At 42.4% G+C, this 71,199-nt stretch overlaps 4 protein-coding genes across 4 annotated transcripts; 2 read left to right on the top strand and 2 right to left on the bottom strand.

Annotated features, from left to right (window-relative positions):
* The first annotated feature begins 8,085 nt into the window (after positions 1 to 8,085).
* rfc4 (replication factor C (activator 1) 4) lies at positions 8,086 to 15,733 on the top strand. Its single transcript, XM_073476507.1, has 11 exons — positions 8,086 to 8,243; positions 9,055 to 9,208; positions 9,674 to 9,752; positions 10,831 to 10,910; positions 11,034 to 11,153; positions 11,350 to 11,493; positions 11,578 to 11,698; positions 13,595 to 13,720; positions 13,820 to 13,900; positions 14,087 to 14,200; positions 15,304 to 15,733. The coding sequence occupies exons 2-11, from the start codon at positions 9,093 to 9,095 to the stop codon at positions 15,397 to 15,399; spliced, it is 1,077 nt and encodes a 358-aa protein (XP_073332608.1). The 5' UTR covers positions 8,086 to 8,243; positions 9,055 to 9,092; the 3' UTR covers positions 15,400 to 15,733.
* Positions 15,734 to 16,800: 1,067 nt separating this feature from the next.
* On the top strand, positions 16,801 to 30,970 carry b4galt6 (UDP-Gal:betaGlcNAc beta 1,4- galactosyltransferase, polypeptide 6). The gene is made up of 9 exons (XM_073476354.1): positions 16,801 to 17,617; positions 22,460 to 22,576; positions 24,903 to 25,016; positions 25,749 to 25,873; positions 26,004 to 26,120; positions 26,223 to 26,410; positions 26,589 to 26,711; positions 27,555 to 27,656; positions 29,373 to 30,970. The coding sequence occupies exons 1-9, from the start codon at positions 17,503 to 17,505 to the stop codon at positions 29,518 to 29,520; spliced, it is 1,149 nt and encodes a 382-aa protein (XP_073332455.1). The 5' UTR covers positions 16,801 to 17,502; the 3' UTR covers positions 29,521 to 30,970.
* A 7,765-nt stretch (positions 30,971 to 38,735) lies between these two features.
* ttr (transthyretin (prealbumin, amyloidosis type I)) lies at positions 38,736 to 42,285 on the bottom strand. Its single transcript, XM_073476355.1, has 4 exons — positions 42,141 to 42,285; positions 40,549 to 40,688; positions 40,330 to 40,465; positions 38,736 to 39,018 (listed from the first exon to the last, which is right to left on the bottom strand). Exons 1-4 carry the CDS (start codon positions 42,210 to 42,212, stop codon positions 38,911 to 38,913), a joined length of 456 nt encoding a protein of 151 aa, XP_073332456.1. The 5' UTR covers positions 42,213 to 42,285; the 3' UTR covers positions 38,736 to 38,910.
* Positions 42,286 to 47,119: 4,834 nt separating this feature from the next.
* On the bottom strand, positions 47,120 to 65,977 carry LOC141004725 (uncharacterized). The gene is made up of 16 exons (XM_073476384.1): positions 65,921 to 65,977; positions 62,194 to 62,319; positions 61,056 to 61,211; positions 60,741 to 60,879; positions 59,785 to 59,954; positions 59,227 to 59,361; positions 58,871 to 59,056; positions 58,053 to 58,717; positions 56,605 to 56,747; positions 55,831 to 56,052; positions 54,834 to 55,094; positions 53,724 to 53,857; positions 52,204 to 52,518; positions 51,432 to 52,108; positions 50,975 to 51,251; positions 47,120 to 50,587 (listed from the first exon to the last, which is right to left on the bottom strand). Exons 1-16 carry the CDS (start codon positions 65,975 to 65,977, stop codon positions 47,120 to 47,122), a joined length of 7,131 nt encoding a protein of 2,376 aa, XP_073332485.1.
* Between the last annotated feature and the right edge of the window lie 5,222 nt (positions 65,978 to 71,199).

Below are 71,199 nucleotides of genomic sequence, written 5' to 3'. Positions count from 1 at the left end.
CTGTTCAGAGATCAAAACCAAAACCGTTGCAAGTGAATGATCCACTTGATTGTTATGAACCCAGTGACCTGAACTTTAGAGTGGACTTTACCAGTCGTTAGGGTTAAAAATGTAAAGACTTCATCCTTTAGTCTTGTCAACAATGAGGTTTGTGTTGCTGTATCATTAAATATAACCATGTTCTGGATGTATCTCTGGTGCTGTTGTGATGTGTGATGTGAACGCTAAATCATGATGTAACCACTGAACCATGAAGTGTGCAGGAAGGAAACCGTATTTAAAAAAGGAAACCATCTGTCCACGCTGCAACCTCTGACCTTCCCATTCCTCACCTCGCTGTGTGCAGAGACACAAGTACTTCACCTTTCTTTGTTCCAGGCCACAACAGCTTCACCTCCGTGTGACTGAGACCGAACATCTAGTCAACTTTTAGCTCGTCAGCGTCCTGTAGCTCCTTTTTAGCATATGTTTCCTTCCATGGACAAGGAAAACTGGGCATGTAGCCTGAGCTACTGATGTTGTCTGATCCTGCCAACAATACAGCAGAGCAGAAAACTTCCATTATCCAGTCAAGCACACACACACACACACACACACACACACACCGCGCTGTCCTGTCAACAACAGCTTCCACACATCTGGGAAAAATATGTTTAGTACTTGAAGCCTCTGTGGCCGACATGTTGTAGTCATTACCCAAACATGTTCATCTTTTATCTCGCTCTGTTGTCCTCCCTCCCCTTCATGCCCCCAACTCTCTGTCTCTTTCTCACAGTTGTTACTATATTCTCCTATGTTACCTGCTAACTTAGCAATGTATTCATCAATTTTGTTGAAATATGCAAAGAAACATCTCAGAAGTCAGCCCTTTAAGATTTTGCCCCAGTAATTCCATCCTCACCCCGTCAGTCGTGGCTGTCATGCTAATCCTCTTAGCCACATTACCGACAGATGACTGAGGGACTCTGACGCTGACATTCCTGTATTTGGTTGTGTGTATTATATCATTCATCTCACTCGTCTGTAAACAGACAACAACCGGGTTACTCCACGTAAACTGTTCATGCTCCTCAAACTAAAACTGGTTGAAGAACAACTCTGGTTCGTTACAGTTTGTTTTCTGACACTATAAAGTGAAATCACTTCATTTCTTACTGTAAAATGTCATTAAGTTACCCTACTGATTATGTAATTAAGGTATAGGAGTATAATCATTTGAAATTGACCTAGTTTGCTGATGGGAGTCTGACCACACTGCAACCTCGGATGGCGTGGGGAGTCAGCTCAACTGGGCTCATCTGAAAATGAGGCGTTTTTAAGCCTAAAAAAACTCATTTGAGGAGTTTTTTTTAAGTTTTTCGGTGTGGTACTGCTCATGTTTCATGCCGTTGATGAGTACAACGCCATTATTATCAAAGGGAATTATGGCAAAATCATAAGAATTTGACAGAATAATGCTTTAAGTAAAACAGATCTCCACTCACATGCCTTTGAGCAATTCACTAAACCCTTACAATCCACTTTACCTTGTGGCTGTCTCCAAGAAACCAGCCTTGCGTCTAAAATTAGCCACATTTATACTTTGCGTTCAAGGACAGGAATTTCCCTGCACGCTCAAAGAGATATTGTCCTCTCCGGTCTACTCTCTAGGTTGCCCGGAGCAACAAAACACAGCAACGTTCGGCATCACTCCCCTCTACAGCCTGACCTTTTTCACTGGAAACTCTGAAGGTCATTCATGAGGTCCCTGTAACACACCCTCCTTTGATACACCACCAGTTTTGGAGGCGCTGGCAGGCTGAGCGGGGGCAGGGTGTTCGCTTCAAGGGCGCTTTAAATCGAACAAGAATATGATTGTCTGTGTGAGCAGCGGCTCTTATCTGCAGGCCGCAGCACTAATCATCCTGACAGCACGCCTCAGTGGGACAGGGGGAGCCATTTTAGATCGGGCATCCATAAAGCACCGTGCGCGCTGATGAATTATGCATGAGGGGAAGGCAGGCGTTACGGTAAATTGCTGTGATGTCATCAGCCACCAATAGGGGGTTTCGCTGTGACTCATGCAGTTACATGGTCTATGGGCAATGACAAACAGGGGGCGTTTGTGTAGATGTGTGGATGTGTGGAGGTGGTGGAGTAAAGTATTGTTGTCATCATTATGATACTGAAGGGAGAACAGACTTCCTGTAATATACGTGTATCAAAGAGAAAGTACGTTTCTGTAGAGATTTTACAGCAAAACCTTAAATATATAAATAATAAATATAAACCCTCCACAGCCTGGCTCCCCCCTTCCTGTCTGAGATCCTCCACCTGCACACTCCCACCCACACTCAGGTCTGCTGACGCAAATGATCCCTCTCATATCTATCTATCTATCTATCTATCTATCTATCTATCTATCTATCTATCTATCTACTATCTATCTATCTATCTATCTATCTATCTATCTATGAAAAAGGCCACAGCTGACTGAAACTGACCAGAACTGGTTAATTAGCTGAGCTCAGTGGTTATAAAGGAGCGTCAGATGACTATGTGATGTGACAGTCATACAACATAGACAGAACTTCCCATGAGGTCAACTTGGATCAATTATGTCCCATCATTTGAGCCTTTTGCACCTCCTCCACTGTCCATGTGACACTAACGATGGGCCGACTTGACAATCAGACGACAGGCATGTTCGGTGACCGCCTTCAAAAAGGACTGCACAAAGAAAATGTGAGAGAAAGAGGATGAGCTGCCATCGCTTTGAAATCAATAAAAAGGGAGGAGGAAGTCTATGATCGAGGTGTGCATTTACAGTAAGTGGTCATCACTGCCTGAAGCTGTGCTGTGGTGCTGCAGCCAGCAGGGACGAGTGAGCTCCCTGCTGGTGAAGGAACAACACTGTTGTTGGAAAAGGAAAGTAGACACGGGGAAATAATAGACGTTGAGGAAACCCCCTGTACACATAAATATAAATGGGCCCATCCAGGTTTCTGATAATCTGTGTTGATTTAGGGACGTGTTTGACAGAACCAGCCCAAGTCCTTCAAACTAAACTAACATTTACAAATGTTTTCTTCACAAATCCTTATTTATAGTCAATATTCATATAACTGTTTAGATTATTGTTTCCAAAGATACCAAATGCCAAATAAATATGAATTTTGATTCTATTTTCATTTCATTAGGTGCAGTCATAAAGGACATGGAGTGTGAATATTTCACTTGGTGTTATATTGCTTCAGTGCAGGGTTGTAATAAGCTGATCATAAAATGTATGACCCTGTCAGACAGTATGGAATAAGATACATTATTAAAACATTAAAGCGGAGAGAAGAGAGAACAGTACGTTAAAATCCTCCTCAGCACCAACAGAAGTTTATTTTAAAGTGTTTTTCAGTGAAAATGTCTAAAACAATGCATTAATAGAATATTTCCAGTTGTTGGAATGGTGCAGCCATAAAAACATTACATGACTTCAGCTTTAGAGCCACTATTCTCTGACTATGGTGCTGGTACCACTGGTGGATCATGAGCTCCCTTTAGTGGTTTGTGTGGGGATCCCAGAAATAGGCAATTTTTTTGAAAATGAAACGAGGTTAATTTAAAAATACATAATACAATCAAAATACTACATGTACTTTATGATTGAAAATACTTCAACTGAAATAGTAAAAGATGATTTGAAATACGTTTTGTCCTTTCTGTTATATATTAGTGTCAGCCTGTTGGGCTCGTCTTCATGCTCATCGCGTGTGCACGTCATCCATGATTAGACCTAATTATGAGCGGATGTCAAACTGTGATGGAGTGATAGTAAGTGGAGGGAAAATGATGCAGCGAGCATGAGCGGCTGTCGCGATGTTAAACAGTGCAGCTGAAGCTTTCACAGCCCCTCTGACATTATCAGCAAACGGCCCAGCAAGGAGATGTGACTTCACGTCAGACCTATGACAGCCTAATATTTTCTAAGGTGGTAGATAGTGTAGAAAGTGTGAGAAACACAGAGTTATAATAATTTAATAATTATGATATTTATAATTCATTTCATTTTCTTTCCCTGAGAAGATCGATACTCATGTGAGTGGGGTAAATAAGAAGCTAGCTCCAGTAGCCTGTTAGCTTATCTTGGTACAAAAAAGTTTTCACTCTTCACTTATGTGTGTGTGGACGACACAAATAACATAAAACATGCTAATTTTGTGATTTTGTGACATGACAGCTGTAGCTATCAATCTTCTCATCTGACTCTCAGAAAGAAGCAAAATAGCATATTTCTTTTAAGAGTTGGGACAGACAGGTCTAAGGTCTTGTAACTAAAAACTACTTCACTGCTACCAGGTACCAGATTCAAGGGATTTTAACTGTTATATAAACAAGTAAAATGTGAAGTGAGATACTCATTGAGACTATATGTAAATAATAATGTGAAGAATAGGCTAAGGACTGGGGAAAAGAGATTAAAAGGATAAAAATGCAGAAATTGGCCCGCATGGACCAATATATAGCATGAACATAACATTAATAACATGCAGTTTTACAGTATGTGTAGCTCCATCTAGGGGCTCCACCGTGTGCATTGCAGTTTGTTATGTTAGCTCGATGTAAATATAATTCTCTAATGGTTCGGCATCGGGCCATAAAGTATAAACAACAGGAGACAAGGAGGGTTGACAAGAATATATTATAAGTGAGAAAAACACAAAGTCCCCACAAAGGAAGAAAAACCATCCTGCCTAATCGACACCTTTAGGCAGCCGTTAATGCTGCAAACACTGTTAGCAGCATCCCGTGTGAGCCCGGCTCCCAATATATCAACTCTCACTTGGCAGGAGCTAGCTCAGAAGCTAGCTCAGTTTCCATAGTGACGCTCTGCACAAGCCCTCCTCCGTCCCCACTACCCATCTCTCCCCTGCTACTGAGCGATGCAGGAAGTGCAGTGATGGAGGAAGCAGTGCCACAGTCTCCAGCGTGGCACATTAACCTACTTCCCCACCAGCCCGGGATATAACCCGGACGCAGAATGGGAAAGATGCAGGACGAGGAAAAGGATGGAAGGAGGAGAGGATGCGGAGGAGAGGGGATGGAAGGGGAGACGATGGGGAGGCAGAAAGAAAGGGAAAGTGAAATGGTGGAGATGCAGAAGGAGAGAAAGGAGGGAAATGGGGGAAATGGAGAGACGTGACTAGGAAAGGAAAAAAGAGCAGAGAGGGAAGAAGATGGCAAAAAAAGGAAAGAAAGGGTGATAAAGGATAGAAAATTGAAGCAGCTAATAGTAATGAAAGATTGTAAATATGCTGCATGTTGATCTTTTAAATCTTTCAAAAGAAAACACAGAAAATCAGATCATCTCTGCAATGTATGAATCAAACATCAACACAATCAAACCTCAGCTCCTAACAATGAATCTACGCTGCATATAGAGTCACCTGATAGACTAAACAGTGAGATGATGCCAGGTACTATATAATTTAGTGAGCTGGCAACCACAGAAAAAACCCACATTGCTCAAACTCAATGACTCCCCGTTTGTAGCTCGATGACACAGTTTCTCTTCTGCCCATGTGCAGAGCATCCCTCTGCATCCCCCCTGCACTGAGTGGTCCTGATGAGAGGATGGAGATTCCCTCGCTTTCATCTGCTCTCTTCACATTTTCAACCAGGATTCCCAGAAAAAAAAGATACAACCTTATAACACAGCATCCACCATGCAACTAACGACAAGAGAAGCCGGCTCTCTTGTACATTTTTCCACAGAGGAGACCGGCTCTTCTCGTTCTGACTGAAAGTGTGAAATATGAAGAGATGAAGATGATGAGGGGGAAAAAAGGAGGACAAATTTAAACGCCTCACCGACATGAGTGATGACACACTGCACCCTCTGTAGCAGCTCCTGGACCGACATCTCGTCTTCTCTCAGCCAGCACAGCATCTCAGGGTGTGGGTCGCATCCACTCTCCTCCCCTTCTCTCTCGCCGCTCTCTCCCTCTCTCTCTCCCTCCGCTGCCACGCCTCCTTTCCTCACCCCTCCGTCCACGACAATCTCCCGTCCGTTTGCTCCGTAATCCAATTTTCTCCCCTGAGCTTTTTTTTTTTTTTTTTACACCTCTTTCTTTTTCTTTCTGCTGCTTATTGTTTCTTTATTCCTTGTTTTTTTCCCCCTATATCCAGCCTCTCCTGTCCAAATCCAACAATCACAAAGCCTGAGGATGACAATGTGAAGCCACTCCCAGCCAGTCAGCAAAATAGTAAGCCTGGGAATAAAATGAACAGTTTTGTCAGCCAGGCACAGGTGAACTAACCGAGACAGCCAGTCAGGGAATATGACAGCAGGTTCAGCCAGTTGGTGAATAATAAAAAAAAAAAAAAAGCAGCCAGCCTGTGTTTACTGAACAAACTAGCAAATTAATTTGTCAGCCAGTCAACCAGCAAATAAACCCCGTATCAGTCAGTCAGTCAGTGAACAAAAGAGACCATCAAAAAAACAAACAGTAAGCATCAGTAACCATTGAAGAAAGGAGGCAGTTTGTCTGTCAGAGAACAAATCACACACTCAACTAAACAGGTTAAAATAAGCTGTTTAGTCAACAAATCGTCAGCAGACAGAAAGTCATTCAGTCTTTTTCATGATGCTGAAACAGATCCACAAAGTCAGAAGAAGCCTCCAAGTCAAAAATCCAATAATCCTCCCAGAAAGAGACAAAAAAGGAAAAATGACACTCCCAACACAATGATCAAGCCATGCCAAACACAGGATGCTTCCAGGGAAGTGAGCATGTAAATTGTGTGTGAGTCCAGTGAAGAGCTCTGGGTGGGGAAGCACCGGTGCTGCTGCTGCTGCTGCTGCTGCTGCTTTGATGATGCTCTGTTTGCTCTAATAAAGAAGCTGAGTCACAATGAGAGAAAAACGAATCACAGGGCTGTTATACCTGCCTCGAGGGCGGAGGGAGAGGCACAGAGACAGAGGGAGGGGGGATGGATGGATGGACGGGTGGGGGTTAATAGGTCCATGAGCGAAATCCTGGTGCCTGGAGCCGTGCTCTGCGTGGACTGGAGCGAGTGGAGCATCCACTGACTCTCAGACTGAAATATTTCATTAGATTTAAGGTGGAAAATCATTTTTATATCAGCACTGTTTGTTTTTGAGTCAACTAAAAGACTAACCTCCTCTTTTTCCACCGTCATTATCTCATGAGGGCTCAAACAAAACAAATCAATAGCCTCCACCCATCATTTGTCATTCTTGTTATGGCTGCCCGGGTTCATTCGCAGATCCTGCTCCACGTTTTCATTAACGCAAACAATGCCAGGCAGTGCATTTGCATCTTTTCCGTGAGGCTATGGCTCCTGGGACTGTGGAGATTGCCTTGGGAGACGACCATTAGCCAGAGACATCTGCACTCAGCCTCCTCCTGCCAGCCAATTACAGGCCCGAGCGAAGGCTTTCAAACAACAGAAACAGCAGCTGGCAGACAAAGCAGAGCAGGGCATAATCCTGCAAAACATGTGCTCTGTCCAGTACAGTGAATTTGCAATTTATAAATTCCCAAATTCATAAATAAAAAGGTGAATGTTTCCTTTTTTTAATGTATCATTTATTATCATATAGTCCAACAGTTTGTAATATAATATGTGTTGTGCATTAACAAAGCAGAGTAATATGGTCTAAGAGAGGAGAGGAGAGGAGGAGAGGAGAGGAGAGGAGAGGAGAGGAGAGGAGAGGAGAGGAGAGGAGAGGAGGAGGAGAGGAGAGGAGAGGAGGAGAGGAGGAGAGGAGGAGAGGAGGAGGAGGAGGAGGAGGAGAGAGGAGGAGAGGAGAGGAGAGGAGGAGAGGAGGAGGAGGAGGAGGAGGAGAGAGGAGGAGAGGAGAGGAGAGGAGAGGAGAGGAGGAGAGGAGGAGAGGAGAGGAGGAGAGGAGAGGAGAGGAGAGGAGAGGAGGAGAGGAGGAGAGATAAAGGAAAGAAAAGGATGGGAGGAGGCATGGGCGAGGAAATGAAGGGGCGGGACCCACTCCAGCATCCGCGGCATCTGATTGGAAGCCACGAAATGTCGTCACCGGAAGTCAGTTTCTCCGCCAGGGCGGGAAGACGCTGCTGCTGCTTCTCCTGCTGCTTCACATGTCAACAAGCCGACTGTCTCCAACCCTGAGACAAGCTGCTATCACAAGATATATCACTGTTGGGCTTTGGCACGCAGTAATTCCGACTGTGGGAGATTTAAGTCAGAGTTTGTCTCAACAGCGGCTGATAAAAGTAAGTGCGACACGTCTGTGTGCAGAATTAAGAGCTAACGAGTGGCTAATACTTTTAGCTAATAGTAAACAGGCCACTGCTGGCTAGCTTTGCTAGGTGGCTGCTGTTAGCGTGTTAGTTACTATTATATCTAACGCTAACTATAATTTATGCCATAGCAGCTAAATTAATTTACGTCAATCGTCATCATTTGTGGCGCTAAATGACAACTTTCATTCTCCGCAGGTAAAGTTAGTGCTGCCAAACTTCGCTCAAAAACAGGTCATTTTAGTTTCATTCGTCAAATATCTAACATGGCTACGCGATTCAGAGAAAGTTACTTTGAGATTATTTTTAACTCGTTTAAATCCACTGTTCGGCATCCAACACTAACCTTATTATCTGAATCCTGCGGTGTAATTCGTTGCATAGGTTATCTCTTGTAGGAAACTAACTGATGGCGAGATGTGACCTCTTTTTAAAATGATCAAATTGGTGAATGGAGTTCGCCACGTACCCATATCAGGTCTCATATTCACATTGTTATGCCCTGCAGTGCTACTGTGTTTATCACAACTAGCATTTTGACTGTTCTCAAATTTTCGTGTTAGTTAAATCACTTTGACAAATGAGCTAATTATCAGAAGTCTGTGATACTTAACAATGAGCCCCCTGAGTGCAGCAGGGGTTTTGTTTGGTACAGTTAGTTTGGACCTTCTGACCAACCATCTGATATTACATTGTGTATTGTCCATCCATAAGAAACTTTGAGCTGTAACTTTATTGGTATTTTTCGTCTAATACGTATGTGTATGTGTGTCTTCATCTGTAGGTCTGTTCGTCCCGGGGTGTTTGTGCTGCGTAGGAGTCATGCAGGCCTTTTTGAAAGGAGGGACTGTTCAGTCTACCAGACCTCAGAAAGACAAGGCAGCAGGAGGACCCAGTACAGAGAAGAAAGCCAAGGCTATCCCTTGGGTAGAGAAATAGTAAGTGTGAACCACAAAGGTATACTGTACAGTATGTCTGTTTCTGTAGCCTGAAACCACAGAGTCACAGGCACTCTTCTGTGTGTGACGGCCAAGAAAATACACTTTTTTTTTTTCTTCGAGCATATGGATGCTGTTGTAATGTGTTGTGATTGAGATCCTCATTGCCGGGGACAGATGCTGTTTTCTGGGCGGAAGTGTGACGAAGAGTGGGTTGGACAGACAGGATGACAGCCACTTTTCCACCTATAGATTTGCCATTTTTTTCCTCATAAGTTGTCAAGGACAATACCTGCTCCTACATTACTGTTGTTCACATGGGTGAACATAAACTCCTTGGCAGAGGGTAATGAGTGTGTATAATCTGGGATGATGATGAATCATTCCTTTGCAAGCCTTTATCAGATGTTAATTAATTACTGAGTTAGCATGCTAAATAAATCTTGATGGGCTGTGTTTTTGCAGCAGGCCAAAGTGTGTTGATGAAGTGGCCTTTCAGGAGGAGGTGGTGGCAGTGCTGAAGAAGTCTTTGCAAGGAGCAGATGTAAGTACCAGGCTCTTATGATGGCATTTACATGACATTATTGTATTCCTGGGTGTCAAATGTTGTTTATAGTGCAAAAAATAACTTTTTCTGACACTTCCATGAGCTCTGTTGCTGTAGTTATGAATGATAGCTAAAGAAATTGCAGCATAGAGAGGACCATAGAAGCTAGACCCATACATCTTAATGAACTTGCATCCCATTTTTCTAATGTGAAGGAAAATGGGAATCATGAGAATCACAATGCAGATGTTCTCAGTTTTATGTGCACATGTTTTGTGAAATCTGGTTCTGAAACATCTGTAGCCAGAAAAATGTACCAGTAATAATAATAGCTGATTTTTATAGCACCTTTTGTAAAACTAACTGTAAAGACACTAAATATTCCACATTTTTGTTGTATTTCATTTAAGCTGATTAGTCCCAATGAGATCACAGATCTCCTTTACAAAGGAGACCTGGCCAAGAATGACAGCAACACAGAGTTACAACAGTAAATTAACTGAAAAAGCTCACTCACAAATAATCAGATAAAACATTAGCACACAGACAGCCTGAACTCAATGGATACCATCGTAGTTTTAAAATTGTTTAGTGGTTCAATATTCTGCAGTTTAAGATCGGTCTGTGGATTGTTCCATGCAGTGGGTGCCGAAAAACATAAAAGCTTTCTTTCCCAATTCAGTACGGACTGTGGGAACAACAAATCGCAAAATGTGATTGAGTAAATATATGCAGAATATATTAAACTCTTCTGTCCACATTTGTTAGTGTGTTTGAGCGTGACGGTGAACTCAAGTTGCTCCCAATGTGTGTACGTTAGAAATCTCTAAGAGTCTTCTATAGACATAGATTCAACACATGGTAAACAATGTTTATTTCTACTTATTTTTTCTTGCTATCTGCTCAAAATTACAGTAAAGCAGTAATATTTTACAAAGTATGAAGGCATTGATTAAATAAAATAAATCATTACTTAAAAAAGCAGTGCACAAAGACACCAGCTACATCATGCAGTCTGTCTCTGTTGTCCTATAAAGCCATGAAGTCTCACTAGTTTTTGTTTTTTTAATTGCAGCTTCCCAACTTGCTGTTTTACGGCCCTCCTGGAACAGGAAAGACGTCCACCATCTTAGCTGCTGCCAGAGAGCTTTATGGGTAAGTGAACTGTGTTGTGGGTAAGAAGCAGTGATTTTCCTTTTTTTAGTTTAATCATTCACCTGTTTTCTTTCTCTGTATTTCCCTCTTGTATCTCGTCCTCCTCCACTGTCTCTCCTCCAGTCCACAGCTGTACAGACAGAGGGTGCTGGAGCTCAACGCCTCTGATGAACGTGGCATCCAGGTCGTCAGAGAGAAGGTCAAGAACTTCGCTCAGCTCACTGTGGCTGGGACTCGCACAGAGTGAGTCAGCATCGATTGCATCACATGCACGCTCAAATTATAGGAGAGTTTTTCTGGTAGTTGCTCTGTAACAACAATGTGAACTTGAAAAACCCTTCATCCCTCTTGGGATGAGTCGTTGCACATGCTTCTCTCAGTCAGTAAAATCCAAACAAACTCTAAAACTTCCACTCACTGTGTTGGTTTGTATCTGTAGTGGGAAGTCGTGTCCTCCTTTTAAGATCATCATCCTGGATGAGGCCGACTCCATGACGGCACCAGCTCAGGCTGCTCTCAGGCGGACCATGGAGAAGGAGTCGCGCACCACCCGCTTCTGCCTCATCTGTAACTACATCAGCAGGTCAGCTGACATATAACAGTCATCTACTCACAAACGCACTGTGTGATTGACCCTGACCCCGCTGCATGTCTGTGTGTTCTGTAGGATTATTGAGCCTCTGACCTCCAGATGTTCCAAGTTTCGCTTCAAACCTCTGGCAAATCAGATCCAAGAAGAGCGCCTGCTGGACATCTGCGAGAAGGAGAACCTCAAGTACACTAAAGAGGTAAAATATATAATGCGACAGTGTTGCTGTAGTGTTTAACTGTCAGAAACTTCCCACCTGCAGCTCGGCTCACAGCTCTACAACAAGTTGAACATTTTTAAAGTTGAGTTGTCCGTCTTCACTCTGGTATGAAACTCCAGTGATGTAATGTATCACATCAGTCTGATCTGTCCAATTAATAACTTATATCCAAAGCGTATCAGCCGGTAAAAGGACTTCTGTGAAGGCCTCTCTTGTGTCCTCGACCATCAACAAATACATCAACATTAGGTGGAGACAGAGTGTGCCAGGAGAGGGCAGCAAAAATCCAGTATATATCTAGATGTTTTCTTTTGAGCTGTGTGCAGTTTTCAGGGGCATTCATTTTTGCCTAATATCTAATTTTATTATTTAATTATTATCTTAAGTTGGCAGGAACAGCTAAATGTAGCAGTTTACTTCAAAAAGTTTATTTTATTTACCACTCTTATATGCAGTATAGCAACGATCCTGCTGAAATAAAACTCAGAAAGAAAGGCCGACAGTTGATGTGCATTGTTATTGGAAATACGCTGCCTGGACAAGTCACCACGTGGATTTAACTGAGCAAATAGGTAAGAGCCTTCCATTGGATAATTACTGCAGTGATTAATATGTTTCAGCTGGCAACAAGTTATTTAACCCTAACTGATGCAGTGAGTAGCTTCTCATTTCTTAAACAGCTATGTCTGAAGACATATCCTGTGGTCGTGGAAAAGATGTTACTCTGTTTGATGCAGGCCAATAATTTGACCCTTCTGAAACAAAGAGAACAACTAAGGAGATTACTGAAACTACTAAAATTGGGTTCAGAACTGTCCAACGCATTATTAAAACCTGGAAGGCTCTTCGAGGAAGAAATGTTGTCAGAAAAAAATCTTGAATGATCGTGATCAGAGATAAAAAATCATCAGGAGAACTCACGGCTATGTTTGATTGTGAAACTAAGAGCATTTCCACCGACACAATGTGAAGAGGACTCAAGTGTCGGGACTAAACAGCTGTGTAGCCTTAAGAAAACCACTTATCAGTGAGGCTAATCAGAAAAAAGGCTTCAATTTGCAAGGGAGCATAAAGATTGGACTCTGGAGTGATGGAAAAAGGTCATGTGGTCTGATGAGTCCAGATTTACCCTGTTCCAGAGTGATGCACCCATCATGCCTGGTGCCTACCGTAGGATGACCGTTAGTCAGGTTGAGGTTCAGCAACGTCATGTGCCCAAAAAACTAGGTCAGCTTTTTCCATCAGTGGATTTTTTCTTCACTGATGGCACAGGCATATTCCAAGATGATAATGCCATGATTCATCTGGCTCACATTGTGAAAGAGTGGTTTAGGGAGCATGAGACATCATTTTCACACACGGATCGGCCACCACAGAGTCCAGACCTTAACCCCATTGGGAATCTTTGGGATGTGCTGGAGAAGACTTTACGCAGCGGCCCGACTCTCCCATCATCATCAATACAAGATCTTGGCAAAAAATTAATGCAACTCTTGATGGAAATAAATGCTGTGACATTGCATAAGCTTATCAAAACGATGCCACGGCATCTAAAGACGCTCTTAGCCCTCCTAGCTTGTATTGTTTGCCAGGACAGTAGAACAAGTTAGTAAAAAAGGGCATCCTAACCAGTTCAGTTGATTTGATGTTTTAGTCCAGTAGAGTTGAGGAATGTGTTTTTCTTCACCAGGTGAACACGGGATGTATGTCAGTCATGTTTAATGGAACAGATCAAATAATGCTGTTATCAACAGCAGCCATGTAACAGCACTTCATGCATATAACTGCAGAGCTGAAGAATCCTTTTATGCTTCAGGTCTGTCTTTGCACAGCTGTTGAAGTCAAGGCGTGATGACTGTTTCTGTTTCTATTTAGAGTATAGCAGCTTTGGTGAAGGTGTCTGATGGAGACTTGCGGAAAGCCATCACCTTCCTCCAGAGTGCTGCACGCCTCAACGTCGACAAGGAGATCACAGAGAGCGCCGTCACTGAAATAGCCGGGGTGAGACGTCTGTCTGTTTATTGACTGCAGTTAAAACGTCCTGCACACCTGGAACCTTTCACTACATTCCAGTCATGTCACTCTGTTGTGCTCTTATAGGTCGTACCCGACAAGATGATTGACAACTTGCTCCAGATCTGCTTCAAAGGAACATTTGAGAAACTAGAGGTTGCAGTCAGGGTAGGTGTTCTGACATTGTCAGTGCTTTGTATATCTGTGTTTGTGCCACTTTGTTTTCCACTTTTGAAATGACCAAAAGAGACATTTTTATCAGTGACGCATCCCTGATGTTTACATGCAGTGAATGTGCTTTGCCTCACGTCCTGTAACATCACATTCTGACATACTGAATGTGTCCTCTGTCAGAACATAGTGGATGAAGGCTATGCGGCCACGCAGATCCTGAGTCAGCTCCACGAGTCTATCATAGAGCAGGACCTGAACGACAAGCAGAAGTCAGCTATCACAGAGAAGATGGCGGTAAGTGACTCTAGAGGAGCTCCAGGGATCCTGGAGGAACACTGGGCTTCCTTTTTGACTTGGCACACGAATGCAGTGATTGGTGGATGGATCATATTGTGTGCTCGCTGTACAATAAGTCATCAGAGCAGCAAATCTCAGTATAGGCAACAAATAAAACCATAGTGGGAGAATAGAAACAAATGGGTTTTTAGTCGGGTGTTATGATTTTGATTGATTAAACCTAATCAAAACCAGGGTCAGTAATTCTCCCAGTGTTTTATTTCTCTCAACCCTCAACTACTTGCACACGTCCAAAGAAAGAAAGAAAAAAAGTTGCTGGTTTTCTGTTAGCCTGCAGCCGCACTTCCAGATACTCCAGACATCCTGTGTGCATGAAGACGATCAACTGACTGCGTCACAGATTTTGGGTTTAGTTTCTTTTTCAGAGATCCATTGATTCGTTTGGGAAGAGTAGCTGTACGCTGTGGAGGCCAACTGCCTCAAGAGCTGTATTGTAACAACGTAGAGAACAGTGAGGAAAGGATCTGCATTTGATCAGGTTTATTTTTTTAGCTGATAACAATAAATTAAAATACGCCTGGATGGCCCCGAGTACTCCTGTTCACAATCTTACTTGATGAAAGGAGGAAACATGATAAGTGTTACTACATTTATCTTATGTTTCACACAAACTAATAAGTTTGACAGATCATCAAACTGCTGTGTAGCTTTTAATGCAGTCAGATCTGACACATTTTAAATCTATGTGAAAACACAAGACTGCATTTAATTTAGACTAACATGAGAGTAGTTTATTACTTCATACAGTATTATACATTTCTATAAGACAGAGCAGCTGGGTTTAGTCTGCAGCTCAGTCTTCTCTGAAAATTAAACCTTTTGAAGACAGTAGCAGGAAAAGCGGCGCTGCTGCTAATTAGTTTGAAAGGAACACCGCAAGAGGCAACATCTGATGTGAAGTGTCTGGGATTTTGTAAATAATCGAACACACTCGTCAATCATCTCAATGACTTTATTATATTTTGCCATAATACACTTTGATGAGTCATGTAGAAGTTACTAAATCCTCCGGTTGTGCTTGTGTTTCCTCTCTGGTTCAGGTTGTGGGTAAATGCCTGTCAGACGGTGCAGATGAGTACCTGCAGATGTTGAGTCTGTGTTCGGTCATCATGCAGGAGGCCTCGCAGAACAACTGAAGCTCCACGAAGCAGAATCTCCTCTGCAGGGAGAGCAGGACCAACAGCCTCACTGACATGTCAGCACTTCAATTGGCATTCATCCGAGTTACAGTTCAGGATGTCTGCCAGTGGATAACAGATGATAACGGTGTTTACTTTCTCTCTGTAATTTAGCAGACGCAGCGCTTCAACAGATAAGACAGCTATGTGAACACACTTTGAAACTGTCTTACTGTTAACTCAGCCGTCAGGTTTCTCTGCATTCCCTTTCATTCATGTACCTACTTACCAGCACATTGCTGTACACTTTTTGTATTTTGGGAAGTAATAAATAGTTTGTTGTATCTTTTCAGTCTTTGTTTCCTTGAAATCATTGCTCATGACTCAGACATCCACTGGAGGAATTACCGCATCGTGCTGGTATGCCTCCGTGCACTAGTCAAGCTGCTGCTCCAGAGCTGTGGAGTTCAACAATGGCCAGAACATTATTTGCAGAACATTATGAGGCCACAGTGCATTTTAACCTCAGACCATTTTGATATCAAATGTCATAACTTCATCATTTTATCCTATTAGACTCTTAGACTTAGACTTTTATGGCCAAAAATGTGTGTTGTGAGGGTTTAAGCCTTTCCTTTATTGTGTTATGAAGCATTTTTGTGCATGTAAAAGTTCTGCAAAGTGAAAAAGTCCACGCCAGAGCGAGTTACTCTCACACACACTGCTCCTGCACTGCCTGAAATGCCTGGTTTGGAGTCAAGCCTTTACTTCTGTAACTTATGTTCATAACTATGTAACAGGCGTTATATATAAATATATATATATTTATGTTTATTCTGAATTATATACACTCCAGTCAGTCAGCAGACATTCGGTTGCTACTGCTCCAGAGGCGTTATTTTAGATCACACTACCTTGCTCGGCAGGACCACGCCTACTCCGCCTCTAATCGGCTACATCCTGCAATTATATCAAAGATTGAACAGAGGCCAGATGTCTCACTCCATAGCTCAAACAGAGCGTCCAAAGGCAGTGTGAAAAGGGATGCTGCAGCACTGCACCATGTGAGAAAAAATAATGTGTGTTTTGAAAATAAAAGTATGTAAAGCTTTTCTACCAGGACCCTCAAAATAAACGTATGAACGTGTAAATTAGCGTAATAAAACCTTTTTTTTTGTTTTTTGCTTTTAGCTTCAATTTTAAAATTTACAGTTGAAAAGTTTAGCTCTCCGACGTTTTTAATTAAAATGTAGAGATGACAAGGGCGCTAAATTAAAAAAATTAAAATAAAAAAAAAATTAAAATAAAAAAAAAAAAATCTACCGGATGACACGCCGCCGCACCGCGCACACGGTTTCCATGGCGACGCGGGGGGGCAGGCGAGGGGGGCAGGTTACACCCACCGGAAACGGTCTCTGCAGTGCCAGCAGAAAAAAATGAAAAGGAGGCAGACCTCGCATCTCTGTTGACTGACTTTTATTTCCCCGCACACATCAGCCTCGCACTCATGCGTGCCGCCGCCGCCGCCGCCGCCGGATGCCACGATCGTGCCGGAGCAGTGCGGAGAGAGACCCGGGGGCATGACTGGACTCCTGCGCGCGCCGTCTGACGAAGTAGTGCACCGACTGTTTTGGAAACATCGCACCGGCCGAGAGTAGACCGTGTGTGGGAGAAGGCAGAGCGGTCCTGCCCCCCCCCCCAACCATCCATCCCTGCTAGCGATACAAGCCTCGCTGGCGACACCGCGACCATGGAGGGGCTCCCATGAGTATCCTTAAGTAGCAAGTGCTCCTGAGCTCTCGGCCCGCAGTGACACACGGTTTCAGTATGCCCGACCGGTGGTCCTCCATGCGGCTCTCCGTTGCCTGATACCACCGTGACGGGCCTGCTTTTTCCATCTGGAAATTTCTTGGCAAGGGGGGGGAAAGCAGGCCAGCTAGCACCGCTAGCGCCGCTAGCCTCTTCCGCGCTGCATCCCCGGGCTTTGACGGTGCAGGTCTTTTCCATGACCACGACGTTGACATTGTCGTCTTGTCAAATTCGAGGACATTTTAACGCCACAAAAAAAAAAAGTATTTTATGGGATTCACATCGGCGAGAGAGAAGCGGGCCTAAGCCAAAATGGTGAACTGGAGGCGGCTGCTGCGAATGTCCAACCGATCGTTTCTGGCCTTCATATTCTTCTTCTCCATGTCCACCACTTGTCTCTACTTCATTTACGTGGCTCCGGGAATAGGTTAGTTAACAAGAGGCTTTACACTAAACGCATTACGAGGTTGCAGTTGATGTGATTCTGTCTGGATTATCTTCCGCAGCTGCCGCCACAGTCCGTCCTGTCCTAACGCTTAAAACCCCCGTTAGCTAGCAGAGCTAACTAGCCCAGTGCTAAAAAAAAAAAAAAGGTCCAACCCCAGGCATGTTGGCCGGCTAGTCCTCGCTCTTATGCGGTGTTAAAGGGCAAGAGGAGAGAAATGCTACCTAAATATCGTGTCTTTGTGTGTGTTTTTTGTGGATGATATGTGCTTTTTTGCTTGGCATTGTACAGCAGACCTGTGAGTGAGTGAATGAATGAATGAATGAAACTATGGGCATCACTGCTAATGGGAATGTCAGGGATTCCTCACATCAACACACACACACACACACAGGTCGAGCCAGCCCACCACTGGGATTTAACCGTGTGGGCCATCATGTGCCAGAGGTTACCTGCTCCTAATGAGTCCACTTACTTTGAATTTCAGCCTAAAAAATGAGTCATTGTGTTCCCTGAGAGTTGTGTGGCTGAAACAGTATTGTAGCATGCAGCCTCCATAGTGTGATGGTTGACCAGATCTCATTCCTGGTGTACAGTGAAATATGGCCGTGATGTTTGATCAGATCTGTCCGCTCCACTGCAGCAGCTGCAGAAAATACTGAAGTGAAAGTTTCTATGGAGGATATTCACACCCTCAGTGGCATGAACATGTGGTGGGCCGGGCAGGTTTCAGGTAGTTATATTGATGTATACGTTCCTCAGTTGATTGGATGTTGTACGGGCTAGTTTTCTTTGGCGGTCATCTCGTGCTGCAGGGAAGTGGTTGTGAGCGGACAGGAAGGACATGGTCACGGTTCAGGCTTTTACTGGCAGTCGGTGGTAGTCATGCTTCGGGGGAGGAGAAGCAGTTCTGGGAAAATTCACTATAGATTGATGATATCCAGTCTGATGGCCAGCAGCATGATTGCAGATGTAAAGAGATAACATGGCTGAGACGGGATGAGATTGCTTTCTAGATTTAGACTGTGTTCAGGGTGCAAAATTAACTTTTTGTCCACCACTTTGGCCAAATTTTCCCAGCCAACTCAATAGATGAGTGAAGACAATCCACCAGTTAATTGCATATTTTACCAACGTTTGACTGGTGGCCTGTGATCATTTCTTTGTGCCCTGTTTTTCTTGTTTTGATGTACTGAACTAAATCATATAAAGTAAATAAAGTGTGTATATATATGAGGTAGTTATACTGCGTCCACTGTTGCTAACAAACACCAATACAATACTGGGCAAAACCACATAACAGGTCTACCCATATTATGTGATGAGCTATTATATTATGGATTAGAATCAGTTTTTAAAGTAGCTGGTGCATTATGATCATACGATTACCACATATATATATGTATAAATATATATATTTACCACCAGTAACAGTCATTTGGGGAAAAAGGGCACATTTGTAACTTATTCTCAGTATCAACTCTTCGTAGGGCAATATATCGCTACATCGTTATCTTGATTTGAGACAACATGGTCATGATAAGTGTTGTCTTTTCCTGTTTTTAAAGGTTGCCTCACAGTAAAATGGTGACATTTTCTTGCTTGGAGGCTACAAGCCAACTTAGAAAAACATAATGTACACAGGTCATGTGTTGACACAATGTGTTGCTGAAGCTGTTCTGGAGCTGTTGTGCTGCCTCAACACCTTAACCACACTATACGTGGTGTTTTGTTCCACCCATGCTTACACAGGCACATGGTTTGAAACTGCAGGCAGTTGATGGCTGGAGCTACTTATGGTGGAGATAATGTGCAAATCACAGTTAAGAGGACAACGTTTTTTTATATTGTTTTCCCTGAGCTGTGTGTGAAACAGCAGTTTGTGTTGACATGTCTGGGGATGCAGGTCTCTTCTCCTACTGTATGTTGCTGACACATTTTCTACACTTTTCCTGGGTTTTCTGCACAGCAGGCTGCTGCACAGGCTCTGCTCCACGCTCCAGCTGAGAATTTAATTTAACAACTCGGGACCGTCATTTCACGCTTTGCTTGTTCTGCCTTTGCTGTGACAAATTTGACTTCTCAAGCACGTGTGCAGCTGCGAACTGGAGTACATATTGATAAGTGTGGCAGCAGATACAAAGTGGAATATTTATCTTTTGAAAAGCATCTGCACTTTTTCCCCTTGGTTCTGAACCGAGGATCACACTATAATATTGGTTTCAGGGATTGCAGTAAAAGTTTTTACTGTCATTTCATCAGCTAATAGTCAAGTGAAGAATCTTTATCTGCCGTCCAACCTGCTCCGACCTGCCTGTCGTCTTAACCCTGTCAACGGCTCACTGACCAAGGCTGCCGGATGCTTTATGATAAGACTCATATCATCCCCGAACACCGTCCTGTTTACTTATTCACAGGCGTACCGAAACTGGGGTACTGGCCAATAGGACGAGTGACAGGCTGTGAACTATGGCGATATGTGTTGTGGATCTATGTAAAGTTGACCTTCAGCTGTACAGTTTGTACCATGGTAGCTATTCCTTTAAATTCTGAAGGTGTGTTAGACCATTACAGTTAACATTTTAAATCAACAAGCAGGGCTAAGTTATATAAATACTAAAGTGATATTAGTATTGTGGCGTACCTTGATTTGTCACATATTTAGGTTGTTCTGTCAGCCGGAGCAGATGCTTGTCTTTTTATTTTATCCATAAACATGACCTCATCTGAATGAGTGTCAACACGTTACTGAATTAAAATAAAATTAATCATAATGTAATAACATTGTTTAATAATGTATTGAGCTTCAGAAATATATATTTTTTGAATGTAGCATCTTTTATTGCCCTCCATATTAGACATTGACTTCAAAATTTTGGCATCTAACTTGATACTATTCCTTCTTAATTTCTGCCGTAGTACAGCTCTCTGTTGAGACGGCATGTCTAATACCTCTACTGACCCTGATGCATTTATTGTGTTTCTGTCTGCTGGTTTCTGACAACAGGACTTCTTCTCCTTTTGACTCTGGAAGTTTATAAATTAAATTTGTGTGCATGGAAAAAGGCAGCCAGTAGAGCAGGCTGATGCGATTGACATGCTGATGATCAAATCTCTGGAATGTGCTGCTACTCATGAGGAGAAAAAAAGTGATTTTATCAAGAGTTTTTTTCAGTTCAGAGAAATTTGATCATCCTGACTGAACGCTCGTACAAATAAAGCTCAGAAAAAAAGTCAGAAATTTAGGAGAACAATATGAAAATGCTCTTGTGTGAGGCCCAAAAGTGTAGGGTGAATATTGGGTTCAGTTTGGGTTAACAATTAAACAACACAACGTTAAACAGACTGCCATCCCTAGAAGTGAGTCCGCTTCTTCTAGGAATGCAGCCAGATGTGCAGCACTGGCAGCAGCCAGATGTTGTGATTTCTACGGGAGCAAGTTCAGCAACTTGCGGGTTTTCTGAACTGACATTGATTAGTTAGTCTAGTGAAAAGGTTGTACATGGACAGCAGTTTGATGGTGCTTTTGGTTTACTGACAACTCAGAGGACTTTACAGAATATGTCACATTCAACCATTAACACACATTCATACACTGATGGTGCCAACCTGCTCATCAGGAGCGATACAGCGCTTTCTATTCAAAGCGCTCCATGATACTTCTTTAGCCATTCACATTCACTCACAGGACAATTTCAGTGTTCAGTATGTTGCCTGAGGACACTTCAACACACAGACTGGAGGAGCTGGGTTTCCAAACAAAAAACCCACTGAAGTACAGTAACAAAGTATTTGTACTTGGTTAATTCCCACCTTTATATTTAACTTAAATTTAGGCCAACTGCATGGATGAAATCAATATCCAACATATTCCTTTACGCACACCATTTGAGTCCAACCTCAGCATCCTGCCGTTCCATACTTAAGATGGGCTGCAGATGTTTCTTAATAATAAATGATTAAGTGATGAAGTAATCATTGACATCATTGAGAAGAGGGGGGTTCAGGGTTCACTATGCTGGTCTAAATGTGACGCGAGGGGGGGTTAGCATTGCTCAAGCTCATGATAGTCATTCATTAAAGCTTGAGCCATAAAGTAAGTTTTGCAGTCCATCAGTGAGTCACTCTTCATGTGACTCTTCCTCCAGCCTGCTGTCATGTCTGAATAAAGCCACAACAAACACCTATCAGACAGAAAAAACATTGTATTCTTATATCACTGCATCTTTTCTATTGACTGAGAATCTGAAAGTATGTAAAATAAATCTAACAAAGGTTTTTGTAGCAAGACATCATGGTTGTTACAGGACTATTAAAAACACCAATGCAACCCAGATGAACATTTTGCAGATACCAATATTTAAATAGAGGATGTTCATCATAACACCTTGAGTCAGTGCAGTTATGATTGTTGCTAAGTGACTAAAACAAACCAGGAAACAGACTCTGTTGCTGCAAAGTGACATTTTTTGTTTCTCACAAGACTCTTTTCCTCCTCTGAGTCATTAACAACTGAGAACCTACAGCTTCACTGTCCTGCTGCTACAGTTTCAAACTTGGAGGTCTGCACACCGGTTACCTTTAATCAGCCTGAACGGTTACATATTGATGTGTGTTAACCGTTGGTGTCCACTTCTGTTGTAGTTGTGATAATTGATCTAAACATTCACTGTTTCTAGCTGCAGCTTGACAACATCTACATCTTAAGTTGTGTTTTACAGTAAGGGAGAACATGTCATAGCTGTTGCTACTTGGAGCAACAGTAATTGAATACATGCAAGTCAATAAGACAAACAAATTAAAATCTCTTTTGCTTTCTTTCAGCCAACACATACTTCTTCATGGTGCAGGCTCAGGGCATCATGTTGAGGGACAATGTGAGGACAATTGGCCAGATGATCCGATTGTACACCAACAAGAACAGTACACTCAACGGGACGGGTAAGTGATGAACACGTACATGACAATCTGGTCATGGGTCGTCTAACTTCCTCTTCGTCTTCTTGGAAGAGAGTGGGGCAGATCGTGTCTCCTGGGAAGAGAAACGACGAGGTTGCTGAGCAGCAGTAATGCAGTGTACATGTGTATTGAAGAAGTGGATCAGCTGATTGATCGCAGCATGTTTAGTTTTCGTTGTTGTTTCTTATGTTGCCGTCTGCCACGGCCAAGCGTTACCGTCTGAAATGCTTCTCCTGGTGTTTCATATGATAAACACTGATGATTTTGAAATACAGAATCCCGAGGGGCTAGTTGAACAGGTGCTACTTGTTATAAGATTTTGTCATACTGTCTCAAATCTTCACCGTCTGGGCCCTGAAAGATTCTGTATACATCAGGAAGTTTAAGGGAAACTGTCAGTTACAGTACTGGATGTAGAGATTACTGCCTGCATGCACCATAATCAGTGTTCATGAGATTAACAGCCACAACTCAGAGCGTGATAATTTGCAAATAATAATATGTTGGATTAATGTTGATCTGTGGAAAGAAAAACTACATTTCAAAATATTATCACAAGGTTGTAGATGGTAAGAGTCAATGCCAGCCACATTTACAGACCATAATAATCCATGTTAGTGCTTTTCTAGATGCGGTGTGGTGGTGCTGCTGGTTATAGTGAAGATTATTAAACACTTCTAGCTTGAACACACCCCCCTTCACAATCTCAAAACATCCATGTAACTCCTGACAATGTAGCGGTTTGAACTGTTAGCTTAGCTCCTACCCCTGACACAGGTCAGACAACCCACAACACCTGCTAATGTCTGTCTTTTGTCTTCAGTGTGAATGTGTACAAGCAGCATTCACTTCCAGGCCAATTTGTGGCAATACTTATTGGACTATAAACCAATAAGCAAACGCCTCTTCAGGGGATAATCAAACTGAAATGTGCTCCTACAAGCCCCAGTTAAATAAAATGTTAAAACTGAACAGGGGCTTCGGTTTAAACGGGTTCAAGAATGAACAGTTTCCTCACTAGAATGATGTGGAGCAGCCAAGAAAACACAATAGGGCCTAAACAGACCAGAGTTTCTGGTCGGCAGTCTAATGGGATGGATGAGGTTTTCAGTGAGTCAGGGACAGATTCAGAATGAGTGTGAGAGTCACCTGGGTGCCATTCCCCACCTCTTTTAAGCCTTCACCAAAGGGCGTCGTCACACCGTGATTGGCTGGGAGGGGAATGCCCCAAGCTGCTTCCACTCCTCAATCAGGAGTCAGTCTCCCCACCTGCACACAGGTGATCTGAATCCACTGCAATCAGTCCAGAGGGATTTTTGAAAATCAGCCCAAAACAAAGAAAGATAGCAAGTCTAAAACAATGGGACTGCTACAAATTGACTCTGCAGTAGTCACGGTATTTATCGTCTCCACCTCAGATCAGCTGTAATGTGAACACAATATCAGGGTGAACGTGCTGATATTTGCCACCCTACAGAACCGGCGTGATGGTATGATGTGTGTTTAAAGTGAAGGACGCTGGCTTGTGAACATCTTTCCATCCGTCTCTGTTCAAGTGGTGCTTGAGCGTCGTTCAGTCAGCGCTGAGTTTGAAAGAGAGAAAGATGGCTTCCCTGAAAAAATGATGCATCTTATTCAGAATTGTTTTGATTAAGACTTTTTAAATGGGTTTCCACTTATGGAAGTTGTCTGATGAGGTATATGATCTGTAGCTTTCTACCGTTTTCTGTTTTTCTTGTGATGACAAACATTGAAAAAAAGAAAAGAAAGGCAAACTCGTCCACTGGTGATGCGAAATGAGCTAAATACCTATAAAAAGCATGTTTACCCGCTTTTAAAAACCCCACATATGTATAGCCTCATGGTTTGGTGCAAAAGTGGTATCAGAGAGGCTTCGGTGGGGGCAGTGGAGAGTTGTAATAAACACTGTAAAAATTGGATTAGCATCATGAGATGGTGATAAAGTGACTGCGCGTTGTAAGTTATTAACTCATTAAAAGGGGAGTTAATGTGAAGGCATGGAGTTTCAGCAGCAGAGAGGGAGAAGGATTGGTGCAAAGTACAATATGGAGTACAGTGGCACCAAGTAACATCAAATAAAAATATTCAAGCGCAAATGGCTCAAATCTGTACTGAAGTACAGACGAATGAGCTCAGGAGAGGCTTTAATTCAAGAGGATGAAGAGACCAAAGTCCAGAATCACAGACAATATTAAAGACGGTGTTTTGAGGAGTTAAACTTGTCTGTCTGTATCATGTGATGTAGCTCATGTGGCTCTGAGTATTCTGATGTTTGTCTTTGCTGTAGACTATCCAGATGGCAGTAACTCCAGTGAGTACCTGGTCCAGCCAACCACGTACCTCCCAGAGAACTTCACCTACGCCCAGAACCTCCCCTGCCCAGAGCGATTACCTTCTATGAGTGAGTAGACTGGTACTTAATACTGCTGACTTAGCAAATCAGTCACTGAATCTGTATTATTTAAGAGACTTTAACTGCACCATGTGTTTTCTTATGAAAAGTTGGTCAGTAGGTGACTGTTGTATGTGCCTGATGCATATTTGATCAATATTTCATATCCTCTGCTAGTATTTAGCTTTTATTTTACTTTGTATCCCAAGAATCTTTGGCACAAAAATGTCTCTGTTGAGTTCTGTCTCTTCTCATTATTTGGTTGTAGCTACAGATTGTGAACATGACACTTCCAATTTAAAACTGGCCCGCAGATTACAGCTTTTTAGTCGCACTTGTTTGCTACTTAAGTTTTTCAGCTGCTGAAAGCTAAACCTGAACTGATTCAATAAGGGATTTGATACGAAGATTCAGTAGTGAAATCAAATTTAGTGAGATGATTCGATACCGAGTTCAAGAAACCCAACACTTAATTGTAACACATTGTACAAACGATCAGCCTCTCCACTGTTTGAGGTGAATTAATGAAGCGCAGTGTGTCATTGCTTCCTGTGGTGGTTTTCTTAGTCAGAGCGAGATGCAGAATTGATGTGGTTTGTAGTTTCCTATTGATAAGTTGACAGAGGCAGTTAAAGCCACAAGTTTCTTGTTAATAATCAGATTCAGATGACCTTTTATTGTTGTTTAGCCATGCTGATATATTAGTGGAATAACCGCCGCCATAAAAACAACTCTCCACAGAGGGCCTTATGGAAGTGAACATGACAGAGATCCCTATGGAGGAGATAGAGCTGAAGTTCTCCAAGCTGTTTGGCATTGAGTTTGGAGGCCATTGGAAACCAAAGGACTGCAAACCTCGCTGGAAGGTGGGCTCATAGGATATGTAATGATTATATATCCTATTAACAGATATACTTTTGTAAAAATATGTCTGTAATGCAGAAAACAAAAACAGACCCAGATCGATCTGGTCTTACTCTAATATCTGTGCTGTAGGTGGCCATCCTGATTCCATTTAGAAACCGCCATGAACATCTGCCCATCCTCTTCCAACACCTCATCCCCATACTGCAGAGACAGCGACTGCAGTTTGCCTTCTACGTCATCGAACAGGTACAGTGTGTGTTGTGTGGAGGCTTCATATGACTTCTTTATTTCTCTGATAGCAGCTCCAGGCTCATTGACATTGAATGTGTGTATTCGTGTGTGTGTCAGAGTGGGAGCCAGCCCTTCAACAGAGCCATGCTGTTTAACGTGGGATTCCTGGAGGCCATGAAGGACTTGGACTGGGACTGCTTAATCTTCCATGACGTTGACCACATCCCAGAGAACGACCGAAACTATTACGGCTGTGGTCAGATGCCACGCCACTTCGCTGCCAAGCTGGACAAATACATGTACATGTGAGTGTGTCATCAAAGCGTATTGTACATATTTCTTGACTCTCCATGTCCAGTTGCCTACTGAAATAAGTAAACATTTTGTCCCATGGCAGATAAACCCGAGAGTTGACATTAAGGCGTTGGACGATCCACAACATGTAGATCTTTGTTTAACTTGTGTTTCTGTTGTTGTTTGCAGTCTTCCTTACAGTGAGTTCTTTGGTGGTGTGAGTGGACTCACTGTGGAGCAGTTCCGCAAGATTAATGGCTTTCCCAATGCATTCTGGGGCTGGGGAGGAGAGGACGATGACTTGTGGAACAGGTTAGTCTGCTAAGGGGGAGGGGGTGTATAATGGACCCAACTGTCAGAAACAGACTCCGTGAGGGTGGCGTGAGGGCCAGACGTCCTCTGGTGGGACCTGTGCTCACAGCCCAGCACCGTACAGCTCGACTGCCATTGGCGAGAGAAAACCAGAATTTGCAGGTCTGCAATTGGCTCCCTGTTCTCTTCACAGGGGAGGCATATGCTTGGAGGGTCGCACAAACCTCCATGTCATAGTCAGGAGTACCCTGACTGCTGTTAAGTACCGGGATAAAATCCTCAGAGCGATTATCAGACCTTACGCTGGTGCAGTGGACCCTGGGTTCCTCCTGCCCGGCCTCATGTGGCCAGAGTGTGGAGTCAGTTCCTGGATGACGAAGGCATTGTTGCCATTGACTGGCCCCCCCCGTTCCCCTGACCTAAATCCAATTTAGCACCTAAGGGACGTTATGTGTCGGTGCATCCGACGCTGCCACGTAACGCCACAGACTGTCCAGAGCTCACTGATGCCCTGATCCAGCTCTGGGAGGAGATCCCCCAGGACACCATCTGCCGACTCATCAGGAGCATGCCCAGATGCTGTTGGGAGTTCATGGGGACCGTACATGCTGCTGAGTCACATTATGAGTTGCTGAGATAAAATTCACTCGAGGTGGATCAGCCTGTGATTTCAGTTTTTTAGTACATCGGTAAAGATTTTCAACTTGAATAATTCGTTCATCAAGAGCTGATGTGTTCACAGCTTCAGTTCAGCTGAGCACATGAAACAAATGGGCTGAGGCTGATTAAATGCTCATACTGGTTTAATGTTGTAAATATTAATACAGCCTGGTTTCTCCTCAGGGTTCACTATGCTGGTCTAAATGTGACGCGACCGGAGGGAGAGATCGGCAAGTACAAGTCAATTCCTCACCACCACAGAGGGGAGGTGCAGTTCCTCGGGAGGTAAGACGGCTTTCTGTCTCAGGTCTACAGAGAAGTCTTCTAGAAGAAACAATTAAAGGACAGAGCTTAATCTTCTGTCATTTGAACTGACACTTACACTCTGTGTTTGATCTAAAATCCACTAGGTGCTGCCTCCAAAGTAATTTAACTTCTTTAAATGAATAAATGGAAATCATTTTAGATCCACAGAAGATGGAGATAGTCGTGCAGCAACAAAGTTATATAATGCATGGTCTATATCACATGAAACATCTGCACAAAAACACACACACACACACACACACACACACACACACACACACACACACACACACACAGTTATTTACGCTAAACTCCAGATATACTCTATACTCTAACTGGTAGTGTGGTTCCTCCTCCTCTCTATGAGCTGATCAGAGTAACTTCTAGACTTCAAAGTTTTGTTTTCCTGTAATACACACCGAGTCTCAGCCTTCTTCAGTCATTGCTACAGCTTCATATTATTAGTCCCCAGTACCATGAAAGTCCATGTTTCCCATAGATTGGAGGAATATGTCACAGCAACCCAGTGCTGTGTGTGAGTGGTAACATACTGCCAGTGTGTCTGATGAAACTTGAATAGTGATGTTGCCATCATGGAAAAATAATTAAAACTGGTAGCCAACAAGGGTTGGCAGGTTTCCAGACTAACTTTTCCCACTAAGTTGGCTACTGAAAATGTAGGAGCATCACTTACAGTGCCAAGAAATACTCTCAGCTTTTAGTCTATAAGTAAACAAAATAAACTCACATGTCAAAACAGGAAATATTCTTGCACCTATTTTCCTAAATAAACAGGAAAATACGACCGTACACCTTCTGAATTCAAGTTTCTCTCTTTTATTGAAGAAAAGCTTAATTGGCTCATTAAGTCAACGTTAAACACACTTCATTCAACTCGACAAAGGAAATAAAACTCACCAACACAGTCTGGGTTTGTTTTTTAACAGTTCCAACAATGGTTTGGTCCAATTACATCTGACATTACATCTGAGTTAGACGTGAAAATGTTCGGCTGCTTTTCCACACTGATGATGACCGACCTTCCTCTCGCTTCTCTTCACTTCTCCACCTGCTGTCTTTGTGGACCCTGTAGTCAAAATCATAGTCAGAACCGCTGTAAATCATCTCAGCACTGTCTTCTACAAACTGGCATTCGTCACGTTAGGCCCCCACTGGCCACGTTTGCTGGGAGGCTGCTGAGCCCAGCCTTCGATGTAAACACCAACATTCACTCATTTCTCCGCACTCAGCTTATAGGGCAACTACCTGCATGGCTAACTGAGCTAACTAGGTAACAACAACTAGCATCCATAGCAAAAGAATATAGCGAGCAGCAATTAATGGTTACTTTGCTGATATGCTGCTCCCTTAGTGTTTGCAGCCTTGACAGGTGGTCAGTCTACAAATGGTGCATCCGCTGCTGAAAAATAGTCCCCAACAAACTCACTTTTTCATCCTGTTTTAGTAACGTTTGATAAAAAACCAGAGTGACCAGTTGTTTTAGGAAATGACTGAGCCCTTTGTAAAAATAAAACTATGTGTTTGAGCTGTTTTTCAAGGTCAGTGTCTCCAGTAAAACCAATGAGGTTTGGAGCTGAAAGCCACAGGGGTAGCAGTAATCCTGTAGGTGAGTAAGTGGCAGGGCAGAAGGAGTGGATGAATACTGACATGAGCACTGTGTCATTGTGTTTGTAGGTATAAACTGCTGAGGTATTCCAAAGAGCGGCAACACTTGGACGGCCTCAACAACCTCCATTACACCCCCCTCATCTCCCTCAGCAGCCTCTACAAGAACATCACGGTGGACCTGTACCCCGAGCTCGCTCCTATCGCAGACTACTGAACTGCCCCCACCCGACCCCCACCCGAACCCCTGGTCCACACCCCCAAGCTCACCCAGCTCCCCTCCGGCCTGGCCCTCCTAGCGCCCCGTTCAGCCACTCAGAGGCGGAGCGGCGGTGCAGCGGAGGAGAGGAGGGGGGCACAGGCCGGGAGGGGTGAAGAGGCGCACCATGTAATGCTGCCAAGAAATTTTAGTGAGGAAAAAAAAAAAGAAAAAGAAAATCTAAACCGAAAAAAAGAGGAAAAAATGAAGAGGCAATGTCTCTCACAGTGAACTGTTGATTGTGTGTCAGTGAATCTGTGTGCGTGCGTGCGTGTGTGTGTGCGTGTGTGTGATGGGTGAGTTGCTGCATGTCTTTTTTTGTCCGTGCTGGCTTAACTACTACGAGTTGACATGAGTCTTGGTTTAGGTTGGAGGGAGCAGCAGCATCTCAGCTCTGATGTTTACTGCAAAGCCTTAATGTGGCAGAACCACAGCTCCCTCCGCTCGGCTCCGCACTGCTTCACTTCTGATGTATCACCGTCACCTTACAAGCCAACAGACAAGATCTTGTCTCACTTTTTACTATAATTTGTTTTATACATATCATTTTATTAGGCCACAGTATTCCTTTTTAAAAGGAGGGATCTGAGCGAGGTCGACGATAAATGTTTGTGATGTACATTTTTTTATTTTGATATGTGGTATTTATTTTCTCTGATTCAGGGTGTTTGAAGAAGCACTCCTGTCTGTGTCACACAAGTGTTTGCTGTTTGTTTTGCTGCACTGCTGCTGAATCCGCATGAACATGTATGTAAATATCGGCCTCTTAAAGCTCGAACACAGAACACAAATATGTAAATATGGGCCTTTAAATGCTCGGGCATATTACAGTGATATTCCAGTGGGTTTGAATTTTATTTTGGCAGCTACCTTTGTTCTGAGGATTTAATAAGAGTGAGTGGTTTCTTCCTAACAGGAAGATCTTCTAACAATATAGGATGTTTGGCTTAAAAAAAAAAAGAAAAATACAGAAGTATCCAAATCTCAAGATTTGACATTATCTTTTGCATGCCTTAATTTATTTTGTTTACCAGATTTTGTTCTTTTCAAACCTAAATTATTTCATCAGTTGGAGATGTGTATATTTTATAATTTTGCCTTTTGTTGTGCTTTGTTGCGTTTTTTTCTTTGAGGTGCACTGTGTGAAAAAAGAGTAGAGCTGCTCCTCAGAAGGAGGGAGGTGTGACCGAGTGCCTCCTCCATGTACACGGAGCAGGGTCGGCCGTTACAGCAGGAGTGTGTCCACACAACATGCTTTAGTACAGGTTCATGGTCTCATGTGAGTGTATATTTTTTGTCACAGATGTGTTTTTTTATGATTTTTATTCAGATGACTTCGTGCTGGACCATGTGATAAAGCTCTTCATTGTACTGTACCGTGCACTAAAGCATGGGGATCTGGGCTGGATGCTGTGTGTGTCTGGACTGTGGTGTTATTCTTCTTATTTTCGAAGCTTGTGAGGCGTCAGAAGGGCCAGAATGAGAGAACCGTAGCGTCGGCTCCTTGCGTCCGAGGCTACTGCTGTTCTTGAATGGCACATGCTGTGAAAAGTTTAATTTCTTAAAGCTTTGAGCACTATAAAGATGAAGAGAAACATGTAGATTATTTTTGACCAGATGTTCACTGTTAAGATTCTCCTCTATATCTCTAGGTTTTGACTTTGACCATGAATTGTACGTTTGGACATTTTCTTTGATTGTATGTCCTGAGATGTTCAATTAGAGCTCTGGCTGTTTTTCCACCCAGGCCCCATGTTTCCTGTAACACTGATCAATCTTGTGAACTGCTTTGAGATGAGCCCTCGATACACTGTGTGATTTTTTTTATTCTTTGGCAGTCAGTCCAAACTGTCGTCCTACATCTCACTGTGAGTCCATGACTGACCGATTTAAAGCTTTGGTGACCAAAGACATGTCGGAGCTTCAGAACCACGTGGTTTCTGTGTGACTACTTTAAACCAACCAATCAGAACAAGACATGAAACTTGTTGCCAAGCCCAACACATTAGCCGTTTACTGTATATCTACGTTGTCATTTTTTAATGTAGTAAAAATGTTGATTATGGAGCTTCTGATCATGTCACATGATCTTCATCAGCAGATGGAGTTTTGCCCTGTTGTCACTGAAGTGTAGTAGCAGAGAGACAACTGGGCAAAATCTACCTGCTGATGAAGGTCGTGTAATAAACTAAATGATCCGTAAGGTGAGATGGTCCTGACGAGGAATGAACGTAGCTGTTAAGACATACGTGGCAGCAGATGGACGATGTGTTTTAATGATGTCTTTCTGTTCGCAGACGTTTCTTCTCAGAGATGAAACGATGGCTCTATTAATTAATTAGTTTATTGACAGAAAGTGCATCTGCAGCTAATTGATCCGTTTGAAAAGGAAATAGGAAACTTTTCAAACCCTGCAGTGCCGTTGGTGGAAAAATCCAAAAGCTGTTTCACGCTGACGTCACGCTGGACTCGAGGTTTTTACATTTTATTGGCCAAATACTGATTTGATTCATGAAGAAAATAATCAGCAGATTGAGAATTTTAAAAGTTGCATCACTTATTGAGTTTTCTGTTTACATTGCGACTGACTTAGCGTTCGACATTGTATTGAAGATACAGTCACACTCACTGTGACAAAGACTGTACGAGAGCCATCTCCAGTGTCAAGCAATGAACCCGTACGATCACACAGTGTGCAGGGTCTCCACTCAGGCTGTTCTCAGTGTGTCTCTCCGGTCTGTTCTAGCAGCAAAGTGGATTTTAAAACCAAAAGTGTTAATATTGCACCGCAGTTCAGAGGTGCTTCAGTGGTGTTTTTTGCTGTAATGTCATTACAGAAGTGTTTTATTAAGATTAGTGTGTGTGTGCTGTTAATATTTGGAGTGACACACACAGTTTCCCCTGTAGTGAAGCAGCTGATGTGTTTTTGTTGACAGCTGATGGAGGAAAATGGGTTCCACGTGTGAAACGGCCAGAGTGACGTTTTCTAATTTTATTTTCTCTAGTTTTAAAGCATTACATGTCCGTCATTACACCCAGGGCTCCTCCACAAAACACTGCAAGGACTTGTGGGAAAGACCGTCTTCGAGCCTTCCCACCCCTCGAAAGCCCTTGCAGCAGTGTTGGTCGGAGCGGCCTGTATATGTTTACAGAGTTTTATGTTTGTTTTTTTTCCTCCTCAAAAAGCAGACGTGGCTGTGAAGCTCGCGCCGCGACACAGTGTGGCTTTTCGTTCAGCCACAAAGCTTTAACAATTCATAGCAAAGATTAGAGAGGAGAGCAGAGTCGCCGGTCAGTGTGATGTTAGTGCTGAGGTCTATCTCTTTTAGTCTCTCCGGTCTGGGGGGAACTGAACAGTGTTGGTTTAGCAGGTGACTCTCTTATGCGATGCCTTTCTTAGCTTAGTGCCACATTTTTGCATAAGAGAAGAAATCAGGCCTGTTAGTAATGTGTGTGATCTGACTGTGTAGCAGAGTGTTTGGTGAGAAGTGGTTCACGTAGCCTGGCTGCTCACTTCATCACAACGTTATATTCATGACTCTTGGTGATCAGCTGGTCAGGGTGTATACAGTACCATGTAGTCGTAGACTCCTCCCCCCCCCCCCCCCCCCCCCCCCAACCACCACCAACACTACATAACCCCCCCACCCCCACCCCCGCTCTGATGCTACAGTGTTTAATGAAGCAGTAATGCCTTAATTATGAATTACTGTTTGTGGTGACGTATCAAATATCTGAGAAGCAGTATTCAGATTTTTCGTTTGTGTTAATGTTCAAAAATATGAAGCCCACGGAAAGCGCTCATGCCCTGCCACTGCTTTATACACAGACATCGTTCTTCATTCTTTATCTGGGAAACTAATAACAAAAACGGGGTCCGTTCGTTGAAATGACGTTCTGAAGAGCATGAACTGCATGCAAACTGAAACACTCCTGAGTGAGCTTTTTTACCAGGCTTCATCATGTTTTCCTGACTTCAGTTTTCTATCTCCGCCTCGTACTTTGAGTCTCAGTCCACCTCGGTCACCCGCCTGTTCTTTCTTATGTCTGTAGTACAGAGCAAGAGAAACCTTAATGCTCTTAGTCGAATGGAAACAACTTCATTTTATATAAACGCATTGAGCATCTTTTCTTATTCTCTTCTGGCAGCCCAAATTTTGTCATGTGTTACATTTTACCAGTATTGAGTGGAAATAATTCAGCGTTTTAAATGATCATCAGCAAACATGTTGTTTAGGTGTCACTGTTAAAGGGTAACGCCACCAACAGTGGCTTGGTGTGTACTGCTGCATATGTGAAAAAAGTAGTATAAAGCCTTTTGCGGCTCCAGAGGACGCTGCATGTAATCTGATGAATTGCCTCCAGTGATGTTGCATTGTGGGTAATGTTGGCACTGTCCACTGGTCTGGGACTCCTTATTGACAACAGGAGGTATCACCTTTTTTATTCCATGCCCTCTTGACTGGAGGTTCATCAGGTTACACACCGCTTCCTCTGGAGCCACAGAAGACTTTGACCTTTTCCACATGCAGCAGTGACACCCCGACACCTGCAGACACACTTCCCTGTGGACAGTCGGGGGAGTTACCCTCTAAATAGTCTCCACAGACAGTTGAGTCCAGAGGGGACCGCTCAGAAAGGAACTACACAAGTTTACACCTTGTTTTCTTCTCTGAGCCTTGAAGAGAGGCATTCTGGGAGATGCAGGTTGTTTTTTAAAAAAGGGTTCTCGAGCAATCAAGCATTTTTTGTTTTAGTAAAAATTGGACGGAGGAGACGGTTTAAAAAAGTGAAATATTGGCACCAACCTTCAAAAACAATGAGGCACTTCCCATAATGCAACTTTTATCAGACCCTCTGTGCCTGCTATATGCAGATGTCTTGTTTTCTGTCTCCACGGCCCAAGATGATCTATAACCCTGATGACATCACTATGACATCAGTTTAACTTTCTCCTCCACAGCCACAGAAGGCAATAATCAAACAGTATTCCCAGGCAGAGTAGTGCTCGACTACAGCACCGGCCTTTTATGGTGGAGTTTTCCTGAAGCAGCATAGACGAGGCAGGTCAAACTTTACAAAGTGTTGACATCACTTACCTCAGAGAGCAGCGTCTAAATGACTAAACCAAGTGTTTCCCAGCATGAAGAGGTGTGACAGGGCAGTCAGCATGTAGCGCTTCATATCAGGCTGTACTCCATTACTCTTATGGATCTGCTTCGTATCTAGTTTGCATGGCCGAAGCCAAAACACTGGTCCAGGTGCCAAACTGGAGAAAAAAAAAATCTCTCTTGGATCATTTTTAGAAAAAAATTGTTCATAGTCGTCCTTGACAAGTGTTGGGTGTCAGGTCAGAGGGTCCCGGTATCAGCTGAGGTCGACCAGCACCTTTTTATCTGAAACTAAAAGTATCAAACAGTCCAGATGATGTGTTCACCTTCAGACAACTGTACTCCATTTTGCAGTATTTATTTGTGCCTTGAGTTCTTTTTTTTTTTCCTCTTTTCTTTTTCACTTTACATTCAGACTGAAGAGATTAAAAATGATTTTGTTTTTCCTGAATTGTCGATTTGTTTTGTCCCCTTCATCTGAATAATATCATGTCAGACTGAGTGTCAAGTATATTCCTGATAATAATCCAAAAGATCTGACGAGAAACATTTATTGCTCAGCCCGTCTGCAGCTTTGTCCGCTGCTTTGACGGCGTGTGATAATCCACTGTGACTGTCTGTGGCTCATGTTCAGTGAAAGCTTCGCCCGCGTGCACTAAGACTGACAAACGAGGGCAGTCTTCATATTTTATGCATGTCACTGCTCAGAAATTGATACAAACTTAACTGTCCTCCAAAAAGATTGAACACATGTCCTCCTGTCATCAACAATTTCAAGCACAATCTGCTGAAGCTGTGAGGTGAATCCAGCAACAACCGCAGCCTAAAACCTCGTCTATAGCCTTTAATCTGCATGGCCTGGCCCACAAAAAATACATGTGTGGATAAAATAATGTTACTGACATGCATTAACCATGTGCATGATGACCACGGCAGGTACATCGAGGCTTTCGCTTGTGTGAGCAGCACTGCAGGCAGCTCTCCACCGATGAGCAGTTACTGAACAACATTATGTTGCGTTGTGTTCGTGTCGGGCTAAATAATCTGGCTCCAGTGCTTTTCATCCTTCTGCCTCAGACTGGTTATGTGGATGTTTGTAACAACACTGGTCTTTATTTTGTCCATGTTCATCCAGCACCTCTGACATTGTCTGAAAGTCTTTTTTTCTTTGAGCCTCAGAAATGTTGATAATTACAACCTGACTGGTATCTATCACCATGTACTGCCCTTATCACAGAGATCCCATTATCGGCGTATATGCTGGTAGACGGAACAATGTGCATTCAGAAAAGCCAAAAAAATCTGTGTGAAGTAATTTAGAAACAGTGTTGCTGTTACAACAGTTGTCCACTGGAGGGTGCTGACAATTTATTGACTGCAAAAATCCCTTTGCTCAATAAATGTCTGGATCAGAAAGGAATCTGTTGCAAACATTGAAATAGTTTAACAAACAAGGTGCACAGTGGAAATGTCGCAGAGCTTTCAGCCACATCGTGTCACCTCTGTCTGCATCCAGAGAGTCCACAAAACATAATCATAACAGCAGAGCCGCTGAATCAGCTGAGTTAGTATACTGCAGATATAATTACTGGATATTCTCACAAAAAATGCTAAATACATGTTTGGAGCAACTGGCAGAACATTTATAAAAAGGAAGCCCGTAACAGGCATAGGTGCAATCATTTAGTTAATGTCGAGAGTTAATCATTACGATATCTGGAGACAACAGATCATTTTCCTGTGATAACAAAATGTTCCTTTTAATTAATTAATAATTATAGCTTAATGTTCAGTAGATCAGCAGCGCCATGCCAGCATACATACATGGAGAAGTGTAACAACTGATTCAAGCTGAAAATCAAGGAGTATCCAATATTGATCAAAGCATCTGGCTGTACTTCAGTCTTATTCATTTATATACATACTTTATTAATCTATACCGTTCTGTGTGGGTAGTTTCTTTTCCCACGGCCAATAAGAGGTTATAGCCCACTGAACAGAGCTGATCACTGTATGTACGACTTGTTTCATCCTGTCTCCACACAGAACGGTTGATTAAAGCATTTTTGGCATCCAGAGCACAATGAACACTGCAGGCAGCCACTCCTCACAAGAGTCTCTGCCTGGAGAGTCTGTGGACACAAACACTGATGATACTATTGAACCACCGATCCCACAGTCGTATAATGTAAATACACTCGTATCAAGTCAAAAAGGTAAAAACATTCAAATGATAAAAGTTCATATGAAGTTCATATGGTCTACCACCACCACACAGAAAAGGAAAAAGTTTGTTATCTCGGGAAAAACATTTATTTAATCATAATAACATAAATAACTTGTGATCTCGACAATTTAACTTCAGAAGAAATAATATATGACCCTTGATCGTTCAGGGTCGTCCGTCACATTAGTGTCTGTTCTGGAGCTTTAGCTTGAACTCGATCTTGCTCGGCATGAGTGATACGTCCTTAAAATACCTTCAGCATGTAGAGTTCTTGACAACAGAGCAGACTTCCTCTGACATCATGTGATACAAGTTCAGTTTCTAAATGGTAAACAATGATCAGATTGAGGTGATCCTTATCTGAAATGTTTGGTTTTTATTTAAAATGAATATTGGTCAGTATGTTATCAGGTGTCAGTGGGTCTGCATTAGTCTCCATTAAACATTAACGGACACCGTGCGCTGATGAAGACCATGAGATGTGGCTGACAGCCTCAGAATATTTCCAGTAAGTTTCTGTTTTTTTGTCAAAGTGTTTGGTTGAAAGAATCAGCTGATAAACTGTCATCAGATGTGTTGTGGATATCAGTATTTTAAGATTGAACAGGCTGCTGTTGTAAACATTGTTTATGGCCACACTGAATAAAAAGCAGAGACATTTTTAAAACAATGTCCCGAGAGCTTTATGAAGACTAAAAGATTGGGACTGAGACAGAATCGGTCAGTCTGTGTTTGACTGCATCTCCTCCACCGCAGCCTGATGTGGGACGTCCAACACCTTTTCCTTTTGGCTCTTTGAATCTCTGTACATCACGATCACCTGATCACCAAACTCTTCATGTCCAGCTCATGTAGAAGAAGGAAGTGGAGGTGGACACTGAGCCAACCCTGCGAACATGTTGATGTAGCACCCACTCTCCACACGCCCCCCCTCCACCCCCAGACATCACTGAACCTTTTCTTTTTTTACATGAAGTTGCTCCATTGTCAGACTTCTGCAGTCTCTGGTAACAGACGGTATAAACAGTTTGAGTCTGGTGTTGAACCGTTACTTTGTAAAGTTTTTTTTTCTTTCTTTCTTTGTCAACAGAAGACAAAATAAACACTTCATTGCCATATTCTGGAAAACAGAACAACCTGATGTTGGTTTCATTTATTCTCTTGTGTTTATGACGTGACATTGTTTAAAAAGTTGAACTACCAACGTAATGATCTTATGATCTGGTTATGTATAGGCACAAAAACCAGTTGGTCATTTTATACAAATATTGTATACAAATATAATAAAAATGCTTATGAACAGAATCACCAGTTTTAAATGTTAAACATTAAGATAAAGTGTGAGTCTAATAAATGCTACTTCGTTGACGCCGGTGGAGAAAGTCCACAGACTTTTTAGACTTCATAAAAAAACGCTGTCTGCAACAGATTCTTAACTATTTGGGCCTGAAGGTTTTTCTTTCTTTGTGTTAAATGTTTTTTGTATTGGTTTGTTCCAGTGACGTAGGTGTGTATATTTGCATAGAGAGCAAGGAAGTGAGATCAGGACGCATGTCGAGACGCATTCAATGCCAGGTGTGAACTGACGGGTTAAATCTGTCCACTTGTGATTGAATCAGAACGGATGCCAAAACCAAACAGTTTTCGTAATCAAACGTTACTCACGCAGGAAGAAACTGAACATTTATCAGGGAATATTTCAAGTAGTGGATTACTTTACATCTGGTGCTGTAGTGAGTATTTGGGTCAGCAGGACGACACACGTGAGATGAAGTTTAAATAAACACCCGTGTGTGTGTGTGTGTGTTCATGGTGATGAAGGAACACGTCACCAGTGGCTCATTGATGTGCTTTAATCAGTTTTAGACAACAATGGAGCTTCATGGCACAGAGGAAAAAAGATACATCAGGCTTTTTGATACACAAAAAAATATAATATTCGTTGTTGGTTTGGATCAGAACATGAGAGAAACAAGATCTCAGTGTTGTGTTGTGGCAGCGTGATGTGTGTCACTCATGTACGTTGGAGACCACGGCTGTGGTGGTGTAGGAGTACGGACTGAGCAGCAGAGCCAGGGTGTAGTGACGATGGCCTTCAGCATGGGCGTCGAACACCACCTGCACACACACACACACACACACACACACACACACACACACACACACACACAATGTTTACAGATGGATTGTATGTGTAAAGCTTTTAAAAGCTGCAGCAGACATGACAACAGCTGCAGCGGACAGTATTCAGGTCTTTGCAACAGAGTGAGAGCCGCTAATCGATTAAAAATAACGAGACTGAGTGAATAAAGAAGGGAAAGAGACTATCGATGATAACAGATGACTTTTAGCCACATTGTTCTGAGAAGTGTTTTCCCCTCACACAGCAGAATAGCAAACAGCTGCAGGAACATGTAAATACTGCTGTTTTCCTGATTTGCTGCTGACAGGCTTCAAGATAAGATCAGACAACAGAAGATAAGCCTGTGCACAGGTTACACATGGTGTTATAGTGTGTGTCCAACAGGGCCGGTATACATCAACAAAACTGCTTGTTGAATGGATAAACTTCAAATACGCTCAGACAACATGTCATAAGAACCACTTCTGATCAACCCACAGGTGGAGATCACAGGACAGGGGGGCCCGGACCCCCCTTTCTAGGAAAAAGAGAGATTTGTCCCCCTCATTAACCTTCATCAGTGAAAACATATCATTTGAAAATATGTAATTATATGCAATGCAACACTCCCCCCCCCCCTCCATATGCCTCATAGTGGTTTGGTCCACTGCCAATCAACCTGCACCTCACATACCTGTCTCTGTGGAGCGTCTCAGCGTGGTGCCGGTGGACCATTGTTGGATATTTTGCAAAAGTTAACTTTAAAGAAAGTTGATATTTTTCTCTTGTCACAGAGTTTTAGGTCTAAGCACAAAATACGCTCGGGATGGGTCAGAAAAACAGTGTGTTGGCTTTAGATAACTCCCTGTTTCAGTTGCTGTAAATGTCCTGAGGTCTCTTTAAAAACACCTGATTCTGTCACCTACAACACGGCTAGAAAATGTCCTGTGTTGTCTCAGGTGTCACGTTTACAAACACAAAATTGTGTAAACCTAAAACGTGCAGAAAATACAGCTGCTAGACTGAAAGATGTGTCATTAATATTTACCTTAATAACTAAAACACACGTACAGGTGTTGTAGTCTGTATGTTTGCTTCACTCCCAGTGGTTATTGCAGGATTTACTCTGTCTGGGGCAGGAACGAGGACAAACACAGCTCTGTTCCTCTACACCGTATAGAGATTGATGACGATTAAGTCTGACTTGTATGATCTCCTCTCTGCAGGCTGAGTGAGCATACTGAAAAAGCTATGTGGTCTATTATAATCTAAATGTAGATGAGGTGTGATGACTGGTTCATACTCACTTCAGCTACTTCATGGAACGGCGTGCTCCCCTGACTCCTCCAGTAAGCTTTGGTATCGAACTCAACACGATACACTCCTGCTGGGAACTGCTGCTCTGTGATCAGATTGTGGATCTCCCCGGTGGCGTCTGTCACTCTGCAGTGAGGAACAGTGAAATATGTCTACATGGTTTGTACGTACTGTATTAAACAGATGTTGAGACATTACAGTGCACGTACCCGGTCGCAATTTGTGTCCACCCCCCGTCAGCAGTCTTCTGAGACACTTTGAGTGCCACTGATCCGGCTGGAGTCCCTTTCACTGCATCCAGGATTTTTACCATCAGAGGACACCTGGTGTCTGAGCCCCCATGTTTCTCCTGTTGTACACACACACACAAGCCAGGACAACCCATAATCCTCTGCTGCCTGTTGTCAAACATCCATCCCCACACATCCAAAATACTCTGACCAGGGCTGGCCTGGTTTTTAAACACACCGCGTTGTTAATTAAATGGCTGTGATGTCCCGTTTATGGTCATTCAACAAAAGGCCAACTGAGAAGTGAGGTCAGAGGTAAAACGTACCCGAAAGTCAGAAAGATAGAAAAGATCACCAGAAAGTCACCAATACAAACATCAAAGCTAGAGGTCAGGTTGCAGACTGCCACCAACTGAACACCCCTCGTCTCATCCTCCCTCTCTAGAGCCAGTGTTTGGTTTGTCTCTTCTGGGCTACTGTAGAAACATGGCGGCGCAACATGGCGGCCTCTATAGAAGAGGACCCTCAGTAGATATACTGTAAAAGTTTCAGGTGATTATACACTAATGAAAACACAATTATGAATGCTTTATTCCATTTCTGCCCCTAAATCTTCTACAAAGTAGTATGACGCTAGCTGGTTAGCATGCTAACTTAAGGAAATATCTTTAAACCACAGTACACAGACGTCTTTGACACGACGCCAACACTGTTAATTCTTCACATTCTGTTGATAATGTTAGTGTATTTTTATTTTTAATGTTTTAAACTTGCCATGTTGTGCAAAATGCACGCTCTTATTCCACTTCATCCAATTTATATAGCCTTGCCCAATCAGCTCAATGAGTTCAGTAAACCCACCAGGACTGTTATCTCTTCGGTCGGGATAAACTAACATGAGCAGAGCAGTATGTACGTTATGAGAGCGACCCGTCACAGGCGGGTCACTGAACTGATTTCTGCCTCCACAAATCGATTTGGATCCCGGCCCGTGCTGTGCATTCAGAGAAGTCTCTCTTTTAACAGTTTAGTGAGTTACTGTGTATTGGTGTTGTTAGAAAGGCGCTAAAAAAAAAGAAAGTAGCTGCTGCTGCAGTCAGTTTTTAACTGTGGTGTGTTCAGGTACATCACATTTCCCTGAACATTCAGCTCCTGCGCAGTAATCCGAAGGAAAACTCACATTTAAAATAAAGTGGTCAAACTAACTGAATGATGAGAAACACTGAATGATAAAGTTCTACTTCCCTTAGTTTAACATGTGTTATGATGGTCAAGCCTTGTCTAATATTCCTACAGGGACTTGGCGAGTATGCGGTGAAGGATCTCGACTTTACAGGTGCGAGAACATCTTCTGAACAATACTGAATAAACTCACATGTTGGAAGAAAACAATCACATTTTTCTTTCACCCCAAAATCTACTGACCTGTCGTCTGATTCTGTTATTTCAAATACATCGTCAGCCTAAAATACTGAGCTACAGACAAACTATAAAATCTACAGTACGCACCTCAAGAACACAAATGCACATCACACTGACACATTATTGTACATAGCCACAGAGACACTGACCGTGGGGGTGGGGGCGGTGTTGCAGAGCAGCACAGCGGAGGCCAGAAGCAGACAGTGCAGTGGTTGAAGCATGTTGGCTGATGGAAAGACAGACTGACAGAAGTCACTGGTGTTCACACATGACCTCCACGATCTCAGGCCTCTTATAACAGCGGCCGTTACCCCCTCCCTCCCCTCCATCACCCACGCTGCTGCCAGCTCCATGGACCACGTCAGTAGATGGACTTTGGATCAGCCAGTCCTCTCACCCACATGAAGAGCCATTTAATCTACTTTATACAGGCTCTTCTTCTGCTGGACAAAAGTATTCACAAGTGTCTTTATCTAAAATGTCGCAGGGCACTATTGTCTAACCATCAGGGAACTGCTCATGTCAGCAAAGAGTTCAGATATTTCTTTTCTCGGACTCAATTCATCCTCAGCAGACAAAAATATAATGTTTGGACTTATTTAGTGAGTAATCTGACTCTGTGACAGACATTTAGAGTAACTATATAAAAATAGCCAATCTTCCAGCTGATGGTCTGGAAGCATCAGTATTAAATTGAGGCTGATTTCTGTGGCGGTCTACGGGACAATCTCTGAACAGTTGTTGGTCCTGGTCTCTAATCTTTGATTTCTTGTGATATTGGATCATTGACGTCTGAATTGTGACAAGGAGACAACTACACACTGTTTTATCAGATGCCAAAAAGGTGTTGTATTTTATAAAAGTATTGTATGTTGTTTAATCTAAGATCTTATAAGAAACCAGTATCTGTAGCTGTCAGATTTAGTGGTGTAACTCTCCACTTAATTGTGGAGTTGAAGGATAAAGTAACAGAAACTAGGAGTGCTTCAGTTCCACCACTGCACACTGGGCTATTCAATCATATGTACTTCAATCAATCCACCAGTAGGTGGTGTAACAGCCTCAGGAGCTTCATCCACTGACTCCGACTGTACAGTACAAGAGCTTTGACCTCAGTGAGCATTTGTATAAGATAGGAAAAATCAATTTGTTGATTCAGTATTTTTTTTTTTCCTTCATGTGCTCTTCATGTCCCATCATGCACAACACAAGACGTCATCTGCAAACATTACAAGGGTGCATTTCAGGTAGGATACCATGCAGTGTGCGTACTCTGGAGCACTGTTATAAGCCCACAGTTCAGCCTCAGAGGAAAATAACCTGTCATGTAATTCAATAAGCCTCCATGGGAAAAGAACAGATGTGAACCTTGTTAATAATTAAGTGTGAGCCCGTCAGTACAATGTCAAGATTGTTCAGTACTTTTTATTTTTCAAGTTGGAATATCGCTTGAAAATACATGTTATGAATCCAACATACTCAAATATTAATTTGATTTGCACAACATTGATGATAGTCGACCCATTGTTCCTCATGCAGTCATGTGCTGGGTATGTTTACATGTTCAACAAGTTTCTGAGCCATAAAGAGCTGATGTCACGCCCCTTCTGGTGGGCCTCATGGGACCTTATCTCAGGGGAAGAAAAAAAAAAGTGAGCGGTAGTCAACGGTGAAGAGACAAATACATTTTTTTAAATCACGTTTTAGTTGTTCCATAAATCACACATGATGTTTGTCAATTTAAAAAGACAATTATTCAGGTCAAAAAAGTCGCAGCTTGTCATAAATTAAGTAAAATTCCTTCTTGTTTTGTCTTAAAAACTAAGTGAACACACGTCACCAACACCAACACGAGCTTCAACCCCTGCACAGAAAAGGTCGTAAAAAAGATGAAAGTCACAATAAATCTGCTCATATTGACAACTGCAGTTCTGTGAAAGGAGAGTTGGTTCTGGTTCAGATCACTTATGGGACTTTTGGGTGTGTAGTCTTTATAATGATGTATTTTCAGTCTGATACTTCATTAGTTTGATGACAAACAGACTTTCTTGACTTGGAAAATGATCTTTTAAATTGACAAACATTGTGTGTGTACTTCATGGCACAATTTCAAATTCAAAAAGGATAAAAAAAAAAAAAACATTTGTCTCTTTATTCACTACCTGACATATTTTTCCAAAAAATGCTCGACCGGACAGGTCGTGACATCAGCTCTCTGTAAGCACAGAGACATGAGCCGTCTTTGTTTTCCTGAAGGTTGCAATTTAAGCAAAAGCTGATATTATTCTCAATCATTTGTTATATATGTATCTGATAATACACTAAAATCAACCAGATTTTAGCTCTTTTAGCTCTGAAAATCACCCTCCTTGTGTAATTGTCAGTCCTGTGACTAAACGCAGGCCTCCTCATATCCACGTGACTGTGTTCATGGTTTTCAGGTGAGCTGACTGTGATTTAAAATGCTGCTGTACAACAACTTTGACAGAGAGGTGTGGTCCTCCCTCCTGCTGCAGCTGATCAAAGAGTTGATCATGCATCAAGTGCTGTGAAAATATTATTACCATCAGATTGGCACGCATAATAACAACTTGATTATAAAATGTTCCCACAGCTTTCACAAGTGGGAATCCTTGCCAGTGTGTTGCCAGTGTTCATGCAAATACAGGCTTTAGCGTGATACTGCAATGTAAGCAGGTACGTCTTACTGCCTTCAAGGCAAAAGAGTTTAAATTCCAAGTGACATGAGAGGTAGACACCTTAGACGTTCTCAACATTCGATCCAAACAAGTCATTTTAAAAAGGCAGACCTGCTGCAATGACTCATTTATAAATCATCACTGCTTATACATATTTATTCTTGAATGTGTTAGATATCTTATTGATTCAAGGACATTTCACAGAGCCCATTTTTCTTTTGCAGGACAGCCCGACCACCTGGAAGCTGCCCAGTACTGCAGCGCACAATCTGATCTGTTGGCAAAGTGTTTTGCACTTGGAATCGTATAATGATTTTACGTTTCCCCCAGAAAACAAAACCTGAAGGACGGGTTCTCAGTCTGGGTAACTAACGAAGCACTGCACAAATCACAAAAAGGGTCAAAAACTGGTCCCTTGGTGTCTAAAAGGTGGCGGTGGGAATAAAAAGCACACAACCACCCACTGATTCTATCAAAATGACAGACGAACAAAAGGATTGGACCCAAAAAAACAAAGGTGAAGTGGGAGTCACTGAACAGGGGGGAAACACAGAAAGCCAACTGATGGTGTCGACTCCCTGAAGACACACAACCAGCTGAGCAGGAGGACTGCAGCCCCCTCATATAATCTCCCTGAGACTGATTGCAGCCAGCTGAGTGAGAACATCACAGGTGCACCCAATAGCTCCTGATGACCTGAGACCTAGATCCTGAGAAATCTCTGTTCACAACAACGATATGGTATTGCAGCCATAAACAGTACATTAACACGTTTTACTATCTCCTGTTATCTGTATTTCTGTAAAATGTGATGCTTCTTCACGCTGATCTTTTCTTTTTAACTGCTAATTATCGTGTGTGTCCTGCCCTCTTCCAGGTCACCACGGTGGAGAGGAGGTCGTGTGGCTCGGGCACCGCTCGGCGATGCCTCGGCCTTCACCATCAGTTTAATTTATTCAGTCACGGCTGTTTTCAGTTTTTAGCATCTCCAATCTGTGGCCTCATTTTAAAAAATTCCATGAAGTAAGGTTAAAATTTATGTGAATGTATTTCTTTATTAAACTCAAGCCTTTAAAATAATAATCATGACAGTATACTGTATTCTGAAAAAATAATATGCAATCTAAACTCAAATGTGTTAAATTATTAGTTTTTCAGTGTACAGTGACCCACGTTTGAGTCAGAGATCATTTCTTTTCTCAGTCTGGGGGACGAGCTGCTGCTTCACTTATCTCTTCCATCAAAACACTTGACTGTAATTATAGGTCGAACAAAAGCGCTTCACTCCTGAGAACGCTCAGCGACTTCTAAGACGCCGTCAGCACACCACTCACTTATTATAGAAGTTTAAACAGGAAGAATAAAAGAAGAAAAACAGGAAAAAGCACATTGACTTTACATTACTGTACGTCAAATTGTCTGACTTCTTAAATGAAATGATGACAGTATTCAGAATTCCCAAAATGCATTTTTACTAAAAAATAGTGATATAGTGAAAAAAATACTGACATGAAGAAAAAATCACCAATCTACTGCTATAACACACTTCCCCCACATGCAGGTGCAGACAAGTAGACCCACACAGTCTCTCCGGTTCATCTTTCACAACCTGTTAAACATGTTCTGTCAAGTTAAAGTTTACATTTACATTTCATCTGATGCCAAGGAGGAAGAGACGCCGCTTACACAATTGTGGTTATATGCTCAAACAAAAGATACATTATGTGAGACACTGCAAATGATCAGTTCACCAAAAAAAAATTAAATTCGATCATTATCTACTCACCCCAGTGCCAATGGAGAGTTGGGTAAAGTTTAATCATCCACATGATATCACCGGGCTTCTGGATACAAACTGTATGGAGCCATTTTATGTGTTTTTACTGTTTTTTTAAAAACATTTTTTAAAGTTTTTTAAATTTTAAAGTGCCCATCTACTTCAATTGTTTAGGAGAACGCTGCAACACTGTTTTGCTGTGAATCCATCGGCATGAGGTGAGTTAATAATGACAGATTATTCACTTTTGATTCCTTTTCAGCTAAATGTGGAAGTTAATTGTAAACAAACAGGTCGACCCACCACCAGAAACACACCATTGATTTGTACAATCAAAACTATAAAATGTGCATTATATTTTTTCGATTATGATTAATTGACATTCCACACACTTTCCATCGGTATTTAAAGTCCTCAATGACACGTGAGCATTTACCTCAAATTTAAGTGCTCCAAAAGGTATGACCCTTTAAAAGGCAGCTTTTTTTAAAGGTGTTTCAGATTTAAATTCAGAAATATTTGCAGTGTCACAAGTAATTTCGTATAACACTGATGCATAAAGTTGCCCTTGAACTGTGTCGTACTGCCTCCATATTTAACGCTAAAGGGAAACTATGGTATAGTTGTTAACACAGCTTCAAACTGACAGCGGTCACTGTTGCTTACACTTTCCAGGGCTTTTTGGACTTTTGATGGAGTCTTTTTTCCCCTTTCTAGATTTGTTCCGAGGAGTTTGGCTGATGACTGTCTGAAGCTCAACAGGACTCACTTCACCACCGCTTGCAGCAGCCACACGCACGTCATGAGGAGCATTCAACTGAACCTCTGTCGAACCAGCTTCCCCCACAGTGTTTGGGCCTGCCTCTGCCGCTGCTACAATCATCTGCACGCTCTGACTCTGAACGAGGTGTTCAGCCTCTTCAGCTGCTTCACTCGTTGCAATCAAACCTGCAGCTCCTGCCTCTGCTGAGCCTGGGTCTGTTTCCAACACTGAACATAAGGTCTCGTCGATTACTTCAATCTCTGAATTATATGTTGATGATACCCGACTGGATGCATTATCTAATCCCTCTCTAATCTCTTGGTCGTAAGCGATCTCTTCTTTGCCTTCATCCAAAGTGAGATCTCCAGCCTCACTCTGGTCAATTTGAATCACGTCAGTGTTCTGGTAATCAGACTGGGTTGTTTCACCCTCAGCTACCTGTCCAGATCCCATTATGCCTCCACTGGTCCCTCCGTCTTTACTGGACATAGACACCTGCCCTGTGGCCACCCTGGATGATCTGAGTTCGTCTGATGATGTGACCACATCATCCAAACCCTCCATGTTAGCACCACCCACTAGTTCCTCAGGAATATCAAGAGCTATGTCACCTGTCGGAGAAGACTCGAGTCTTTGTTTTACCTCGTGTGTGGTAACTTCACAAGGCATTTCTTGAATTTCAGTCACCATCAATGTTGCTTCCTGACTCATCTCCAAACATTCACTCTCTAGAGAACGAGAGTCCTCTTCTAACATCTGGTGAAGCCTAATGCCTTCTTCCTCTAAGTGAGAACTTGTGACTGATGTCTCTTCTTTTGCACTTTCAACATCTCGGTCATCATCTTGGTCTGGGACACTTGTATTTTGCAGCAAAGGCGACGCCACAATAACCTGCTTTTCTGCATCGTGTATGTTATCTGAGTAAGTGACATGATCCTGCAACTGAGGACTTGTTCCTGGTGCATCTTCTCTGTTGCTATCTTCATCTTGTTCATCTGAAATGCAAATTGCTTGCTGTGTGGATGGCATCTCTTTCTCTCCATCACTGTCATCTGAGATGAGCTTATCCTCCCCTTGGGAACCTGTATTGGAAGCATCTTCTCTTTCATTGTCTTCATCTTCATCTGAGATGCTAGTCGTTTGCTGTACAGGCGCCACCTCTTCCTCCTCTTCCGTTCCCTCTCTGATGTTGTCTTCTGAGATGAGCAGATCAACCACTGGAGGACTTATTCGAGATGCAGCTGCTCTTTCAATCTCTTCAATTTGGTCAACTGCAATGCTAACATTTGGCTGTGGGGGTGATGAAACTACCTCCACAGTCTCCCCCTCGTTATCTGCAATAAAGGTATCGTCACCTGGCGAACTCTCTTGGTCTTGGTCATCTGAGATGCCTCTATTTTGCTGTACAGGTGTCATAATTTCCTCCACAGCAGCTTCGTCTTTTTCTTCATTACTTATGTTGTCGTCCGAGATGAACTTATCCTCCATTTGAGAACTTGTGCTCAACGCATCTTGTCTTTCGATGTCTTCATCTTGGTCATCTGAGGTGCTGAAACTCTGCTGTGACACTTCTTCCTCCATAATTATCTCCTCTTCCCTTCCATCGGTTATACCGTCTTCACCTGACTCGACTTGATCCTTTTCTACTCCTGCTTCTGCTGTTGTATTATCATCATCTTCCTCATTGTGGCCAGAGTCTGTTGCTGTATGTAGAAGTTGCCCTGATGTTGCAATGGTTGGCACATCAGAGCCCTCTACTTGTGCATTTCCAATTTCTTCCGACGCTGATATCAAAGCTGAAGTCTCCAGATCTTCTTCCTCATTGCACACAGTCTGCAATGATGGTTTTGCTTCAGCATCAACAATATCTGTACTTGCTTCACTAGGATTCACCTGTAGTTCCAGCACTGTGTCTTGATCAGGGTTGGACCTCTCTTCAGACTCATTCACAGTGTCTGTTGAAATCTCATTTGGATGAGTTACTGACAATTCATCACCCACACTACTGAGTCCCACTGCAGAATCGAACAATTGCTCCTTCTCAGCTTCAGCCTCTTCATGTGCATTACCGGTGACACTTTCCTCCATATTTTCTTCTGCCTGGATACTATCGGATGTTGCAATAACCTGATTTGTTTCTATGTCTGAAACAACTGTCTGTGCTGGAGTGACCTCTTCATCAAGCTCCCTTCCACTTTGATCCTCTGTGACTTCATTTGATTGTGGTTCTGATGAAACTTCAGCTTCAACTACGTCATTTGGAGCTTCAGGTATGCTGAGCTGAACAGGTGTTACTTGTTCTTGCACTTCTTCTTTCAAAGGTTCTGCTTCCCGGTTGGCTACACTTTCTTCTGTGCTACAGTGTGTTTGATCGTCTAAAGTAATGGCTTCCTCTCCTTGATGAGATGCTAATGTCTCTTCAATCTCTTCTTCTGTATTAACTAAATCAGTAACATTTGATCCAGGTAGGACATCTTCTTTGGAGGACGTTTCAGTGACCACAGAGATATCTTCCTCGGAAAAACCATCAGAGGGAACATGATTCTCCTGCTGCTCAGAGTGTGGAGCACTTTGATCCTCCTTGATTTCATTTGATTGTGGTTCTGATGAAACTTCAGCTTCAACTACATCATTTGGAGCTTCAGGTATGCTGAGCTGAACAGGTGTTACTTGTTCTTGCACTTCTTCTTTCAAAGGTTCTGCTTCCCGGTTGGCTACACTTTCTTCTGTGCTACAGTGTGTTTGATCGTCTGAAGTAATGGCTTCCTCTCCTTGAGGAGATGCTGATGTCTCTTCAATCTCTTCTTCTGTATTAACTAAATCAGTAACATTTGATCCAGGTAGGACATCTTCTTTGGAGGATGCTTCAGTGACCACAGAGATATCTTCCTCGGTTAAACCATCAGAGGGAACACGATTCTCCTGCTGCTCAGATTGTGGAGCCTTGGTTTCTTCCTCTGTGACTTCTTGTGGGTCTTTGGATTCTGTTGTCACATCTGTTAAATTGCTTGATGGAGCTTCAGGGATTTTACCAAACTGATCTGGCACTATTTCTTCCATTGTATCTCCTGGTTTCTCTGCCACTGTATCAAACTGCTCGAATGATGTCTGTAGTACATCTGCGCCTGGTAGTGATTTCACAGCATCTTCCTCAAGATTATCAACTGAAGATTTTTCTGATTTTTGTGTCGGATACTCTTGAAAACCCTCATTGCCTTCAAATGCACTTTGGACAACTTGCTCTGATATGTAGGTGTGGATCACATCTTGTGATTGCTTTTCTTCAACTTTATCATCATGTATGTTCTGAGCTGGATCGCTGTCATCTTTAAACAGATCTTTCGTCACAATCTCTTCCTTTAAAGGCGGATGAGTAATGACGCTATTTACAACATTGATGGTCCCGCCTTCCTTCGGTAAATCTATTCTACATGCTTTTGGAATACCACTGGCATCCACTGTTTGTTCCAATGGAGGGACTGCATGGAGCTGGTTTACACTGACCTGCGTCATCCCAACTGGACTCATCTCAGATGGCCAAATTCCAGTTTGTCTGACTTGTGGTTTCATTGTGACTACATGTCCCATTCCCATTTGTGGTTGCCCAACACCAACCCCCAAAACAGCGACCGGCCCTAACCCCATCTGCCCAGACTGCCCAATCCACGATTGCCCCAAATTTCTATTTACTGCAACAACACCCCCTGCATTAGCAATAGTGTGTCCTGGCAGAACAGTACACACTTTCCCTGGGGCTGCTGGACCTAACGCCCCCTGAGGGGGAGCAGCCTCTTTTACCAGGATAGCACCTCTGGGCAAAGTGCCCTGAGATGAGCCTGGGTCCACTCTCTCTGCCTCACCTGGACTCCTCTTATCCATAACTACCATGTAAGTACCATCAGGATTTGGCCCTATCATTTTCCAGCCATCTGCAAGGCCTGAGCCCTGAGGCACACCTGGGCTCACAGGTAGCAACAGGGTGGGGCTGACTGGGCTGGTGGGGCTGGCAGGGCTTTTAGGGCTCATTGAGCCCTGGAGAATAAGCCCAGTAGGGGAACGTTGGGGTCCACCGATTACAAGTCCGGAGGAAGGCGACTGGGGTCCACCGATTACAAGTCCGGAGGAATGCGTCTGGGGTCCACCAATTACAAGTCCGGAGGAAGGCGACTGGGGTCCACCAATTACAAGTCCGGAGGAAGGCGACTGGGGTCCACCAATTACAAGTCCAGAGGAATGCGTCTGGGGTCCACCAATTACAAGTCCGGAGGAATGCGTCTGGGGTCCACTGACTACATAATAGCCTGGAAAATTGGCACCATGCATCCCATCTGCCAGCAGAACTGTGTTCTGAAGCTGTGGTTGAACTACATAGTGCATGGGCTGTAGTACAGGGCTGGTAGTGTAGTAAACTGGCTGCTGCTGTAGTACCATTCTCTGAGTTTGATGGGGCAGAGTAGCAGAATGACTGATGTTAGTAACCTTGGAATGAGGAAGTGTCATGGATGACCGGGCAGTGCCAACAGTGCTGACAGAAGATTTGGAGATGTTAGTAGATGACACAACTTTCTCTGTCTTAACATTGGTATGTTTTGTCTCAACACTTTGCTTAATTGTAGGCTTAACAACCGGTTCAACAATGTCAACAGTGGTTTTGACAGTGTCTACTACTTTGGCTGTCACAGAGGGTTTGGGTGCTGGTGTAGGAGGAGAACAGATCTCAGACAGAGTCTTGAACTTTGGCCCAAGGTTGTTGAGGAACTGCAGGTCGTTGTCAGACTCCAGGAGACTGCAGCAGCCCACTGAGCCAGCAGATGAGCCCTCACCCTCAAAATCATACAGCAACAGACTGTCCTTCACTGGCACTGCACATACCGCTTTCTGTTGAGGGCAAAGAAACAGCACAAACACTGGTGTCAATGAATTGTGTACATATGTTTGTAGGTCAAAGATGCGGTGAAAGGCAAACATGGTACCTGCGAGTAGTATTCATTGAGGAAAGTGTCAGGTAGGGCTATATCCTCGTACAGAGCTTCTATGTTTTGGGTGCCATGTGTTTGCCTGTATGTAGCACTGCCGTGGTTGAATGATCCCCTTGATAAGAAGTAGGTGTTGTCGACCTCCGTCACACTTTGGCTGGTTTCCCGAAACTTCTGAAAAGATTCATTGTAGTTTGTCGTCTGATGAGTTTCTGTGAATTTTGAAGGTATGCTGCTGAAGTTCGGTGCTGCTGCCATTTCAACTTTCGATTGTTTAGCCAACATGACAGGGATACTGTGGAGTGGCACTTCCTAAAAAGAAAGACCAGAAGACACATTTTTATCTAATAACACATATTATGTACATAAGTTAATATATATGTTAATAAAGCACATTGGTCACGTAGGGCTTAAAAGTCATCAGTCTCCACACAATAGAAAGCACCAGTTGCAGCTGTATTTTTAATTTGCAGCTTTAAATCTTTGAGCAGGGACGTCATACATTTTTTCATAGAAAAGTTACTGAAAGTAGATGGAACAGTCTTATCATGCTATCCTGCTATAGGTTGGTGCTATTTCAGTTAAACCTTTAACCAATTTTTTTGTACTAATTCTACAATAGGTACTTGACAAGCTAAAATGCTTAATTACTTTTTAGAATTGGTGCAGAAAGGTTGAACCCTCCATGTTCTCCTCGTTCATGACGACTGAGAAGAAGTGAGTTTTTAACTCACTCGCTTAAATGTATAATTAAAGGGAGTGGCTGCTTTGAGTGACAGCTGGCCACAACCAGTCTGCTATGTTTCATCTCAGCTAATGCAAGTCATTGGACTTGACCTTTTGGGGGGAAGACCCTGGAGTTCCTGAAGGAATAAACACCTGGAGTCAAGGAGAGCTTTTCTCTTTAATCCCTTTTCTTTAGGGATTAAAAAGTGGATTTATCTTCATACTTGCTTCTCAACCTATCTGCAGCAACAAGCAGCTCAGCCTTGCTTCCAGTTTTATTTTGCCCATTAGCTACAGGCAGTATTGCTGTGGAAAATTCCCATGCTGCCCTAAAAGCATTTTCCCCATAGATCACCATTATAAAAGAGATAGCTGTTCAAATGTAGACAGGACCTCTCGAACAAGATCAGTTATGAACCTTTCTTTTATGTATTTGGATCCATGGGGGTCTATTCCTGTAAATATTTCCTTGGGCTGAGAAAAGTGATTCACAAAGGGGGCTGAGCAGGAACTCACGGACGGAGCCAGGGGAGGAAACTCCACCACGTACATTCAGAGGACACGTTAAGGGAAATGTTATGGTATTTGTGCCATCTTTACTATCTATTTTTTATGGTCAATGGACAGGAGTAGCCCATATGATATTGCAGTGACCTCAATGAGCATTCATTTTCAATTAGATTATACATATCTGAGTCTGTGTATTGTTAAACTAAAATTGAAATAACTGAAAATTTAAAAAGGTGCGGTATCCCTTTTTCTTCCCTTACGAAGGAGGCAAAAATGCAAACCTTGTCTTCGCCTCTGCCTTCAGTGTGGTAGGAAATGAGATGCTCCTTGGCGTCAAATGGCAGATCATTAAATTGGTCAGAAAAGACGGTGTCCATTCCTCCACACTGGCAGAACACCAGGAGGAGAGGGATGACTGCAGAGGGAAGCAAAACATTCAGATCACTGTAAAGTAAGTTTTTTTTTGCATCTTGTGTCAAAATATTCTAATTACAAGAGACACAAAAGCATAAACAAGATATTAAATATGAATTTTATACAGCAGTGATGAAAAATGTTCTGTCCTGTCTGTGTCATATTCTACAGATAGACACTAAGACTGTAGTGAAACACTGGTATGACGTTGATATCACTGTTGTTTTCAGGTAGAGTTGGGCCGATGAATGATGCCATCGACTACTAATCCCTGACCACCGTCAGATGATTAAAAAAGAGCACAATTAAGATGCGTGTCCCTTCAGAGTTGCTGTAGGGCAAGAGTTGTTGTTTGTGATGTGTGGAGAAAGGAAATGAAAAGGAGCATATTGATTCTCAGTTCACTAACATTACGTCTCCATGTCCCGTTTATTACTTTCTTATTAAAACTGCTGCCTTACGACAACACTGAGGGGACACGCTGCCTCAAACTCATAAACAACGATGTCATCGTCCATCACGATGTTTCACTGTAGACGTCATATGACAATTCAGCAGACATCGCCCAACCCTATTTTCAGGTGTACGTCTGCAGAGAACCGCGCTCATGTCACAGAAAAAATAGGCGAGACTTCGAACCTCTCTGCAGCCTTGCTTGACACGTGCATGAGCCGCACGGTTCACACCACCTTGTTTCTGCTCTAACCTGTTTTACATGGATGCCAAAATGAAAAGCAAGACATCCTCACATACACACAGCTGCTCACGCAGGATGTGTGTTTCACCCGTGAGTGTTTGTGCTCGCTTGCATACTGCAAAGAGGTCTATGTCTTACACAGTGAACTACTGAGTAGGCCAAAAACTACAGTCTTTAGAAATGAATCAACTAAAAACCAGTAAAATATTTGTTTTAAACTGTTTGTTTAAATGATGTGATAATAATGTGTAGTGGTGTGTTTTGCTGAAGCTCAACTCACACAGCAGTAAGCACATTGCCGTTATCAGCAGGCCAATGGCTGGTGCAGAGAAATTAGACGATGTAGTCGTGGTGTCCTCTCCCTGTCCATTTAAGGCTGCTGTTCTGGTGCCGCAGTCCTCTGTGTCCACACAGGTGCAAACATCCAGAGTGAAAACCTCGTTGGCTGGGCAGGACAGACCCTGAGCATCAGCCACCTCCACCTGCAGCTCATATTTGCCGGGCCACAGCAACTCAAGTGAGTGAAGAGCGGCAGTCGTGTCTAGAGACAACAAAAAAAGTAGAAGGCTGTCAAACTCACACTGTATTGTCATGATGTCTGTTAGTTGTGACTTTGGCAGTGATACCAGTAGAACAGTTAATACGATGACTATTTCTACTGTGTGCTACCACATAGGCACATCAAGTAAAAATATTTAGTCAGTATTTTGAATTTGTGCGTCAGGCTTTGAACTGAATTGAGTTTATTTGAGTGACTCAGCAGCTTTGCAATGTTTTTTGGCACATTCAAAATCAAAATCTTCAAACTTGTACTCTGACTTAAAGGCGTAATTTGTAAAATATGGCCCGAATTCAAAGGTGGTTTCAAAAAATGCAGGAGGGGTAGCACATCACCATCTCTGCTAACTAGTGCCCCTTGAGGTACAAAGTGGTATTAGCAGTCAAGACAGGCTGGGGATAGCTGGTTAGCATGTTAACTCCTGGAACACAGTACATAGATGTTTCTGACATTACATACATACTGTTAGTTACATTTTTAAGTGTCTTAAACAGAAAATCTGGCCATATCTTCCAAAATGCCCCTTTAAGGGACCATCATCGTTCTACTTCTACTACAATCTGGATTTAATCGACTGAATTTTGAATGTCTTGATCGTGATACATGATGACTGTGTCAGAATAACAGCTATCACAACAATCACTAATACAAGAGTAAAGAAATAGTTTGTGTCTGGTTCATCTGGGTGGCTGCCAAACCACCTCGCACATGTTCTTACCATTGATGACTTCTATGTCCCAGCTACCACGTGTCCCATCAGGTATAATTTTGAATGTGAACGGAGCAGCATTGGGGCTAACGTCCTCATCGAAGCCAGTGACGTACACAGTTTTTTTGTCAGAGCACAGACTGCTGCGACTGGTGGTCAGGGTGGGACAGTGGTCGTTGGAGTCAGCGACTTGAATGGCTATTGTTCCCGTGGCTGTCTTTGACGGCATGTCTGAGGATGACAGAAAGTTGAGTTAGTCAAACGGGACACAGACTGTACTGCAAACACCACAAAGATCCACTCTGTAGTGTAAAGTTCACATCAGTCAACACTGTTTCCTGAAGCAGCTCTTTCACAAAACTTAAGTCTTTATTTCTTTCTTTTTTATATAGTTTTTTTCTGACATTGCCACTTCACATATCTGAACAGTGCTCAATCTAAATTGTGTTTTTGTAACAACGTCAGCGTCTTCTCTCAGGTCGTTTCAAACTGGCGGTTGATATGTTTATTTCACCCATGGGCTTCTTCTCATTCTTTGCCTGACACACCCTGAGTCACAAGGTGGTTTGGCGGGTTCTGTCAAAGGCCATAAATCATACTTCACCTCAGGCAACTACAGTTATGAACTGCTCACTAAGCTCATAAACATAGAGGTGATAAATCATGCTTGGAGAAGAACAGCTTTGAATTAATTAGAGAAGTTCAGCAGCGAAGGCAAAGGCTGTTCAAAGAGAAATGTATCGTGCGGGAAAAAAAGAGGCATACAAGGACAAGTGGTATTACCATCGGTCATGGCCAGAATCTTGGCAATGTAGGTACCGTTCACCAGGAATGGTGACTCTCGGTCCGGTTTCTTGTTGAGCTTAATCTCAGCTGTCTCCTCATCGATGGTAAACCAGTTATCTGGGTCATAGGCTTTGGCATAACTGGGTCACGACAAATATGAAAGAAAAGGAACAAAAATATTAAGAAGATTAATAAGTAAAAGAAAACAGTTTCAACATTCAGCACTCACGGCAGAACATCAGTGCTTCTCTCACGTCTGTGTAAGTACGTAGCTGAAGCCAGCAGACTATTAGCTACATTTAGCATAAAGATGGGACGCGTGAAGAAACAGGTGGCCTGGCTCTTTCCAAAGATCAGAAATACACGTACCAACACATATAAAGCTCAACTAATTCACACAATGTAGCTGTTTCCCCCTCGGCTCAGCTAATTGCTCTCCGGCTCAAGCTATCGATCTTCATATCCATCTCAAAGGATGGTTTCTCTCTCACATTTTGGTTTTATATTGGTGGAGCTTGTTACCTTGATGTCCTGAAGACCCCTGTATAGTCTTGCATTTACTTTTAAGCCGTGAATCTGTCCAACTAACTAATAAGAACCATCAATAAGTTATTTTCAAATGCCCTTTGACTCTGTATCATAAGGCTGTTTATAAGCTGGCATCCAATTTGTTTGGGGTAAAATCAAGGTGATGGGAGCACCAGTTCAGAACCTTGAATCTTGAAGGTTTTCAGAGATTAATTAATCCATTTATTACCTGTTTCCATTAAAGTCTTAATTAGTCTTTTGTCCCCGAAAAGTGCCTGAATTGGCTGAATTAGCTACAGATATGTTCTCTTCAATCTCTTTCCATCTCGCCTGGTAACCACAACTGCACCAACAATACAAAGTCTTCAGTCGGGCCGATACACAATAGTCCCTCAGGCCGGGGAGTCCTCCCTTGTTCGTCGTTAATTGAAAGGTGTGAAATGTGGTTGGTTTGGTTTGTCCCCTTGCCAGATATATTTTAATAATTTATTTATTCCATTCGTTGAATTGTTCATTTGTTATTTCAATTGGCAGAGTCTGAAATAAATATAACACCCCAGGCAAGATATTCACTTTTACTGACTCAATTCGTGACTCAAAACATAATACTGGGATTAAATTCCACCTCCGTATGTTTTCCTTTTTTTTTTCCCCAGTGAACCAGCAGGTGTATTACACAATTTGGAGTGACACATATTAATTAATTTAATAGTGTGGTTTAAAAATACCTGCAAAAGTGATGACATTCCCATCAAACTCCTCTTTACTTTGTATTTAGTTGTGGTAAGTGAATATTAGCATGTTAACTCGCGGTCACGGTAACATTACAAACATAACTATGTGAAAGTGAAGCCTCACAGAGCTGCTACCTTGGTTGAAGACTTGCTTAAACCTGTGTTAACTGCAGCTTGACTAACCTTACGTCTTCAGCAACTTTTCCTGTGTCTGGATCGATGGCAGCGAACACGGTGATCACGCCATCCTCAGGTTGATCATTTGGATCTTCTGATACAGGAACATTCTTGGTGTCAGGTTTAAATGCTGGACCCTCTGGCATGTTGTTTACTGCTATCTTAATGGGATAGCTCTTTGGCTTTGGCTTCCGCTTCGGCTTCGGCTTCGGCTTTGGCCTCGGCCTCGGCCTCGGCTTTGGACCTGGTTTGACTCCTGGTTTTAGTCCAACCCCAACTCCAGGGCCAAGCCCTATGTCGGGGTTGAGTCCTGCATCCAACTCTGCACTTAGGTCAGCATCTCCTCCCAAGTCTGCATCGAGACCCAGATCTGCACCGAGACCCAGATCTGCACCCAGACCCAGATCTGCACCCAGACCCAGACCTGCACCCAACCCCAAATCTGCACCTAAATCAGCTCCGGCACCAGCACCAACACCAACACCAACACCAACACCAGCTCCAGCACCGGCTCCAGCACCAGCTCCAGCACCGGCTCCAGCAGCCAGAGGGTTACCCTCTCCAACCTGAACGTCCACATCCATACTTATAGGACCACCCTCTACAAAAGGAGCTACGTTTGAGATGCTGAGGCCAAGCTCAAGGTTCTGGACATCTTCAAAATCCACAGGCTGTTTGGTGTGGGGATGGAAGGTACGACGGCAAGAGATAAGAGGCAGCATACAAATGTTAGGGGCATACCCAACACAAGTTACACAATAATTGAAATAAAAACACATCAAAAAAACATAATATTTAAAGTTACATCATACAACTCTGAATACCTTAATCAGCTTCAGGATGCCCTCATTTGTTTCTTTGTCCGTCTCAATAGAGAAGAGCCCGTCCTCGTTTCCTTTCTCGATTACAAAGACAGTGTTCCAGTTGTCTGTGTGTTCAAGGTCTTTGTCCACAGCTTTGATCCTCATCACAACAACATCATGAACATTTTCGTCCACTGAGCCATCGTACTGCAAACAGAGCAAGAACATGAAGCTTAAAGTCAAAACTGCTTATGTGCTAAGGGTTAGGGCTGACATGACAGGCGCAAATGTTGAAGGATGAGGTAATGTCTTTAGTTTAGTAATGTCTCCTCCCTGTCCCACTGTGTGGGCGTGTGTGTGAAGGCCATATTTCTCACCTCAGATTTTTCCAGTTCGGGATGGTTGTCATTGATGTCCAGGACCTTGATCTCCACGGTTCCGGTCCCTGTGAGCCCCCCCGGACCTCCTCCCATATCAGTCCCCGTTATAACCAGTGTATAGAAGTCAATAGTCTGTCGGAGGAAAAACAGCAAAGCAAAATGTGTTGAGAAAAACCTCGTTAAGTTCAACAACAACGTCTTTCAGAATCAGAATCAGAATCAGAATTCTGTTCTGTCCCGCAAATGAGGAAATGTCTTTGTTACAGCAGCCAAAGCTCAGGAATATTACAATAAACAACAATAAAAGTAAAAAATAAACAATATACTAAAATAAAAAGATAAGAAATAGAATAGACTTGTATATACATAATATTTACAATATAAAGCTCAGTATAGCCATGAGAGCTCAGAGTAATTATGCAGAAACAACCCATCAAATGAAATGATAGCATAAATTAAGTCTAATCTCTGTCAGTCAAAAGATCTTATCAAGCGTTTAGCCTAGTTTTCAGGATATGTGAGGTGTGTTTAATGTGCAGTGAGTAGCAGCCTCACCTCTCTGTCCAGCGTGGGCTCCCTGACATACAGTTTTCCTGTCTTCTGGTCTATGTAGAACATGTTTTCATGGCCTTTTGGCTCCTGACTGATGATATCATAGAAAAGCTCTGAATTAATTGTTCCTTCTTCGTCATCGTCCTTCCCCTCGATCTCCATCACAAAGGTTCCTGCAGTGACAACGGGACAAGAAGAAGAAGATGCTGGTATAATCCACCGCATGCTCACACATACGCGAAATCCAGCCAATGTCTCGATTAAACAAATCTACGCCCATTCTTCACTATAGCTGTGATAAAACTACCTTTCATAGCTTTGTCTCGTGATCAAAGATTATGATCCAGCAGACAATGTGTAGTATTTTACCTTAAAATAACAGCTTGAAAATATTTTTAATTATACAGTGATTGGACACGAAGTGAATGGTGTTTCTGTCCTCAAATAAAGAGAACAGGTGCTTCATTACTGGCCGCCAGCGCTAGAGGTGCTTTATAGGCTAATGTTAGATTAGCCTGCTCCTACCCTGCTAGTCTGCACTGATGTTAAAGTTAAATTTCAGGCATAATATGCCAAAACGCGGGACTGTCATGTACACACAAGCACTAACAATGTAACGTTAGCTAGCCAGTTGGTCAAAGGACAAAAACACGCTGCAATGGCAGATCAGTCTCATAACCCTCAGTCTGAAGGAGATTATGTTTATGTCATGGTTAACATTTAACAATCAGTGTTGGTAGATCAGTAAATCGGGTTTCCTCTGCGGATGTGGCACCAGTGCAAATTTTAAAGTATTTAATAGTTACAATACATTACAATATGTAAACCTAAATATGAGTCACATTATCAAACAATTTTAATTTGAACCAGATCCTGTCACTGTTCCACCAGGTGCTCCGCTACATACAGCCGGTCTCACCACCGCTGTACTGGGCTGATGGAGAAAATTGGTGCCGTACCTTTCGTGCTGGACTCTGTGATGTTGCCAGCATGTAACTCAAAGTAAGGCTTGTTGTCATTCATGTCCACGATTTGGACAACCAGTGGTATGTCAGGCTCTGCAGGGGTCCCATTTTTGAATCTGGCAACGCCTGTTAGCTGCAGGAATAACATGGGATATGGTTAAGACAGTTAACAATTTATCTTCTAAGATTTAAGTAATAAATCAGTCATTTATATGTAAACCCAGCTACGTATAAATGGGTGTGAGAAGAAGCCTGGTGACATTCATTGAAGCTCAGACTGTACAGTACAGTGTTAAAAGAAATACTTACATTGTAGCATGGGTATTCTTCCCGGTCTACCTTAGCAGTGATTCTTACAAAGCCGGTGACAGGATCCACAATAAAGAGGTTGTAGGGTGGCTTGTCAGCTCCATATCCAGTGAGGAAATAGTCCACGGGTTGAACTTGCTGTTTATCAGAGCGAATCTAAGAACAAAACACAGAGGGAAAATTCAACCATTATTGTTATTTCAGTCTTTCAGTAAGGTCTCTTTTCATGAGAATGCTGAATATGTTTTTTCCACCCAACAACCCTCCCTCCCACTTCACAAGCACGAGGCCACCGATGATGACGTATCCTGCAGCAACAACACAGGCCAAAACAGTACCACGGCAGGCGCGCTGGCAGCTGCCGTGCCGTTTGTCACCACCTTTGGCTATAAAGACTTCACACATGGTCCAAACAAAAGACTCGCCAAATGCCATGACTGCAGAATCAAAATAAAAGGATGCTCGATCGACCACGTCTAACTTTATCAGGCACCTGAAAACACACCCGGATAGGGCAGTTTGTCAGTCGTGAAAGTTAGCATCGTTGTACGGTTAGCAAACATGTTTAGCTCAGCATAATAAGCTATCTAACATTTGACGCTTGATTAGATCGCTGTTGGCTGAATTTCCTGAAAAGATGAGTAAAATGGTCAGGTAATTTAATAGTCCACGTTCTGCTGCCACCATCTGCTGGTAAGTAGGACCTAAATACCGGCTCTATATTGTAGCTGTATGTTCACGTTACGAGGCAAAATACACATGTAAAGTAAAAATAGTAATAGTAAATAGTATAAATAGTAAAAAAAAAAAATATAGTAAAAATAAAAAAAAGAGCGGAGGTGGTTCGTCTTCTTTTCTTTGGTGCCTCGCTATTGAAACCAGACTTCTCTCAGAGTCTAAATGAAGCTTTAGCCGGGGGGCAAAATCCCTAAAAGTGACACAGTTGGGGACTGGATCAGATAAAATGGTCCCAACAAGTCAAAACAGGTTCCTCACTGCTGCTGCCAACTGAAACCAGTTGTATGTTTGTTGTTTTCAAGATCTTTGAAGCTGATCCATCTGGGCACTATGTCACTTTAAATATGACGCCACTTTATGCTAAACATGGGAAACAAGATTTTTAATGCGCAATAATTACCTTGGCAATAAACGACCGGTTGCTGTAGTCGGTGTTCTCCTTGAGCTTGGCAGGAGGAAGGATCCATTCTCTCTTCTTCCTCCTGAGTGTCTTTGGCCTGTTCTTTCTCGCCTCAGCAGTGGTTATCTGAAACAGAAAAGCACACATACACTTGAGTTTGCTTTAATGGAGACTGTAATGAGCATACAGAGTGCAGTAGTGTATGGACTGTGACCACATGCCAGCCTTGTCGCTGAAAGACATTTTTAACTTCGCCAAGGTGGTTGGTTTCACCCGTGTCCGTTCATTGGTTTGTTGGTTTGTTGGTTTGTCAGTAGGACTGCATCAAAAACTACAGAAACTACTATTTCCATGAAACTTGGATGGAGGATGGGTATGTGTGTGTTCATATAGTGCTGGTTACATGACTGTAAAATGGTCAGGTAATTTAATAGTTAATTAATTAATTAATATAAAAAATAAATTAAAAAAAACACTGCACATGGAAGCTTGTCTAATTTTGTGGCAGAGTGAGTGAGTGTGATACACAGGTGTGTCTGAAGTGTCGTCCGGCTCCTCAACATTCACATGAAGTTGGATTAACGAGCACTGAATGTGAACGATGTTTGGCATTCAGCACCCTGAAGCACAATGTGTGAAGACAAAACCACCAGCACGGGGAACTGGTAAATAGCCTGCCACCACTTTCACACCGAAATTTTTTTTTTAACACGGGTAAACCTGCTAAAAGTCGGCAGTTAACTCCTTTCACATTGGGAGTGGACGTGTTGCCTTCACGAACATGGCAGGAGAACAGGGTGCAGCAGGAAAGCAGCAGATCATCAGAATACATCGAGAACACGTTCAACTTCTTAATCAATGGCGAACTCTCATAGGCTTTCTATCTGTTTGCATTTAATGGATACACGTGAAACTATCCAACTATTTTCTTATCTATTAACAACGACGTGTCTATCGCAGATGCACATTGCTGTGGTTTGGTCACCCAGGCCTGATCTGTGGTGACAGATTTGATTTCACCAGGAGACTGGCTTCACAGTCGACCGTCATGTTTACCACAGGAGTTAAATTTTGTAATCGGTTGATAATGAGCAATTACAATATAATCAATCAGGCGGTAAATGTTGATCGCTCCATTTAACACCACATAGGTGTGGTTGAGCTTGTGTTCTGCCTAAAAGCATTGAACAAACCCTAACGCTGTGGTTGTGGTGCGTGTCAAGTCACATGAATGCCAGGGCCCGAGGTTTCCCGTCAGAACACTGCATTGCAACGACTTGATCAATGTTTTCCACCTGAGCTGTCAGTGGCGTTAACGCTGTAGCTGACAGGTGTGTTTGAGCTTCATGGGACGTATTCAAATGTATACTTTACAAATTGTTTCGATTCTCTCATTCGTTAACAGTTAGGGGGGTTTTTTTTTGGTCCAAAAACAAGTTGCAATTTTATCGTACATACAGTAAAAGACTGTTGCCGTGTTGTACTGTAATACAACACTGTGAATATACAGTTTCATATAAATATGATATTTGTTTCAGAGTGGGATAAAATGCACATTTTTCTATCTAATTTGTCAATTTGGGCTGAACTCACAATCCTGCTTCACAGAGTCAGACTGTAAACGTATATACTGTAGTTGATACTGCAACATCGTTGGGCGGATTTCATTAGAAATATGTGCGTGCCTTCCTCTTCTTCCTCCTCCTCCTCCTCCTCCTCCTCTTGCTACCACTCTCCCTCTCTGTCGTCCATGCTGCTCCACTTTTGCTAAAAACAGTGGAGCTCACCTGAGGCTTCTGTGAAAGGTGATTGAAGTGTCTTGCTAATTGAGTTTAAACAGGTGAAAAGTGAGGGAGAAATTATTTGCGGAAACGGCCTTTAAAGATACGTATTGTTAAATTCTGTACATCTTTAAACAAAAAATAATGAGATGGGTAAAAATAAAAAAATAAAAGAATATATATAGATATTATATATTTGAACATGCAAATGAGAATGAACTATGTGCTAGTTTGAATCGTTTCCAGGACAGAAATCTGAACTCAGATAAACACTTAAATGTGTATTTTTACATTTTACTTCCAGTAGTTTGACAGATGAAATATTATGAAAGAGAAATAGACCAAAAACTCTTTAAACATCAAATATCTGACCTCTATGCTTCTGTATACGCCTGAAACAAAGAACATGATCCGACTTTTTTAGAGAAAAATCAAAGTTCAGTGTAACATCGTTGTTATATTGGCCTGTTAAGGTTATGAACCAGCTGACTGTGAAGTTTATTTATCAAATGAATCTTATTTTTGTTTTCCTACAAACACCTGTTATTAACCCCTTCATGCACGGTGTCCACGACGCTGGACGGATATTTGGAAACCTTTTTTTAACTATTTGAGTTGGAGCACGATGTCCCAACCATCGAGTGGCCCCTGAAGACTCGTACGCTGTTTCAGCTGATCATTATCTTTCTGTCTCTTTGTCATTTTGAGATATGGCATCATAAATACAAGGTGTTGGAAATACTTAAATAGATACATAATTATTCTTAGATTTTACTCACATTTTTCTTTTATTCTTTGTCTGAAAATACATCCGTCTACTCCAGTGGACATTATGCCCCACAGGGAGCATTCTGCATATTGAGGCGTTATTATGTTCTGCCTTATTTTGTATGTTTTATTATGAATTATGATATGATAATAGATTTTATCTAAGTACAGGGCCATTTACTCTAAATATAGGGCCAGTAGGCACTGAAGAAAAAAAGAAGTACAAGAACAATGTTGCTTGATCTGGTTAAAAGTTAAATGTTAAAATAATGTTTTTACCTGTGTGGTTCTGAGAATAAAAGGATTTAACAATTAAATCTGATCCTTCAAAATAACATATCAAAAATAAAGTTATTGGATTGATTTCCCTCGTTTAGGAGAATAAACAGACATTGATTCAATAATTAATGCATGTAAGGATTAATTTCCTGAACAGATAATGGACAGTAGACCAACACAAGAAGTCTGTCTGTTCCTGATCATTTTCTAAACGGATGATCGTTCAATCCTGAACCTTAAACTGTGCGCATATCGAATCAGGTGGGTTTTCCTTCTACTTGTTTAATCAGGTCAAAGTCTCGTGCAGGTTCAGAATGACCAGAAGGGCAGAATAATAATAATAATAATAATAATAATAATAATAATAATAATTATTATCTCGATTAACTCCAAAGCCTCCCAACAACAACACAGGTCAAGTTCATTCTGTGAAACACATTTAAAGGCATCTCAACATACTGCATCACAGCAGGTCTTACAAGCCAAACAGACAGACGACACTTCTTAGCTTTTACTACATCAGCAACAACATTATAATTCAGGTATCTCAAAATAGCATTGTGGTTTAGTTCAGCTGCCACAAGAAGCTCCTGCAAACGCTGCAGATTCACCATGAAAACATATTAATTACAATGCATCAGTGAGGCCCGCAGAATCTTATTGACTGTGTGGGTGGTGCCGTGCACGCTTGAAAACCCTGCATCTGCCTTTGTTATGCAGCCAAGTGTAAATATACATCAATTTGCTTTGTCAAGATCAGTAATTAATAACATCGAAATGCAATCAAGTCCAATTAAAGACTTGATCCCTCTCTGCCAACAACAGGTTTCCACACAACCTGCAGAGAGTCCTGGTGTGTTAAGGTGAAGGTTCTGTGTAGCCTCGGGCTGAGTACTCACCAAGGCCAGCACTAACAGAAGCAGCAGGCCCACTCCTGCGAGAGAGAGCCGAGCCATGAGCGCAGGGAAGCCAAGGCACACGCCCGCCTGTGCTCATCAGAATCCAGGGGTCCAAACGGGACAAAGCGATGAGCCCTTAAATACGTTTTGTTGAAGACACACCTCCCCCTTCCTTCACACCTCCCCCCTCTCTCCCCTCACCTCATGTGTGCTTTTATAACATTGAATGTCACATGCATGGATGTTTCTCGAAGGTGTGTCTGTTCACTTCTGCATGCTTACAATAAGCCCTCAGGGTTGATCATGCTGACAAGGCAGACCGCACTCTGAAAACACAGCAACTCTCCACAACTCTTACATCGTTCAGGAAATGATCTACTCGCCTACTTCTGTTTCTGAAAATATGTATTTGATCTTTTTTGCCACGTCAGCTGGTTTTCAAGATTCAAGATGACCTATTTATATCCCTACGCACATCTGTCTCAGACATAAAGACTGCCACATAAAAAATACATGCAGACAAAGTGCATAGTACAGACAAGTTCTGACATATATTCAGGTAACATGTAACATAACGCCTCATTCCAGACCCTCCAGTCCTGACGAGATTCACTAGAGTTTTTATACCTATTCAGGTATTTTACCATCAACCTGATGGGAGCAGTTCATATTCTGAATACAACACATGGGAGAGGTCAGTGATAATTTGTCCCACCTAGTTAAAGCTGGGGTTGGTAAGTGGGCTTTACAATCTGTACAGTGAACGACATCCTCCGTCCTTAGACCCTCGATTCAAGTGAGGAAAAACTTCACATGTTGAGAAAAAAAAACCTTTTAAGAGAGAAAAAAAGATGGAAGAAACCACGGAGGAGGATCCCTCACCCAGGACGGACAGACATGCAATAGATGTCGCACAGATCAACAAAATCACAGTTTACAAACTGCATTGACAGAATATCTGATATAAAATATAATATATGTAAAGCGTGTGGATCCAGGAGACGACTGAGCAGGACGAGGCATCGCCAAGTGATGCCCGAGCCACACGACCTCCTCTCCGCCGCGGTGACCTGGAAGAGGTCAGGCCACACAGGATAAAACAGAGAAGATCAGAGTGAAGAGGCATCAGATTTGACAGAAATACAGATTTAAGGAGATAGTAAAACATGATACTTATAATATTTCAGTAATATATTACTACAGTTATGTCACAGTTATGTTACAATCTGCGTTACCGACCGAAGTGAAGCATTTATTGTTGTTTTTTAAGAAGTATCGGCTGCCGTAGAACCAGACTACAGAGTTTCTCTGCTGATATAAAAAAAAAAATAAAAAAAAAATAAAAAAAATGATACCGATATTCAGAGAAATGCTCGCAGATAATAGCGGATCCAATAATCACCTTGGCTGGTGACCCATAGTAAACAGTTTATTGTAAAAATACATGTAAATATACGTATCATTTATTTTGGTTTGATGTCAGTTTAATGTCAAACTGTCAGAGTTTTACTCAAGTTACTCTCCAGACTTTCACTTTTACCAAAGTCATATTTAAACACGATGTCTTTACTTAAACTACTTTGTTCTACGACACTGAACTAAAAGGTCAAATTTAAGACTCCTTAAAGATCTGGGCTGACTGAATATTTTATGATGACTGTGTCAGATTCTTCTCGCTTTTTGTCTTCAACTGTGTCATTACAGAAAAGCACCTGAACCTGAGCCTTTTCAAAGGCTTTGACCAAGAATTCCTATTTTATATTCTCGTTCCTACGACTTTCAAAACAAGTGTTTCTTGTTCACAGCGTTACAGTCTCCCTGTCTGCTCCCTGTCTGCGCTGTTCAGACCCTGTGACTGAGCACAGACGGTTTTCAGACTGCATGTTTTAACAAAACTGTATCAAAATAAAAATAAATCTAAATGTAAAACTGGAAACAAGCTAAAGGCGAACACTGATGACTTTTCTGTATTAATGGTATTAGCATTATAGTGCAAGTGCAAACTACAAAACCCTCCTAGCCAGAAATGTGCATCAAGCTATAATTATTAACTGTCAAATTAATATAACTGACAGATTTAATAGACAGATTGGCATAAACCTCTGGTTACACCTGTTGTTTGCAGTGAACTGAAGCTGACTTCAGGGACTGAACTGACTGAGTCATCTTGAACCTTGTATCACTCATACATCTGGTATTCACCCTTTACTAAACAATGTTTTTCCAGGTCGATGATGATGATGATCGTGCACAGGTGGCCTGTGTGGATTGGTGGATTGTTGACTGATGTGTCACTTCACATTTGGCAGCAAGAATAAAAACACACGTCATACAAAGACTCCTCCACCAACGTTGAGTTAGATATTGGGGCAATAGAAGTTGTAGGTCTCTGAGAAAGTGCACAAACAAAGTTGAACATCTTGTTTGACACTGAAGCTGTTTGAGGGTGAAGGCGGATATACATCTGTGTACGGTGTTGAGGTCTGCAGGGTGATTCAATAATCAACTGTAAGATTTAACATTTTATTAACAGTTTCATTGTGCTGATGCAGATGCTGCCTTACGGGCTGACAACAGACAGGTTTGTGTTAGTATATCTGCGCCAAGTGAAACTACAGTTATGACTCTCTGCTTATTGAAACTAGGGTTGGGCGATGTCTACAGTGAAACATCGTGATGGACGATGACGTGTTGTTGTTTACGAGTTTAAGGCAGATGTCCGTAACTTAGCTTCGTTCAGCATCGTATGCATAAAACGTCGGCTGACTAGCCGAGGACGCTAAGCTAAGAAAACTGTGTATAAAAACGTCATGACTGAGAGAAACAGCAGCCCGCGGGAAAACAAACACTGCTGCCACAAATTTAACCGATCGTCTTGGGTTCACCTAACTGAGCTGGTTTAGTAAGAAAGTAATAAACGGGACATGGAGACGTGATGTTAGTGCACTGAGCAGCAACACACTTCTTCTTATTTCTTCTCCCCACATATCACAAACAACAACAAGAGGCCCTACGGCAACTCTGAGGGGACAAGCCTCTTAATTGTGCTCTCTGGTGGGGAGCCTTTTAAATCACCATGTTACGATGGTCAGGGATCTGTAGTCGAGTATGGCTGTCAGCCATTGACGATGGAAGAGGGCATCGTCAAGTTTTGCATAAACTTTAAATGTCTCCTTTTTCTTTCCAGGCTAAATGTTTTGTCCCTTTTGAAGCAGAAGAAGACTATAAGGACTGGACCACAGAGGACTAGAGTAAGGTCATCTTCTCTGATGAGTCCAATTTTCAGCTTTGTCTGATGGTTAGATGGAGAGCTGGAGAGGCCTACAAGCCACAGTGTCTCGCACCCACTGTGAAATTTGGTGGAGGATCGGTGATGATCTGGGGGTGCTTCAGCTTCAGCAAGGCTGGAATTGGACAGATTCGTGTTTGCGAAGGACACACGAATCAAGCCACGTACAAGGTTATCCTGGAAGAAAACTTGCTTCCTTCTGCTCTGACAATGTTCCCCAACTCTGAGGATTGTTTTTTTTCCAGCAGGATGATGCTCCATGCCACACAGCTAAGTCAATCAAGGTGTGGATGAAGGACCACCAGATCAAGACCCTGTCATGGCCGGCCCAATCTCCAGACCTGAACCCCATTGAAAACCTCTGGAATGTGATCAAGAGGAAGATGGATGGTCACAAGCCATCGAACAAAGCTGAGCTGCTTGAATTTTTGCACCAGGATCGGCATAAAGTCGCCCAACGGCAATGTGAACGACTGGTGGAGAGCATTTGACCATTTGTCATTTCCTGCAAGTAAATGCTCTAAACAACAATATTTTTATTTGGAAATGGGAGAAATGTTGTCAGTAGTTGATAGAATAAAACAAAACTGTTCATTTTACTCAAACACATACCTTTAAATAGTAACATCAGAGAAACTAATAATTTTGCAGTGGTCTCTTAATTTTTTCCAGAGCTGTATATATACACACATTTACTTGTAAAACATAACCACACAATAAAATTAGCATTTCACAAGAAGTCAGTGATTCCATATTGATAACAAGTAGTTTTTATTGGCATTTTGATTGTATTCACGCTGTAGAATGAGGCACTGTACAATTCATATAGTCATATTAATCTGAATAAGATACTGTCTGAAATATTAAAATGAGTTTCCAAGATGAAGCAGCTTGAGCAGGTACACGAGGTATAGGTGGAAAAGGTTACTGTATGAACATTGGTAAAGAGTTCACCAACAAAGAGGAGTGCTAGCAGCAAGAAAACCCTCACCAACACGACTGAAACTGAATATTTCTATTACGATACCACAAAAATCAACCAAAATGTTTAAAGTGTGCTTTACTGCACAGCTACTATAAACTTCCTATGTTATTATATATTATATTTATTCCTATCCTACGTGTGATTTTCAGTATTTCACCTCCACCAGCTCTAAACTGACTGTGAACGATGAGCCCTTAAAGACTGAAATGTCGTAATGTAATGTGGTCAGATGTCTTCTTTACAATGAATACTACTGGTCTGTGCTAATCAGCGACAGCATTACAGCATTTCTGAAACAGAATAAACAGGGATCAAAGTTTCATGATAAATACAGAGGCGTTGTACTGCCCTCTAGTGTTAGAAACATCAACACCAGATGGTTTGAAATGTGAAGACAACCCTCTCTTGTTCTAACTCACTCACCACAACAAGCACTTCTCCAAACTAGGTAACTGATATGTGTCGTTAATGAACACCAACAGTGTACAGTTTTCATGAACAGCCTCTGTGAAGGCTGTGAATTAGTTTGGATGAGCAGTTCTTGAAAAAACTGCAAGCAGCAACACAAGAGGGCAGGCAGTTAGCCAGACACGTCATAAACAGGCACTGCTAGAAGAACTAAAACACAAAGAAAATGCATTTACATCCTGAGACATCTCTACTGCATAAGAACCTTATGGGATGGTTAAGATTGTTCCAGGTGTTAGTCGAACTCTCAGGTGTTGCCAAAGAAGTTATAGCTGGTAAAAAACTTGAAAATGCCTGACGTTTGGTATAAACGGGATAATGCCCTTCAAGATGTCCATAATCAAGAATCTTCTTCTTCTCTCGTCAGAAAACGCTGTGCTTCTGGTCCGATTAGGTTTAAGCACAAAAATCATTTGGTTGGGGTTAGGAAAGAATTTGGCTCGGCTTAAAAAAGCCTGATTTTGGTCACCACAAAAATGGCTGGAAGTGTCCCCACGTGTCCTAAATCCTAAAAGTATCCAGTGGTGTGACTTGAGC

The sequence above is a fragment of the Pagrus major genome, chromosome 11, assembly GCF_040436345.1.
Source record: "Pagrus major chromosome 11, Pma_NU_1.0".
NCBI classification, from domain to species: domain Eukaryota; kingdom Metazoa; phylum Chordata; class Actinopteri; order Spariformes; family Sparidae; genus Pagrus; species Pagrus major.
This window is presented reverse-complemented; position numbering and strand designations above follow the sequence as displayed.

What these genes read in the sequence shown, in the direction of transcription:
- rfc4 (XM_073476507.1), top strand. Translation starts at nt 9,093, where the DNA reads ATGCAGGCCTTTTTGAAAGGAGGGACTGTTCAGTCTACCAGACCTCAG. An exon ending in ATCCCTTGGGTAGAGAAATA is followed by an intron (nt 9,209 to 9,673) that starts GTAAGTGTGAAC and finishes GTGTTTTTGCAG; the next exon opens with CAGGCCAAAGTGTGTTGATG. An exon ending in GCTGCCAGAGAGCTTTATGG is followed by an intron (nt 10,911 to 11,033) that starts GTAAGTGAACTG and finishes TCTCTCCTCCAG; the next exon opens with TCCACAGCTGTACAGACAGA.
- b4galt6 (XM_073476354.1), top strand. Translation starts at nt 17,503, where the DNA reads ATGGTGAACTGGAGGCGGCTGCTGCGAATGTCCAACCGATCGTTTCTG. An exon ending in ACTGCAAACCTCGCTGGAAG is followed by an intron (nt 25,874 to 26,003) that starts GTGGGCTCATAG and finishes TCTGTGCTGTAG; the next exon opens with GTGGCCATCCTGATTCCATT. An exon ending in CTGGACAAATACATGTACAT is followed by an intron (nt 26,411 to 26,588) that starts GTGAGTGTGTCA and finishes TGTTGTTTGCAG; the next exon opens with TCTTCCTTACAGTGAGTTCT.
- ttr (XM_073476355.1), bottom strand. Translation starts at nt 42,212, where the DNA reads ATGCTTCAACCACTGCACTGTCTGCTTCTGGCCTCCGCTGTGCTGCTC. An exon ending in ACACCGCCCCCACCCCCACG is followed by an intron (nt 40,689 to 42,140) that starts GTCAGTGTCTCT and finishes TGTGTACAACAG; the next exon opens with GAGAAACATGGGGGCTCAGA. An exon ending in CGTTCCATGAAGTAGCTGAA is followed by an intron (nt 39,019 to 40,329) that starts GTGAGTATGAAC and finishes GTGTGTGTGCAG; the next exon opens with GTGGTGTTCGACGCCCATGC.
- LOC141004725 (XM_073476384.1), bottom strand. Translation starts at nt 65,977, where the DNA reads ATGGCTCGGCTCTCTCTCGCAGGAGTGGGCCTGCTGCTTCTGTTAGTG. An exon ending in AAGAATACCCATGCTACAAT is followed by an intron (nt 60,880 to 61,055) that starts GTAAGTATTTCT and finishes TTATTCCTGCAG; the next exon opens with CTAACAGGCGTTGCCAGATT. An exon ending in CCGAACTGGAAAAATCTGAG is followed by an intron (nt 59,057 to 59,226) that starts GTGAGAAATATG and finishes CTCTGTTTGCAG; the next exon opens with TACGATGGCTCAGTGGACGA.